A 57,818-nucleotide genomic window follows, 5' to 3' on the forward strand; every position below is an offset into this window, starting at 1 on the left:
GCATCATGGTGGGAGGTAACTGGGTAGACCCCGGGGAGAAACATGTTACCTAGCATCATGGTGGGAGGTAACTGGGTACACCCTGGGAGAAACATGTTACCTAGCATCATGGTGGGAGGTAACTGGGTACACCCCGGGAGAAACATGTTACCTAGCATCATGGTGGGATGTAACTGGGTACACCCCCGGAGAAACATGTTACCTAGCATCATGGTGGGAGGTAACTGGGTAGACCCTGGGAGAAACATGTTACCTAGCATGATGATGGGAGGTAACTGGGTAGACCCAGGGAGAAGGATGTCACATAGCATGATGGTGGGAGGTAACTGGGTAGACCCTGGGAGAAACATGTCACATAGCATGATGGTGGGAGGTAACTGGGTAGACCCCGGGAGAAACATGTCACATAGCATGATGGTGGGATGTAACTGGGTAGACCCAGGGAGAAGGATGTCACATAGCATGATGGTGGGAGGTAACTGGGTATACCCTGGGAGAAACATGTCACATAGCATGATGGTGGGAGGTAACTGGGTAAACCCCGGGAAAAACATGTCACATAGCATGATGGTGGGAGGTAACTGGGTAGACCCAGGGAGAAGGATGTCATATAGCATCATGGTGGGAGGTAACTGGGTAGACCCTGGGAGAAACATGTCACATAGCATGATGGTGGGATGTAACTGGGTAGACCCTGGGAGAAACATGTCACATAGCATGATGGTGGGAGGTAACTGGGTAGAGCCCAGAAGAAGCATGTCACATAGCATGATGGTGGGAGGTAATGGGGTAGGCCCCGTGATAAACATGTCACATAGCATGATGGTGGGAGGTAATGGGGTAGGCCCCGGGAGAAACATGTTACATAGCATGATGGTGGGAGGTAATGGGTTAGGCCCCGGGAGAAGCATGTCACATGGCATGATGGTGGGAGGTAATGGGGTAGGCCCCGGGAGAAGCATGTCACATGGCATGATGGTGGGATGTAACTGGGCAGACCCCAGGAGAAACATGTCACATAGCATCATGGTGGGAGGTAACTGGGTAGACCCCGGAAGAAACATGTCACATAGCATGATGGTGGGAGGTAACTAGGTAGACCCCAGGAGAAACATGTCACATAGCATGATGGTGGGATGTAACTGGGTAGAGCCCGGGAGAAGCATGTCACATAGCATGATGGTGGGAGGTAATGGGGTAGGCCCCGTGAGAAACATGTCACATAGCATGATGGTGGGATGTAACTGGGTAGGCCCTGGGAGAAACATGTCACATAGCATGATGGTGGGAGGTAACTGGGTAGAGCCCAGAAGAAGCATGTCACATGGCATGATGGTGGGAGGTAATGGGGTAGGCCCGTGAGAAACATGTCACATAGCATGATGGTGGGAGGTAACTAGGTAGACCCTGGGAGAAACATGTCACATAGCATGATGGTGGGATGTAACTGGGTAGACCCTGGGAGAAACATGTCACATAGCATGATGGTGGGATGTAACTGGGTAGACCCAGGGAGAAGGATGTCACATAGCATGATGGTGGGAGGTAACTGGGTATACCCCCGGAGAAACATGTTACATAGCATGATGGTGGGAGGTACATGGGTAGACCCCGGGAGAAGCATGTTACATAGAATGATGGTGGGAGGTAACTGGGCAGACCCCGGGAGAAACTCACAACCATCTGCCTGGTAGTTGCTGTAGTTATTGAACAGCTCTGTAAGTAGTATTCTATGCACGTGCACCACTGACTACCTTCACACAACAAAAATAGCACATTATGTTAATGTTAGGTAAAACTTATGTATGTCACATTTATCTCCCTTTTTTTCTGTTATCTAATAGATGTTCCTGATTAAGAGGCAATCAGAACTCTCCGCGCATCAAGCCAAAAAATATTCACGGAGACGTCTGCTGTGATTAGCAGAGATCAAGAGATCACCAACTTTCATATCAAAATCACTCAAGCATGAAATCACGCAAATGACACACGGACATAACGAACAGTAAGTAATGCCTACACCGCACCTGTAATTATCCACTGGACAGGTAAACTTTATACTTATCTCTATGCACAGGTGAAGGTTATTTCACGTGGGACTGCAGCTTGACAATTACACGACACCCAGGCATATACAGATATTCTGATAAGTCAATGATTTTCCCTTCTATCAATATCAGTTACGCATTAACCAAAGGAAGCACAAGACTTTCTTGTCCCTGGATACATGGGTGCCTCCTAAAGGAACTTTCCTTGAGGGCGCCAAAATCATTTCACATGTGCACTGCGAGCTAAACACCAGCAGGGGAATGGCCTGCTTCAGTGCACAGATGGAACTTTTTATACCCTAGCTGTTTCTGTGTAGGAAAATGCAAGTATGCAGAACTGTCGTCCTGGACAGGACCAAAGACATTTATTTATTTGATTGGTGTTTTATGCTGTACTCAAGAGTATTTCACTTACACAATGGCGGCCAGCATTATGGTGGCAGGAAACTGGGCAGAGCCCTGGGAAAACCCACGATCACCCACAGGTTGCTGGCAGACTTTCCCAGGTACGGCCAGAGAGAAAGTCATGAGCTGGACTTTAACTCATCGCAAGCACATTGGTGGGGTGCGCCTGGGTCATTAGACATGCTGGTGTGCTCACCCCTGGCCACAGAGAAGTGAGAAACCCAAACAAGCTAGGGGCAGGAGGCTCCCAGTCTGGTCCAGGGTAAATTCCCTCTTGGGGGTCTCTTACCCTAATTCGTCAAACTTTTTGCATATAAAAGGGCAACTTTCAGTGCAATTTATGCACATTTTAATTTTTTGGGGAGACAAAACTACATTGATTGAATTGGCCAATTTCAGGGCTTCACCAAAAGTATATTTCTTTTTAGTTTACACAAAATAATGCCTTCAGAATATAAACAAACATGCCAAAAAGGTTGGGAAATTTGCTGTGTTCTCTATTAATGTGCACAGACAATTTAACTGTCTATATACCAGCTGGCTGAGGTCTGTAGCTCTATGTATAACACACTTACGCACCTCTTACCTATGCTAATGCCACTTTATATCCATTGTCTTTTGAGAGTGAATTAACATCACTGTCTTCATAAGATAATCTCTTCAGCTGTGTGCCTTATAGAGGCTTTGAAGCCACACCTGGCTAGGTAGGTTAATTGGATTAATTTACAGATTAATGACTTACCTTAAAAACAATTACCTGAACTCAACATTGTACTTAAGTATGAAGTGGACTCAGTAAGTTTACCTGTTGTTCTTGTAAAAACAAATTCACTGAATTTGAAGATAGAGGCTACAGCTGCATGGCTTACATTAATCATGTTACAATTAATCCAAAAAAAGTCAACATGGCGCCTAACAACAGCCTCAGCCCATCATTGCATTTCACCACTGAAGGTTGTAAGTTCAAAACCAGCTCCGACTGATTCTTTAAAACCACATTTTGCATGAGTCGCTGCTGCATGTCCCTAGCCTTTCTAGTTGAATAAATAAATAAATAAATCAAATATATATACCCAGGTAATCTATTCTATCAATATTATCCTAATTCCTCAACCTTTTTGCATATGAAAGAGGAACTTTCTTTGCAATTCATGCACATTTTTTAGCTGACTTTGGAGACAAAACTACATTGGTTCACCATTGGATTGGCCAATTTCAGGGCTCCACAAAAAGTGTAATTTTATCAGTCTGTACAAAATCATGCCTTAAATATATGCTTGAATAAACACCTTGCACACATGTGAAAAGGTTGAAGAATTTCACTACCAATGGATATTGCATAATACGTATTCCCTTAGCTGACCTGTCAATCAATACTGTAATACAGTTCATCTGTATTAAGGTAGCATATACGCTTGACGTATCAGTCTGCACAAGATGTTCACGGTCAATACCCTCTGCACCATACGTAATTGTCATGCTAACTTCACATTCCCATTTTGCCAGCAAACTTTCATCTAAACATTATATACCTTTACAAAAGTTAATTACCTGATCTAGATAGCTGATTTGCATCAAGAATTATCCAAATTATATGGGTTGAGTAATTGGCTTTCATGATTAAAGCTAATTTAATTAGAATAAGGGAGTGAGCACATGTGATATGACAATGGGTACCGGAAATGGGCATAAATTTCACCAACAAAAGTGCATTTTTAGAGGCAATTAAATGATACAAAATATTCTTTTCGGTGCTGAAACTTTTCAGTAAAATATCATGCCACGTTCCAAGCAAAGCTCAAATCACCTTTCCAAAATCAATAGAACTCTCATCAGAAACAGGAAAAATGGGCAAGTTAGTCACGAATGTCATTTATGGTATATCTACTATACCATTCGTTTCTGACATGTATAAGCTGAAGAGTACTGATAAACATGTACATTATATAAATAATATATCATATCTGAGCTACTTAATCCAAATCAGCGAAAATTTATTTGAATACACAAATACTCATCTTTTTATTTCATTGATGTTTACCATCAGCCACAAGTTGCATTTTTTTTTTGTTTCAGTATAGCCATTAAAATCATTATTAGCTATTGAACTATTAGCTCTGAATAAATGCAACTTGAAGGCTATAACTAATAAGACACGTCACGCAATCAAAACTTCTTACATAATACATGTCTAAGATATATTAGAACTATAAATAACGGGAATACTCACTGATTTAAAATTGAACACTTGGTGATACACAATCTGACAATTCCCTTGGTTGTTTGATCAGACAGTTCGCATCAGACAGTTTTATAGTCTTCATACAGTGCCATGTAAAGTCAGTGTTGGAAAGAGGGATATAGCCACAATTAAACTCCTTTCTGTGAACACTCACAGAATATTCAAGAGGTAGAAAGGACAGTAGTCGGCCATTACATTCACATCCAGCATGACGGACGGGTGAGGGGGGAGAAAGAAGAGTTGATGGCTCAGCGAAACACCTTACGGCACGCCGTGAGACCTTGTACACGTAGACGAACTCCGCTGTTTTAACCTTGTTACATATCAGTGAAGTGACTCACAAAGTAATTGTCGCATGCACGCTAAAAACCCGTTCTCTCAATCCAACATTTTTTTTTTCTTCTTTCCTTGCCTCTTCTGCTTGTTAAGCCCCTATATAAACGCCACGTGAGCTAAGACTTGAAACTGTCAAACATCCACTTCGCCTTCGTGGCCTTAAAAAACAGTATGTAGCTGCCTCGGGGCGTCCAGTTATCCACGGGCCCAAATCTGTAGTTGGCTAATTCACTCAGCCTCTCCTCATAGTGTGGCCTATGCATACATACAGTTGTCCGTCAATACATGAATTATTTGTGAAGTAATCCACAGCCCGAACGTTGTTGTTACTTTCACAGCCCGCCGTTTTGATCGATATAACCATGTATCGGCCCCACGCGCTACATTGATCCATTCACACCACATGCTGCTGTCACATCGCGCGCTGGCAACTTTCGTGCCAAACTTCGCCGTGCTGCTCGGTGCGCGGATGAAAAATTAATGCTAATTTGCCGAACTTTATAAAAAGCAACCGGGTACGTGTGAGATTTTAAGCTTTGATGTTTGTTATAAAATATCAGGCATGGGTTTTTAATTAACATTGACAGCAAAAATGTTAGTCAACTTAGACACACAGGCGCAAAACGTATATAGGCAGCGTAAAATAAATAAACAAACTTTTGTTGAGACTGTTGATAAACCAGTGTAGTGTAGCTATATGCTGCAACAACTCCGTGGGCTTTTACATCATAATAAATGTGATAAGTGTCAATCGCTCGGCATTCATAAGCATATTTTCCCTTCCGGATAAAAGTGCACAGGTAATATATGTTCATATTTAATTACGTTCTCACAAACAGGTCTATAATAAAACATGACTACTGAACTAAGCATCTAGTTTGACCGTCTATTTGGCATGGGGCCTGTATTTATTGAACCCATTCTCAAAATCTTCCAGAACTATATTTTTGCACAATTTGTTCATTTGCATGTGTACCTGTTCATGCATGGGACACACAAAATGCAGGTTCAATTCCTGCCGCTTCGTCGGAAAAACTGTGGATTCACCCCTCTTTGTCAGTGTGGAATCATCAAACAAAAATTAATGTGTTAATTGTAACAGATAGCCTGTTGTCTGAGTGATGCTAGAGTGTATTCTTTTATTATAACATAATACTGTGTTATACTTAACATGCATATCTGTGTATACGTTACACGTGCAAGGGAAAGTTTTAAGAAGCTTGCCAAAGGTCGATGGTTTACTCCACCCATAAAAATGACCGCCATCTTGTCAGTAAAAACGTCTTTAGTGTGGCGCTAAACAACGATCAAATAAATAAATAAATAATCCGCAACTGCGGGTGATTCACGCATGAACAGAGGCCAAATCCCATTTGAGTGTGATTACCGACTATATTTTCAATCATGCTACCAATTTTCTTCTACAGCCACGTGCATGACATTTCACTGTGTGATTTGTGCATAGATAAGCGCAAAACTTAATTTGTGTTATAGCCATTGTGGAAGCAACAAAACAGACTTGATTATCAGTCCTTCAACTAGTAATGAATATCATTATAAACTCTTTTTGATTCGATCGTGGCGTAAGTTTACACCGGGTGAGTATTGTGGGTGGAGGGAACCTGAAAATCACCGACCTTTGACGACCAAGGATTCGTCAAAGCTGTATTTTTAAAGTGATTGTTCTGTGTACATACAATTGCAAACATGCAATTACTTTGTTACAAAAAATTGCCCTTATTTCATACAATGTTGCGCCTTTCACGCCTGTACTTTATATTGGTATAACAACTTTTTGACGCAGTACGTGATAATACTTGGTAACTTGGTATTTTAATATGAAAGAGAAATCTCTTTTTTTGTGCCAAGAGGAAATACATTCATACATTCTAAAGTTGTCAAAATGCTAAGTAGACCTACAAATGCAACCATGCAATACAATAATTGTAAATTAATTGCGCGTATCAATATGAGAATCATCAATATATTACCTGGCATAAAATGTCACCAAGAAACTTTAGCATATCAGCTCACAGCCCTTGTCGTTATATTTCTACTTAAATGTCAAAAAGCTTTTAGGCCCCTCGTTAGAAAGAACGCGTTAGTGGTCGACTTTGCTTTCTCCCTGCCGTTTACTTGAAAATGGCGGCTAGAGTTGTCTCCCTTACCATGCTCGTGTAATGCCGTATTACAAGTACATGATGCCTGTGTTACTGGAGTGTGTTTTGAGTTCAACAATATGTTTTGCTGCTGCAAGCAGTAAACGTTGCCGGGGAAATAGCGTGTTTACTCCCGACTTTCTTATTTTAACACGTGTTATTTTTTGTTCACATTTCCTCTTTTCAAAGAAACAGTGAAAGTTTACATTTGCTTGGCAAGTTTGTAATTTACTATACACGTATGCAGAAAACAAAAACTAGGATGCAATGAGATGGGATGAGAAAAGGCAACTTTAACTCGTCTAGTCTTAAAGTCTCTCCAAGTTTAGGCTCCTCGTTACATGTGAGGGAGCACGGAGTTTCCCTGCATGGTAGATACGCGTTGACCCCTCTCTCAGAAATATTAATCTGTTAATTGTAACAAAAAGTTTGTCAGAGTGATACTAAAATGTATTCTGCATTTTTAACGTAATACTATGTCGCATACTCAAGAAAATGTCTTGTTAGTATAATGCGACTTTGGTACTGAATTAATAGAAAATGTGGGTGCTGTCTTTTATCAGAATAATTTGCTGTAATATCAGAATTTATACATTTTAACATCACACAGACAAGAACTTCCTGTTAAATTTAACAGATTGTTTTTGAGAGGCAATCCTTATACGAAACTACACTAAGGTTATTAAACATGAATATTTGAACAAAAACTATATACATTTATAAACCATCCGTATATACGTTATCTTGCGGCTACTCTATATATCATACGTTGGGTCAAAAGAAATCGGTTATCTGCAAAGCCAGAACTGCCGGCCCGAGCAGGCTGCCCCTGGGCCGCCTATTGCATGGAGATATATACATTCCGTTAATTCACCCAAGTTATATGACGTTCCCTTGGAAAAAAAAACAAACCCAGTTCATTGTGCATGTATAATAATTTTAGCGACCAGAAATCACGTAAAGGCTAAAACAAGTCTCCGGTTTTCTGAATTGCGTGAAATTTCGGGCCTAGGTGGTCTCTGGACCCTCGGGCTGGGAGAGTTACTCAGCGGCATGCTTCATCACCACCAATCTGCCACGTTATATCTCCCTGGTCATCTTAGTACCGTACGTAGCCTGACTGAATATGGTGCCGTCATGCAGCGCTGTATTCTACCCCCATGATATGCAGGTATACTTTTTCTGTGTATGTGAACGTGACCGGCAGTGGTAGGTCTACTTGCCAACGTTGCAGTGTGACAAAGCATCAGGTGTATTAAATTAATTGGCCTCAAGACTAAACATGTTTGTTCCCCTTATTTCTGACACGAGCCAATAACCAAAATGAATTTGCAGAAAAATCATGTTTATCAAACAATCAAACGTATCTACACGTCTTGATTGAAAGGTACACCCTATGATTTACATTAACCACATAGAAAATCGTAACCCAATGTCATGCAAATATCATGTGTTGTAACTGGCACTGTTTATTTCGTCATAAGCGAAAACCTCAAGGTTAAAGTGTTTTATTAAATTGTTATTATTTTAATCTTGAAGATTTGAGAGCGGTGCATGCATTAGAAATGTACGCGTCACACACCTAAATCCAGAGCGAGGCTAATTCTTCAACACGACTTCCGGCCTATCAAACCACCGGGAACATGACTTGACAGGCCCAGCGCGGGTTGTGGATTTGTTTGCAAACACTGTACAGAGCGCGTGAGTATTGCGTTGAATTATCTTTATCGTCCTTCGAATTCTGCCTTTCCTGTGGACATATATTTTCAATAATTGTTTTGCACTTAAAGCTATCAAGTTAGCTCTCTCACAGACCGGTGTTCACTTCTCGCTGAAACAGTTACCAAGCAACTGGACGCCAAAAATTCAGGTCACTAGAGTAAATATCCTATAACTTGTGTCAGTGTGGGCTATAAGTACGTTGAAATAATTCTGTCTTGTGTTTCGGTAGTACGTAAAAAAGGGAACACAGAGCGAAGAATTCACTGAGGTTCACATGTTATATTTGTTCTCCTCAGATGTTCATCGTGAGAAGCAGGTCCTTCAATGCAATCCTAGATTGCACTTAGGTTTGGCAAAAATTTGGTTCAGCCAACGACAGCCTCTAACCAGCGCCAGATCGCGCCCCATTTAAAAACTTGATGCAGATACCAGCCCTGTCAAATATGTTGAGGCTGTCAGTACAGTCGTTCGCTTTGAGTATAACCTAGGAATCTTGGACCCATGTGGCCTAGAAAATACCAGACCATCGCTGTATTTGATCGATAATTTTTGATTCAAACACTGTCATACACTGCAACCACATCAGTTTTTTTAAAGGAATGCCCTCAGACATTGGTTTGGGTCCCTCTATGGCTGCACATAATTTTACCAAACCTAACGCTACAGCCATCTCGGACCAGTTCTTCAATGAATCAACGTCGGTCTACGACGTACCTGATAGCAATTAACGTCATCTTAACACCCAGTAAATCTTATGTGTAGCCTGTTTAGGTACAGGTACATAGTGTGTACAGGTACATAGTGTGTTCAGTCCATTCAAAGATGTCATTAATGACCCAGTTTTGAATCCAATCTAATAAATGATGCTCCATAGAAACAGTCATTAGATTTGCTTGTTCATCTCTGTGTCTGATATATTTTTCTATAGTCTACATGTGTGGGGATACCTTCTGACTGGGATATCATCTGACATTTGAGTTATTGTCACATCTATGTACATTTGCTTTGAGTAAAATCATTGAACAAGAGAAACAAAATTGCGTTTTACAGAAACAAAATTTGAGTTATATTATAGAAGAGCATCAAAGTCCTGAATAGCATGTTATGTGGTCTCTAATGTTGCCAGAGAGTATGGTGTTATTACATTTTATTTATTTATTTATTTATTTGATTGGTGTTTTACACTGTACTCAAGAATATTTCACTTATACGACAGCGACCAACATTATGGTGGGAGGAAACCGGGCAGAGCCCATGGGAAACCCAAGACCATCCGCAGGTTACTGACGGACGTTCCCACGTACGGCCGGAGAGGAAGCCAGCATGAGCTGGCCTTGAACTCGCAGCGACTGCATTGGTGAGAGACTCCTGGGTCATTACGCTGCGCTAGTGCGTTAACCAAGTGAGCCACGGAGGCCCCCCTATTACATTTTAGGCTTATTATCTGATTGTATGTGATCACTGATATGTTACCAGAGTGATATGATATTAATGACTGCATCGAAGATCCAAGATCCAAGATCGTCCCAATGCCTGGCATGGGCGATCTTGGCTTAACGGTTATACAATCTTTAGCAAGGTTTGAAACGCCAAACAAACAAGAGAACTAGCGATTAAATAGAAGGTAGAGCTTCATCTAAGAAAAAAGATTTAATTTGTGGAAAATATGAACTCTCCCTGCAATTTTCACTGTTGGAAGTCATATTTAACCTGGGAAAACAGGAAAATCAGAAAAACATCAGGATCGCACAAAATAAAAAGGTGGATTTTCAATTTTATTTTTATTCCATTTCTCACCCATAAGACACAAAATAAAACTGATGTTGGCTAACAAATAAACCAAATTTATATTTCTGGTGAAAATTTTGGTGAAAGAAATGGATGAGTTAAGTTTGTTGTGCACATCGTCAGTTCATCGGAGTAGTTTATACACATTAATGTACCAGGCTATTGCGGTGATTTTAGTCAAATTAAGTCTGATGGACTGGTGAGGTCAAATGTCTGTTATAACCAGTGGGTAGATAAGCTAACACAAACACATCAGTTGTATTCAATATCCGGTTCATGACAAGGTAAACAGTGATAAGAATCTTGGTTAAGAATTTATATCTTAATGGTCTGACTAGCTGATCTTCTCAAGGAAGATAGGATTACATAGAGTATGTATATGTATATGATTGAATGTATACATCAAAAGCTGCACATTTTATTAAGACGTCATCAGTTATGTGTGTGCATGTATTGGACCGAATACGGTTAAAAGTAACATGCAGACCATTATTTATTTTGAAATGTTATGAGTAATTCTCTTAAAAGTTGATGAACGCTAACGAAGTGACCTTAAATTCCTAGGTATTAACCTGTAATTATTTCAGGTGTTTACAGGTACAAAAATACAGTTAATTACCCTATTGATATCCTAAAATTAAAGGGGAGACTTTAGTTACAGGTAACCCTGAGAAGGTTGACTGTGTTTGTAAGTACACTATGCTCATTGAAGACGCCTTGGCATTGAGCCATATGTACCTGTGCTCGTTAATACCTGGATTAAGGGTTCAGGTGTTTATAGCTTACCTGGATATGCTATAGTGTTTGTATAAGAGTCTAATACCACCCACCTTAACTAAGGTGTGCCTGTTGTTCACATGGGCTATACTATTGACCTGCAGAGAAATAATGAAATTGATCAAGTTTGTTAACTCTAGGTTTGGTCAATAAAAAATATTTTAATAATTTAACAACACTCTCCTAGCTGTACATGTAGCTCCAGGGTATATGGCATTTGGTCACTTTGTCAGCTTCAGATAGCATTATGAAATAACGCAAGATGTGGTAAGGATGAAGCTAATGAGCAATGCCCTATTGGGCACAATGTTTATAGGATCTGCTTTACCATGTCTTTTCACAATATTTTCTGGATGCTCAAACAATTTTTATTTTTGTGTTGATGTATATCTCAGTTCAAAGTAAGCCAAGTGGCTCGCATCAGTAAAATGGAAAGCGCCGCCATGTTATTTTTTAACACTGATGATAATGGTAATATTGTTGACCCAGGATGAATTCACATGGTTTTGTTTTTTTTCTAGAATGTTTCACTTTCATAAAATGCAAATCCAGTGATGATCCAATCACTTTCATGTTGTATTTATCTTACGTTTTACAATGTTCATCATCTCCTAAAGGAATTAGTTTCATTCAAATGAAGAGTTCTTTCAAATGATTGTTAATGATTCCTGTGGTCTTTCAAGCTTACTCTTACACAGTCTCGTTTTCCAATACATATTACTTCCTCAGTTCCTCAACCTTTTCACATATAAAAGAGTAACTTTCAGTGACATTAATACAGTTTTATTTTGATTTTGGAGACAAAGCTACATTGGTTGGATTGGCCAGTTTCAGGCTTTCCAATAAAAAATTTTTTTTTAACAGCAGCCCAAATAGAATAATGCTTTCACAATATGTTTAACAAACACACTGCAAACATGTGAAGAGGTTTAAGAACTACAGTAAACAGGAACGGACTTGGTTCAAGGTGGAGATGTGTGTTTATGCTACAATGTACCCTCTCAGACCTTCAACATGCTGTAACATGCACCAAAACTTTTAACTTCTGAGGGCATGCAGGTATAATGGACACCGTAACACCCACAAAAATCCCCACTTTCACATAAGTTATTCAGAAGAGTGGTTTAGTGTCTGCACCTAAAGTGGAATACCCAAGTTCATTCCATATTGGGTCATTCTCAAGACTATAAAAAATTTGCAATGTCTTGAAACTCAACAGGCTTATATGGCCCAGTTACACACTTGATAACAGCTGGGGTCAAAACATAGTGAAAATTGAAAAAAAAAGACAAAAACAGTCATAACAATTTTACAAATGTAAATTGAACAGACTTGTTTAAAAATAAACACATAAACTACCGTAATATAAGTGTTGTATAAGAATGTATAGGGCCTCCTATAACTCCATAAATTTCTTTTGGATCCTGTTAGTTTGCATTATGAACATCTATCAAGTATCATAGTACTAAGACAAATTTCCTGAACCATGAAATAGAAAGGACCAGCTTACAATATCTGCTTTTCACTGGTATGGTCAAAAATGGATTGTGGAATTGCCTAGTGTTTTGGATTACAAGACCTTCATTGGTTTTTCATATAAACAGTAAATATTTTTGTCCTAGTGTATTAAATGAAAGTTCCATAGCAATATATAAACATAAAACAAAAGACTTGTTCTTGTTTTCTTCTTTTTTGTTAACATGCATGAAAAAAAATTGCCCTAAGAATTTTTATTGGAATTTTTTGTTTTAAGCAATTTCTTAGAAAAAAGTTGAATGAATGAAATATAAACACTGTCAACCTAGTGTGTAGTATTACCTATTGGATATTGTTAGTATGCTGTTACCAAAGCCCTTGGGGAGAAAAACACTCAACCATTTGTAGCAGTATGGCTAACTGTGTTCTGTTGGCATTTCAACTGATTTTCTCATACCTATAAAAACTGATCAGTTTAAACAGGTCCTATCTACACAAACTTTCTCCTTGTCTGTAAGTTTTATATACAAATATGACAATGATACCACTTACTACCCAGCATGGGATGAGACAAAGAATACCTGTAGTACTTCTGCTCATATAATGTATTTGTATATGATACCGATGTAGGCATAAGTGCAGGTGTCCATGTTTAGGACTTCTACGCTCATGCAGTGTAGAGCTGAAACCCAAAACTGTAAATCTTCAAACTTTTCAACCACTAAAGCACTTGTTTCAGAGGAATTTAGGCATGGTTTAGTGTTATGATGAAAATGGCACCAAAAATGATTTATTTGTGTCAGTGACACCGCAAGCTTCAGACAACTGTGCAGATTATTTCTCTACTTTTCAAACATGTAGTTCTCTCAGAAGGTTTCAAAATATTGGTCGTAGTGGTGGTTGAAAATGTTGCAGAATTAGGGTATTAGAGTTATAATTTTACAGATTTGAACCTAATTTTGGATCAGATGAGTTGAAATTATAACAAATCCTATGCCAGTGCATATCTGTCAAAATCTGTGCTTTCTGGATGCACTTATTATATACATTTTCCACTTTTGGGCCTTAAGTCCTTTGTTGCTTTGTGGAGTCAAATCTGAGTACTGTTGCACATGTAACAGGTCAGCTTCAGGAGAAGGACAAGCTATATGTATGTTTGATCCTTGATGACTTGGGTGCTTGAAACTATTATAACAAAGCGAAGCGTGGAAATAACTTTTCACTTGGTGCAGAACATAATAGCCAATCTTCATATTAAAAAAGTTGCAGTGTACATGTAACTTGGGAGAGAGTATAAAAGTTAAATCAGTTAATCCTTAAGCCTTAATTAATTCAATTGTTACATTGTGCAGCCAAATCTAAGAGTACTAGAACCTCTTTCACAAAACCTGTAAACTCATATTTCTCTTTTTATAACTTTTTTTTTGTAAAAGGCAATGTCTGGGCTATTGTGCCTTAATAAAACAACATTATTTACGAGAAAAGTTGTAAAAAATTGACTTGAGAAGCTTTGTGAAAGAGGTCCCTGGTATATAGATAGATTGGGGAATGTTCACTTCCCTTCTGTTCATTTGGAGTGTACACGACCTCAGACATAGCTATAAACATCATCTGATTGCAGGAACCTGTTTATGTTGCATTACATATTATCATAATGTTTACGGTAAACATGTTCCCCCCACCCTTCCAGATCTCAAGTGGAAGTTTTGAATCAGTCCTGTGGAGAACATGTATAAGCCTAATACCCCCAAACATTCCTTTGTTAACACTGGCAAAGTGTTATTGCACCTTTCTACCTGTACAGGTATTTATTATAATGAGTGGGATTTAGCAGAACAGCTACATGCTTGTATTCTGGCCAGAGGGGTTGATGATTGCGATTCAAGCAGAACCCAAGTAATGCTAGCATGCAGTGTTCTTACAATAGATTTACCTGTATACAGGTGAATAATAATCTCGTCAGTTTACCTGTTGATATATAAGTGTTTGTGGAGCTACATGTACATGCAATCACGTGTGACCCAGGTGTGATTGAGTTATACCTTTCCTAACAGCTTTATAACGTTTTGTGTCTCATATCTGGAGAATTGGTGCCTTCGTTCATATCTGTTGCCTTTATTTGAGCACAGAAACTCTGTTCTGGAAATACATGTACACAGTACACTTTCTGGCAGTTGTCTGAATGTTGAATGGATTTGGATTTAAGTACCTCTACCTTGAATTTCGAATGGAAATACAAGTGGTTGGATTTTACTCTCCATTTTGACATTTGGATGTCGTGTTTTAACACTCACTTAGAAATACAGGAGACTCAGATTGTTTGATGTTTACAGTTAAGTGATTCACTTGCTGTTTTTACTAATACCTGATAATCACTTTCCATTTTGATGTTTGCATTAAGATTTGTCAGTTACAAGTTAATGTCTCACATGAAAATCAGTTATTTTTAAGACTGCTGCTTGTTTGATGTGTAGACATTGAATTTCTGTTAGGAAATGCAGTTACCTGGAATTGACTTACCATTTTGACTTTCGCATTTGTATGTCATGTTGCTGTCACTTGTACGTGTACTTATAATATTTAAAACAACCTGCGGATGGTCGTGGGTTTCCAGTGCTCCCACCATAATGCTGGCCGCCGTCATGTATTAGTGGAATATTGACTATAAACACCGATCAAATAAATTGTTTGATATTTAGACGTTAAATATCTTGTCTTGTTTCAAAATGCTGGTGCTTATATTTCACTTACCCTGGCTAAAATTTAAGATAAATTTTTCATTTGCATTTGATATACTAAAGTTTGATTCATATATACCAGAGTCATGGCACTAAATCTTTATATTTCTTTCAACAGTTATAATTGATATTTTGTACCAGAAAAAAAAAATTTCCATAACGTTGCAGGTGAATTCTCAGAAGGAGATGGTCGTCTGGGGTTAGTGGTGATTTACCTCCCTTGTTACTAGTGTTGAGGACTAAGCCTTCCAGATGGCACTGCTAGGCTACAGTGATGACTTTGATCTGGATGATGATGGGATCTTACAAGAGACAGGAGGATCATGTAAGTACTGTATGAAGGTATTATTGTACATGTGCATGTATGTGTGTAAATGTGAAAGTGAAACTCCTTTGAAGCGACCACATATTTTCTCTGCAAGCCTGAGGGCCAAACACGGAAATGCTTGTTAGTAAGTCGCCAAAGGTTTGTGGTTTTAGCCGTACTGAAGAATATATCACTCATTGCAATATGGTTGGAGGAAAGCGGGCAGAGCCGGAGGGAAACCCACGACCTTAGGAACCATGTGTCCTCTATTGGTTAAAGGTCACATGGTCAGACTTAGCCCAGCTTCCTCAGGTTTGGCTGAAACCTCATTCACATCAGGAGATTTGTTTGTCGGATACACCTGACAAAGGGAGCTACATGTACATGGTTTCTCTCATGCCGCAGTGTTGTAGTTTTTTCCATCGATAACCCTAACCACTGTATAACCTTGAGTATGGAGTACTTTCCTTATGAGACTGTTTCATTCGAAATCACTCTTAATTATATGTTTATTCTTTCGTCGTTAAGATGTAATTCTCTGTTGGAGTAAGAATTGGTTTGGAAGGAATTGTCAGTGTAGAGGATAACATTTTGAATTCAGAAAGTATTTGAATCTGACTCCAGGAGGGACTTTGCTTATCAATAAGAGGCTGGTTCTATGTATATTATGGTTGGTCACAGAGAGATTTCACTATTTTACGATATAAATTTTTAATCACTGTAAAAGGTAGATTATTGATAATCTACCAGTGCCGTTAGCAAAACCACATAGTTGCCCGATATAAATATCTGCAATTTGAAATCAAAGGTAACTGGGTGTGATCTGTGTCAGATCTTATATACATGTACATGTAAGTTCTACCTATGAATGTAGGTAGAATGGATAAGGCTGCAGTGGGCACATCACTGTACTACAAAGCTCATTAGCCTATTGCTGTAATCATCTTTATTATGTCCTCTCTCTAGAGGGATTTAATCCATATGGTTGATTACTACAAGGACAGAAGGGACTAGCCTGACTAAAGCAGCTATATGTGGTTGTCAATTTTTCACATTTTTATATCAGGCATGAATAATTGATAAACTGAACCTCATCTGACTACATGTATTTACAAGCCACAGACTATTTTGTATATGATCTGCCAGCAGCCTGCGGATGGTCATGGGTTTCTCCCAGGCTGTGGTTGGTTTCTCCCCACCATAATACTGGCCGGTATTGTATAAGTGAAATACTCTTGAGTACGGTGTAAAACACCAATGAAATAAATAAATAAATAAATATTTTGTAAACCTTTAGGCCATCCTTAAAAAATTCCCTCTTGAGCGTAGCCAACTCTGTTGGTAAAATATTGTAAAATACAGTAGGAAATTTTACTCTTTTTTTACTCTGTTTAATGAAAAAGATAGGAACAAAAGAGTTAACCTTTATGAGAACAAAGAAACTTCTGTCAGAGTTCCAAATAAAAACATTATATGTAGAGAAAGGCCATTTTTTTGAGGATTACGTCAAACGAGCATGTTTTTAACAATGGCCTTATGCATTTTGTTGAACTCTGCTACATGTATGTTGATGTTATCTCGAAAGAAGATTGCTTTGCACACAGATCATGTCAGCAGCTGTTGGGTGAGAAGTTAGATCTTAGCTTATTTATGATGGACAGTGGTTAGGTACAATTACTTATAGGTTATTGAATGAATATGGGCTAGTGTTGAACGAGTTCTATTTTTGTGTGGTGGCAAGCAAGCTCACAACCCCATTCATGCTTTATTTAGTAAAAAATAGAATGAGTCTACACCAATCTGTATTCAATCAATAACCTATTTATTATACACCAAATGTCAATCATTTCAACTAGGAAGCAAAATTTAGGTGCTAAAATGTAAATTTGATACAAAATGTAAGATAATAAAACTTGCAGTATTGCATTATACTTATGTGGCCACATAGGTGTCTCAGGAGCTCTAACATTTTAAAATGCTCACAGTTTTCTTCATTTAAAGAAGCGGACAAGTGGTACAATAAAATCTTATATTTATGGGCTGATTGTAGTAAAATTATTTGATTGATTTTTGTTATGGAAATAGTTGTTAGTTCAGAATATTTATTTATTTGACTGGTGTTTTACGCCGTACTCAAGAATATTTCACTTATACGACGGCGGCCAGCATTATGGTGGGTGGAAACAGAGCCTGGGGGAAACCCATGACCATCCACAGGTTGCTAGCAGACCTTCCCACTTACCGCCGGAGAGGAAGCCAGCATGAGCTGGACTTGAACTCACAGGCTCCTGGGTCATTACGCTGTATTGTATTTTGTATTGTACTTTATATTGTACTTCACGTTGTATTTCGTATTGTACTTTGTATTGTATTTCGTATTGTTTTTCATATTGTATTTCGTAATATTAACTTTGGGAGTATGTTGACATTTCCAGTTAAGTGCTGTTATGCGTTAATTTGATAGTTGTTACAAATATGGTTTAGTGTTTTTATTGACCATTAAGAATTATTTTGTTGTGTCCATATCAACAACACAGGACTACTGGCGGCCATTATTTGATTCATAAACAATGATTTTATGCATTAGTGCAAGTCACACGCTATATCGACTGTCCTGTTAACTGGTAGTTACCTCCATTGAATGACAGCTTCATTGTTCCATTCAAATTATTTTTGTCTGCAAAAAAAGTAACTTTTTAATTTTCTGATAGAAACAGTATCATTTGCAATGTAAACTTCACTGAAGAAATTATATCTAATTCACTAATTAATTTAAGGGGAAAAATATACATTTTTCACTCAGATGCTTTTGCTAATGGCATTCAACCCACTAATAAAGTTTGAACAAGTGAATCAATGATTATAGCCCAGTGCCATTTCAGCAGTATTAATACGGACACATCAGGATTAGAGCATGTTGAAGTTTAGCAGCTGATTAAGTTAAAGAGTTATGGAAATTCCATAAATGCTATACCCCAGTTAAAACTTCAAAGGCTATAATGTTGTCTCAAGTTTTATTGTTACTGTCTTAAATCACCACTGTCGGGGTGGGTTTGGGGAGGCGGGGTAGGAGGGTAGTGACAAACCAGCATCGGAGTGAAACCAATAGCCTTGGTTTGGGTCTGCTCAGGTCATCGGATCTGACCATACTTTGACCTTGTAACACAATCGTCGTAAGGTCATAAGCACTCATCTGCACACCCATTAGCTCTTCTTGCTTTAGCATATTCACGATGTACATGCACCTTGTGTAATTAACCAATCACTAAGTCTACATGTATTGAAAACAGTTTGATACCTTGCGTAGATTACTGATGTTTAGGGACTGAACAGCATGTGTACATTTATGATGGCTGTGTTAAGGGAAAAAAAATGGAATTTGTGTGTAGTCACAGTATCATTTTTTCACATTTTTAATGATTTCTCCGTTTTGTTTTGTATGAATATGTTTAGTATTATTTTTTCACATTTTTAATGATTTCTCCGTTTTGTTTTGTATGAAGATATGTAGTATTATTTTTTCACATTTTTAATGATTTCTTAGTTTTGTTTTGTATGATTATGTTTAGTGTTATTTTTCCACATTTTTAATGATTTCTCTGTTTTGTTTTGTATGATTATGTTTAGTATTATTTTTTCACATTTTTAATGATTTCTCCGTTTTGTTTTGTATGATTATGTTTAGTATTATTTTTTCACATTTTTAATGATTTCTCTGTTTTGTTTTGTATGAATATGTTTAGTATTATTTTTCCACATTTTTAATGATTTCTCCGTTTTGTTTTGTATGAATATGTTTAGTATTATCTTTTTACGTTTTTACTGATTTCTTAGTTTTGTTTTGTATGAATATGTTTAGTATCTATTTTTCACTTTTTTAATGTTTTCTCAGTTTTCTTAGTTTTGTTGAGTATGAATATGTTTAAAGATCCACATAACTTTTAACCTTGAACACAGCCTTTTGTCCAATTTACTCTGGCTAAACTCATCTAAGCTACTGAAACAAATACGCAAAATTAAAGAATCTACATGTAAATTGTAAATGATAGCTTTATTTCTCAACCCTTTCAGCCCATTTTTAATTATGATATCAACTACAGTCTATGTATGTAAAATGTTTCTAGGGTGAATTTGAAAATGTGTATAAGCTTGTAGACAGAATCGTTATATGCATCTTAAACTCTCTACTCATCAGTACCAAACTACAGGACAGTAATAGTTCTATATATAGATTAAGGTTTTATTTCATCAAAGAAAGAAAATATATAAATGTATTGTATTCCTGACTTCCAGATCCTCAGTTCAAACTGTGACAACAGTGTTTACAGTTGTGAAGCTTATAGACACATTCGTTGACCCGAATCAAAGTGGAATTTGGCACAGATTTGGCATTATGCTGCAATCTGTGTATTCCTTTATGAGACAATGGAAGGTTCAGTGTACAGCTTTAAAGACAAACTTCACATGGGTTTGAAGAAGAATCTCTCTGTGGGTCTGCATCGTGTTCTGGCCGGTTTTGTCCATTATTTAACCTTTCCTTTTGTCTGGGCTGTTAACAAAGTCTGATTTTGTCTGACCAAATTCAGAAAATGACTGGCTGTGCAGATTGACCCGAGATGACCAGGCCTGGTGAGGCTCTAGTGGGTGACATTTTTGACTTCCTCTGTTCAACTCTGACCCCATATAACAGTCCATTAGTAATAAAACAAAACGTTACCACGTCTTTAGCACTCAACAAATAGGTTATGTTTATCACGAAAAAAGAGCCCCTCCAAACTCCAAATATTTTAATACAATAATTTACAGAAGTCAGAAAGAAATTGGGTAAGGCATACAAAATTTGAGCCCCTCTATCATTACCCTCGTTTTATAAAACTGTAGGGTGGATGCTATAACATTTGCTGTTATAAATTTCATGCCAGTTTATCTGAAGTCCTACACAGTTCTGGTCAACATCATGAAGTTGCTTCAGGTACAGGTAAATTAATTAATACAGTTATGAATAATTATGGTAAAATTTTGCCCATGAATAATTTGCACAGTTTGTCTGATTCTGTGATTTCTGTTAGAAAGTTTGTTTGGGAGGTACAAGGTAGGATGCTGTGCAAAATTGTATATTTTAGCACCAAAGTGGTAATTATTTACCTCTGAATCCACTTTTTTTTAGCTGTTTACCATGTTATAAATAATATATTTCTCATTTTTAGAAATAAGATATAAGAAATCCAGCCACTGATGGGAATGTTTTACTTTGCTTTAAAATCATAAAATGCAATCATCATTAAAACTAAGACGAACATTTAGCATTTGGATATACATGTACACTGTATTTGTCATTATGGTTGAGCCAAAGACTGTAGGACACTTTCATTTTCTCCAGCCACAAGACTGACAACTGTCATTGTATTAGTGGACTACATGTAATTTTAAGCATCCTGTTGAAATCAAAAAAAAAAAAAAACCAATACTCTCAGCTTTTTAGGTATTTATTAAAAAGTTCATATATGAAGGAATACTTTCCTAAAATAATCTCTCCTATTTATGTGAAATATTACACTACCAGTTGTAACTTTTAGAAATCTGAAAACTGTGTCATGACAAGCGCAAAATTGGTTCCAACATTTTGTGTTTATGCATTCTTGTACAAAGGATCCTTGTTAAGTGAATGGCCCATGTTACAAGATAAGATGTCATAAAATGTTGTTCTAAACTGGTTTAAGACTTATCACCAGATCTAACTTTAAACTATATCTTCAGTTTTGTATAACCTAAAAAAAAATGTGTAACATTATATTAAATATGAACTAAATCTGCCGCTGTTATACTTTGACTTTAGAGAACTGCATTGGCTGCTGGGTTTCGCTAAAGTTTTAAATATAAAATATGACTTAATACTAGTATGAGTTAATAGACTTTCCAACAACGACAGGGGCCCAGCTGACAAAGCGACTTACATATACGTTGTGTAGAGCCTGCTTATCACAGCTGTAATCCTGATTAGAAAAAAAGTAGTATTTTGTTAACCCACAGTGGTACATGTATAAGCTGGACAAACTTTCCGCTACAATTATGGATTTATGTGTAACATTTATTTGGCCTCAAATACATATGGCTAAATTAGGACTTTGAGCTGTTTATATAACTTTAACACATCTAAACCTTATTATACGTGACATATTAGTTTCCTGAGCATGTGCCAAGTTTTATGTCGATAGGCCAAGTCTACCTGTATTATGTGAATTTCCAGGCAGACCTGTGAAGCTGCGATTATTTTGAGCAGTTTGTCTAACCCACTCATTACCCTGAATACATGGTCAGTGTGCCCAGTGCAGAAGAGTGGCCACAAGAGTTACAAGGGAAGTACAGTAATCACCCATAATTTTATGGAATTCTTCACATTTTGATCAGTCTGCTGTACCCATTTGATGTGAAGACCACATCAGACTTCATGTGCTTAACAGTAAATCACTTAAATAATTGTAATTTCACATTGTTTCTTTACAACTAATCAGCCTGCGGTGATAAACACAGGAAATTTGATGCCATTAACATTAAACCACCTATAAGATGCATGTATATCAATGGTACCAAGGTTTATGTCTGCACAGGTTCTGTGTGGTCTAGCTCACAGAGCTATGCCACAGTCTGTTACACAGTGTGTATAAAACATGTCTGTGTCCTGCATATATGGTCACTTTACCCAGTGTGTCCCGCACAAGCATGGCAAGCAGGGAAAATAGAGTACATCTGCACCCATGATTTTATGGAATTCTTCACATTCTAATCAGTCTACTATTCTAAATAAGTTGGTCAAAAAATCATGAGAAATTTGGTGATTAACAGTACATTAGGCCAGCATATAAGTTCACATGAATGTCAGTTTCATGAAATAGGCAATCCATTGCATGTGCCAAGTTGGTAAAAAAAAAATCACATAGCATTTTATATCACATATCTTATTATAACTTCCCGTTATTTTTCACCAACTGTAGTCACATTTTCAGCTTCCGTTAATTCATACAGCAGGTTGCTTAATTGGTGAAAAATTCCTGGCATTTATAGGGGTTTTTTTTTTTTTTGTTGTTTTTTTCAGTATGGCTTTCATATTTGCATCTTGTAGGTTTTTTACTTATATGCTATTTACTATGTTTTATCCAGGTGATTACAGAATTGGCCTAAGGCTATTTTTATACGGGGTGACTCAATTATGAGCATCTGTCCATCTGTCCATGGTCAAATTATTAATTTATAAGGTGATTGAGTCATCAGTCTGTGCAGTGCCAGAAGTCAGTACATCCCTGATAGCTCTCTGATTTAATAATTATTTAATTAAACTCAACCATGTGCTGTACACGTTCAATGCAGATCCCTTATTGTGATAAACATGCCTCATTTTGATAATTAGGCTATCTGTGACAGATGGATGCAAGCTGCACATACCTTCTGTCATCTAACACCTCATTTGCTGGAATTGAGTTGCAAGGATTATCATGATGTTTGATTGGTGGACAGATGCCATTGTCTTGCCAGGTTTAATTGGCTGGAAGACTGTGTTGTAACATGAGACATGATTGGCTGGGTGACAGCTTTTGGCAGCCAGTGAGTAATTGATTACATGTTATTGCCAGCTGGTGAGGGGCACCTCAAATTAACTGTAGTCCAATGATTTACAACAAGCCTGTGTACTATGTTGATCCAGTATGAATAGAGGATATACATGTATAAGTCTAGGGCAGAGTGGCCAAGTTGTCTTAAAGCATTCTGTATTCTTGTGGTAGTGTATTGTTTTGATGTGGGTACTTTATAACAGATCATGATTAGTATACCTTCTGTTAAAGATGTTCATGGAAACCCTATTCCTCATAATTTTGTGAGAGATGTTTCGTCAGCATTTTGCCAGGTTAGTGGTAAAACTTTATTAGAGGCCTGACAGTTAATCTTCTTTTTTCCTTTAATCGAGAATATGTCTAATGTTGGAATTGCTTTTTTCTACACTGATCAAATATCACCTAAAGTTTGGCATGTCAAAATGCACATTAAGAAGCACATAAGGGCTTTAAAAATGATATATTTGATGCCAACATTAAAGTTTCTCTGATAAGAAATTGATCATACTTAACAAAAAAAACTGTTAAGTGGCCGTTAATTCTTATCTTCAGGTGAAATATGGTAGTTTTAAAGCATAGTTTTTTGCCATTTGGTCTGATATTAGTGAAATAAATTTTATCAAAAAAGACATAAATGTCTTTGCATATGTTTGGGATTTTGGCATGTGGTCATATCAACACAAGCTGTTAATTCTGATAAAATCCACTTCAAATATTGTCAGGATAGCAACATTTAAGTATCATTTATAAAGTTTATGATTGCCATAGTGAACACCTTTATATACATCCACTCTGTACAGCAATGACTATAGGATGCCTATATAGTATTTACGTGTATGTGGGCTGTGTGCGTGTAGGAAGGAAGTTATTACAGGGAGTTTGCCTGTTGTCTGCAGTCAGTATTAAAGATAATAGCAGCGAATTTCATTTGTACATGTGCACGTAGTTATACCACAGGATGCTGGTGGGGCGGAAATAAAGGCATAGATATGACAAAGTTTGTTTGACATTGTTAAATGAACACCATGCTCAGGAATTTTTTATGTTTGGGATGACAGTTAATTTTGTCGGTGGACAAAATGAGAGCATATAACAAAGTATACATATACCCTAACTGACCATATGTTTTGTCCATGATTTCCTAATTCGGAGAGTTCATTTGGTTTTAGAAAGGTTCTCTGCAGTTTGCTTGGATCATGGGATGATATTCTTGTGGAAAATTGTAAGTTCAAAACCGAAAATAATATTTTGTGACATTTATTGGTAGGCAAAATTTAAGGTTTTTAGGGTAATATACATTTCCAAGGTTGTACAGTTGTTTAGATTTTTTGTGAATGTTTATCATCGTTATTTACGTGGTGTTTGTTTTAGGAGAAAAAAAACATCAAGTTTATATAGGCCTGTATAAAGTTGCCTTTTCCTTGTAAGAAATTTAACTCATTGAGTGTAAATATTGTGTTTTCTTTTTGGGGACCCAATGCATAAAAGTCAGCAATCTGAGGCAATAATGTAACTTGCGTGATATGACATGCTGTGTGAAGATTCTTGATGAACAGTGTATTGGCAAAACAACAGCTCTGTAAGATTTTATGTGTAGTGACTCATTGTTGCTGTCATTGTTACTTTGCTGATATCACTACTTCATTATTACGTTGCTCTCTACTTCATTATTACGTTGCTCACTACTTCATTATTAGAGTATTCATTTGCTCAGTGTTACATTATTCACTTGTTCATTGATAGTAGCTGTTTGCACTGGCTAAGTGTTACTTTGTTCACTGCATGGTTCTGTGATATTTTATTCAGTGACTCAGTGTTACTGTATTTAGTGGCTCAGTGTTACTTTATTCAGTGGCTCAGTGTTACTGTACAAAAATAGTGACTCAGTGTTACTTTATTCGGTGACTCAGTGTTACTGTATATGAATAGTGGCTCAGTGTTACTTTATTCAGTGGCTCAGTGTTACTGTATTTAGTGGCTCAGTGTTACTTTATTCAGTGGCTCATTGTTACTGTATAAAAATAGTGGTTCAGTGTTACTTTATTCGGTGACTCAGTGTTACAGTGTTGCTTTGTTTGGTGGCTCAGTGTTGCTTTGTTTGGTGGCTCAGAGTTGCTTTGTTTAGTGGCTTAGTGTTGCTTTGTTTGATGACTCAGTGTTGCTTTGTTTGGTGGCTCATTTTTTCTTTGTTTAGCAGCTCAGTGTTTACTTTGTTTAGCAGCTCAGTGTTTGCTTTATTTGGTGGCTCAGTGTTGCTTTGTTTGGTGGCTCAGTGTTGCTTTGTTTAGTGGCTCAGTGTTGCTTTGTTTAGTGGCTCAGTGTTTACTTTGTTTGGCAGCTCAGTGTTTGCTTTATTTGGTGGCTCAGTGTTGCTTTATTTGGTGGCTCAGTGTTCCTTTGTTTAGTGGCTCAGTGTTGCTTTGTTTAGTGGCTCAGTGTTCCTTTATTTGGTGGCACTTTGTTTAGTGGCTCAGTGTTGCTTTGTTTGGTGGCTCAGTGTTGCTTTGTTTAGTGGCTCAGTGTTGCTTTATTTGGTGGCACTTTGTTTAGTGGCTCAGTGTTGCTTTATTTAGTGGCTCAGTTATAAGTCATTCCATTCTATGCGTGTTGATACTGTTAAGTCAGCATACATATATATTTAAAGAGTTGCATTCGCATGATCTTAATTTGTTATCTTGCGAGTTACCAGTGATCTCTGAATGCCTTGTACTATGTGTTTCTAATTGAGTTCATGCATCCAAGGCATGATTCTTGACCTGGGTCCACTTTGCAAGTTACATTTCTGTTAACAATGTGAGGTGTGTTACAACAAAAGTTACGAAAATATGATTTTCAAAGTTTTGTGAAAGTTGGCCCAGGATTTGTTCATAATATATATTAGGTAATAGCTAGATTAAGTCTTTCCTGCACCTTCATGATGGAAGAGAAATCACTTATAATATTTCTTTCAGTCATACTATAATCATGAAATTTGATTTGTATAATTAACAGCTGGCCTCTTTCTGGATGAAGATGGCATCATAAGAGATGACACTGAACTCTACAACCAAGTCACCCAGTGGACAGATTCAGGACTAGGGGGAGATAAGCGCTCCAGTACTTCAACGCTCAAACACTTTGATTTCCCGGCCAGCTTCGAGGAAGACCCTCATCCATTGGATGAGAGAAGTTTGAACATCAGCGAACTGGAAGCGTCAAGAGATTTCACCTTTGATGCTTCGTACGCCAGCGTCGACGATCAGGATTTCAACGGGCTCAGAAATTCTGATGGTTTTAATCAGACTTTGCGTTTTCAAGACACAGACGACCTTCAGACAACTGGCTCTGATCATGTGGATCTCTTTAACGAGGAATATTATCAGCAGCTGAAGGATCTGGGAGTTTTAGTAGATGGAGCAGAACTTTCGTTACAGCGGCAGTCGTTGGTGGAGTTCGAAAGCTTGGAGGCAGAGTTAAAAGCTGCAGGTCAGCCCGAAGTAGAAGTGGATCCCCTCGCTCAGTATTTTACACGGACAGAACCGAACGACTCGTACCTTACAGGGCAGAGTTTCCAACTAAATTCTGAGCACTTTTTGTCGCAGGAAGATTTGGATCCTGGAAAGAAGACTTTGTACGAAAGAGAGAAGAGTGGTGACGAAGATAATCTTGATACAAGTCGTCCAGCATCAAGAGCGCGGTCGGACAGAACAGATCGAACTGTTAGCAGTCGCAGTTTCCCAGAAGTATCGCCCGAGGAGGCGCTCGATCTGTACAATGCATCTCGTCAAGACAGGATCAAGTCTCCTAGCAAAGATGCGCAGGACATTCCATTGGTTGACAATGATGCAGAGAGTATAGAGTTTGACGACTCGCAGAAGGACGAGGTCAAAGGGCTTTTCAATGCGGCGGAAATTGCAAGGCCTTCAACTCCGTCAAAAATCCCACTCCTCTCTAACAGGACTGTGTGTATGTCACCACCAGTGGTGCGAAACAGGCAAAAAGAAAAACTGTCCAGTTATGCTTCAGATCACTGTGCTTCACCTGTAAACAAGGAGAGATCCTCGAAGAAGGGCAAAAAACAACAGCGAGAGCAAAGGGCAATAACTCCTACTTCTGTAAAAAGTGATAGACAACGTAGTAATCGTCGACCGGGATCTGATAGTCCTTCTGAACGCCGTCCTCGAAGGCGACATGATTCTAGTGGAAGTCAGCTCTCTGTGGCATCCGATATTGTATCACAGTCTCCAGTAAATTCACAGAAGCATCGTCCGAACTCCCAGAAATCTTTGGGAAAGGCTCGCTCACAGGAGAGCTTTTTCGATCAGTCAGGAAGTGAAAAGGGTGAAAAGCAGCCAAAACGGATATTACCCAAACCAAATATGACTGCTGACCAAAACTTCAAGCTTAAAAGCAAAAGCACCACAAACATTTCATCGAAACCAGGTCCTGTGAAACCAACTCACATGTCATTGGCTGAAATTACCAGCTTAACAATTGATGACTCGGAAGATGTCCAGAGTGAGGCTCAGAGCGTGACATCAGAGAGGTCAAAGGGCGAACTCAAGGCTAAGCTGAACCAGGAGTCGTCCCAGCGTAAACAAGCCACAGAACTTGTACACCAGTTACAGAAGGACTACGACAGCCTCTTGTCTAAATATGCGTTGGCCGAATTGACAATCGACCAGCTACGGCTGGGAGCAAAGATCACGCTTTACTCCGATTCTCCAACACCCAGTCAGGCATATTCTGGTACATTGGTTTCGGCTCAACAACCATTGGTTACTAATATGTTGGCTAGCAGCCGTGGCCTGATGACGTCCTCACCAGCTCCAGGAAAGTCAGGTCATTTCAGTCCACTCCCTGGACAAGGTCAGTAATTGTGATTTAAAATTTTTGATCCTTGAATTTCTCATATTTAAACAGACAGTTCTTAGTTTAGGTCAGCCGCTGTATAAAAATGGTTTAAAAATTAAAAAACAAGGACCTACTAATATGAATTAAATTGTTTAAATTGTTTGTTTAATTCTCTAACAAAAACCTCACATATAGTATACTAGTAAATCCTCAGTTGTGCAGGTGCATATTAAAATAAGAATAATGGTATGTATCATAAATACATTATATGAACCTTTTTGATTTGATTACTGGGAAGAGACGTAATTTTGATCCAGATTTCGAAAAAAAAAATTGATCCATGGCTAAAATGAAGGTAAATAATTTAAATTTACACCATGTAAACATATATGTGCTTATCGGTCATTTGTGGTACTGGCTTTGCAAACATATGCTCACCAAGTCAAATAATGGCCTCCGTCTGTAAACTGTGCTCTTCTAAAGCCGCAAATATTTACATAAACCATTTTCATTGTGTATTTATGTTTTTTAAGATGGTTTAGACATCAAGGATGTCAAGTTCCAGACCAGTGGAATCCAGACGTCTAATTTGAGATCTAGCCTTCCTGTTGATAAGCAAGAAGTAGGGTCTGCTAGCAAAGCGAACGATGGACCTCCCTCCTTGCTAGCCTCATCAGGAGTGGAGCAAATCACAGCCACATTGGCCATACAGACCAGATCATTGGATGAAAGGGTGAGGCCTTTGTTATCTCCCTTTCGAATGTGACAGGGACTTCATAGGAAAGTACCAGGGACGTTTTTCATGCCATACTACATGTGGGCTCCCCGAAAAACATCAAATACTGTATTTTATCTACAAAATTTAGCAGTTTTCAAGTGATACTTTTTACTTGATTTCGATTGATTCATCTACCTAAGATGTTTGTGTGAAGATTAATTCCTTTTTGAAACAGCTTAGGTGTCCTCAGAAGTGTCATTTTAAGGCCTTTGTGCACTTATGAAAGAGACTTTTTACATACCAAACCATAGGTGGGATACAGCATTTAACTTTCATGGCTTTTTTATTTAGAAATTAAGACGCCGTTGGTCATTGACCAAGTGAATCTCTCAAATGTATTTTCATCCCACACATTCATAAAATATGAGAGACATTGATTTGTGTCTGTCCGTTTGTCAGACAGTCCATCGGTCAGGCTTTTCTTTAGGTGTATTAACTCCTTCAAATATTTGCCTGATCTGTTTTACCCTTTTTGATTTTTAACTTCTTTGAGTTTTCTGATTTGTTTTGTTGCCAGGCTGAATCTTTCAAGGCATTGCTGGAGGAAAATCATCTCTCTGTCGAACAGCAGGAAAAAGTGTTTGAAAAGCTGCGCGCTGATCACGACAAATTGCGTAGGGACTACTTACAGGCCAAGGAAGATTACGATGTCTTGCGTAGAACCCAAGGTGCCGATGGAGATTTTGATGAAAGCAAGGAACTTGAAGGAGAACTCTTCCGTCTTGGCATGAAATTCGATGACATTCACGAAAAAGTTGAAAGCAATGTGAAACTAAAATCTTCGCAGCGTCTACCGTTCCAGAACAGCAGATCAAGGGCAGCGACTCCAGATAGCCTTGGCAACAGATCCATCGACCAATTAAAACCCCAGTTCAGTGATCCCAATGCTGGGTACAATCTAGTAAAGCCGATCCCCAATCGTGTTTTTGATGATAAGTTACAAAGACTCCATGAGGACTACAACAACTTGATGCAGCTTTATCGCAGAGTGAAACAGAGAGGTCAAAGTGCAAACAGAGAGCAGGAGATTGACAATCTTGTACAGGTATTTTGACAACCGAGCTTTATAGGCATAACTGTAAATTTTTTCAACTGCTACAGCACTTTGTTATGTGGAATGTATGAATGCAATTATTATGAAATGATACTAGAAAATGATTCTTTATCTATAAAAGATACAGGCAGCATAAAACTGTACAAATTATTTCTCTACATCCGATAGTTCTCAGAATATTTCGAAATATTGCTTGCAGAGATGGTTGAAAAGGTTGGAGAATTAGGGTAAATGTTCTTATATTTACAGTAAAATATTGATTCATTTAATTTTCTACCAAATATCATTAATATTGTGATTGAAGTTTAACCACTTTAATATTTTTAGTGAACTATTGTTGAACACCATACTCAAGAATTTTTGACTTATATGATAGGGATCAGTTTTATGGTTGAAGGAGTGCCCAGTGTAAATCACTGAACTGTGGTGAATTACCTGTGCTCATAATTACCTGTACTCATATTTACCTGTACTCCTAAACTTTCCCACATGTGACATATACATATAGATGTAGACACCATATTGGTAGACGACAAGTGGTGTTCGAGCAAAAGGCCATGCCCGAGCCATTGATCGCTTATTGCCATAAATTCCCCACAATCAGTCAGAGCAGGGAAATTACAAATTCTATGTCCAAGGCCTTGACCCCCTCCTTCTAGGCTCTCCCCATATTTTGAAGGGCTTGCTGCCTTTCCCTCTGGCCATATGTGGGAAGGTCATCAACCTGTGGATGGTCATGGGTTTCCCCCTGGGCTCTGCCTAGTTTCCTCCCACCATAATAAAATTGTAGAAGTGAAATATTCTTGAGTACAGCGTAAAATACCAATAAAATAAATAAATGAGCACTTTGAAGGGTATAAAGTGCATACACAATAAGTATATATCAGAACAATGTACACTCCTGTGATCCGAACTCATTTTGTGGAAATTTCGGCACAAAAGTTCATCAGAAAGAGTGTAGTCATCTCTTTTGAATTATGAGGCAAAAAATGGACATTGCAGAGTGTCAGAAATGTAAAAATGGTAAAAGATATTAATTTGATCTGGGCGCCAGTAAGTATGACTATAGTCATCTGAATGAATAATTAGTGTGTATGATGTTAAAAGCAAGTCACAAAAAAATAAATGAATAGATTCTGTTAATAGAAAGGCCTTAGATATCAACGACGGTCAAGAATTTTCTCCACCTCTCAGAGTAAATCACAAAAAAAAAAAAAAGAAAGAAATACTGGCAACTATAACTACTGCTAGCTGCCGGTTTACTGTCTACGTCACTGTCTCAAAAAGGGTATACTCGGCATTTGTGTATTTACATCGTGTGTCATTTCTCTGTGTATAGAAATTATGGGATATATGTGAAGAAGCTCCGGATGTCTTCAAGCTACCTGAAGAACTTCAGGACAGGTGAGTCATTAAATTGATTGAAACTAAGTTTCCAGGTATAGTTACTGTATTTATTTGGTATGTAAAATACACTTTCAGAAGCACATAAAGGCTTTCTGATAACAAATTGTTCAAATTTCAGAAAAAAAATCTCTAATGAGATGACTTCTGTGGGAAAATGATAGAACATTTCTTTGTCCATGGTTACCAGATGTTGTTTTTAAATGATAACATGGAGCATTTCTTTCCTGTGTGGGTAACTATTTATGCAGCTATTGTATTTAAAATATTCACAAATCTTGCACAATTTTATAATTGTGGTGTTTTTGTGTGACATTCTTATTTTATTCCGTATTTTGAATCATATGACTATAAACTTGAAATTATTCCTCTACAGGTTGGATGAAATGAACCAAAGCAAATCTGACCCCCAGTTGTCTCCCCTGATGTCCCCTTCTCCTGGCAGTCGGCAGCTGTCAGATTCATCCGAGTCTCTCAACCAATCATTTAAGGTGCGTGTCTGCTAGCTCCACTGGTTATCTAGACAGAAATATTGATGGTAATTTCTTACCAGAAAAATGGTTAATTTTTTACTAGAAAAAGTGTTATAAACACAGGTATCAATTTAAGACCTTTACGTACTTCTTAAAGTACATTTTTGCATACAAACCTTTAGGTGAAATTCAGCATATCTATATATATTGACATTGTCACTGTTGGTCAACCAGTTATATTTTCTATTCAGGGGAGAGAATCACCTGGATCACTGAGACTGTCTCAATTGGAGGCCACACCAAAGAGAGGTCAGTGAACATATTTTTGGCGTATCTATGTATGGTGTATCCCTATCTTTTATAGCAAATTGTGTTTATTGTGTTTGTGATAATATTTCTATGGAAAGTTTTATTTGTTTATTTGATTGGTGTTTTACACTGTACTCAAGAATATTTGACTTACAAGACGGCAGCCAGTATTATGGTGAGAGAAAACTAGGCAGAGCTCGGGGGAAACCCACGACCATCCACAAGTTGTTGGCAGACCTTCCCACATACTCACAGCAACCACATTGGTGAGAAGCTTCCAGGTATTTTACATCTGATTGTTGTGGAAAACTGAATATACCTACACCTGAGTGTTATTAAAATCCTGAATACACCAACATCTGAGCGTACTAAAAACCTGAACATACCAACACCTGAGTGTGCCAAAATCCTGAATATACCAACACCTCAAGTGTACCAAAAACCTGAATATACCAACACCTGGGTGTACTAAAAACCTGAACATATCTACACCCGAGTGTACCAAAAACCTGAACATATCTACACCTGAGTGTACCAAAAACCTGAATGTACCAACACCTGAGTGTACTAAAAACCTGAACATACCGACACTTGAGTGTGCCAAAAACCTGAATATACCGACACTTGAGTGTGCCAAAAACCTGAATATACCAACACCTTAGTGTACCAAAATCCTGAACATACCAAAACATGAGTGTACCAAAATCCTGAATATACCAACACCTCAAGTGTACCAAAAACCTGAATATACCAACGCCTGGGTGTACTAAAAACCTGAACATATCTACACCCGAGTGTACCAAAAATCTGAACATACCAACACCTGAGTGTACCAAAAACCTGAACATACCAACACCTGAGTGTACCAAAATCCTGAATATACTGATACCTGAGGGTACCAAAAACCTGGACATACAGACCAGCATTCTTGAATAGCCCTGTTTTCCATGTTTTATGGTTTGAAAAAAAAATTGATCTCACTTATATTCTGTCAAAACCGGGTGTTTCTTATGTGCCTCAGCCATTGCTGTTTCTCACAAGATTGTACATAGTTGCTGTTTTGTTCAGGAATTTCCAGTACTGACAGACGAAGGCTTGAGGATATACGAGTCGGGCGGTTTTCACCAAAAATCCAGGAGAGAGGAGCTAATTCTGCCAACATACGCCCTCTCAGTGGTAGAGCATCTCCGATGAACCCAAGGCAGGGACAGCGAGGAGGGAGAGGGGAGAACTTTTCTCCCTTGGATCGGAACTCTCCAATGTCCAACTCGAGAGATTTCAATGGAGATGGCTTGAAAAAGGTAGATTGTTTTCAATTTAATTCTTCGGCAGTCAACAGTAATTATAAAAGGTGCAGCTTTTGAAGATTTTGAGTGCCTTTGGTAGATCTTATTGGTGCACATACAAACCTGACTGCCATTACTTCAAGCACCCTGATGTCCATCACCCATAAAGCTGACTGCCTTTAATTCAAGCACCCTGGTGGTCTTCACCCATAAACCTGAGTGCCTTTATTTCAAGCACCCTGGTGGTCTTCACTCATAAACCTGACTGTTTTATTTCAAGCACCCTGGTGGTCTTCACCCATAAACCTGACTGCCTTTATTTCAAACTGCGAGCATCAGGGGTGGTCAGGGGATTATATGGACAGTTCAAGAATGCAATGAACAAGGTCACACTTCACTGAATAGTTATAGTCTATGCTCTTACCACCAACAGTTCACGCTTTCCTCAGTTGTAATCTTAATGATTTTAGTAGGTACACTTCACAACAGGTTGATTGTTTTATTATCGTTATTTTGTGATAAATGGGAATTTGAGAGAAAACTCAGTGGAGATTAAGTGTTACTACCCAGTACCTTTACGCATGTTGAGTGTCATGTCAAATATCTGTTTTTAAACTGCAAGGGCTGCTTGTATACAAAGCTGTAGCAGAATTTAACATGAATCAGTCCTTGCAAACTAGGCCCTCCAGCAGAAGAGATGATCTCAAATTGCGTTCAAAGTGACACCTACACACGGTCACAGAACGCAAAATTTCTACATGTCTACCCATCAATCACGTGAGTTTTGCTGGCGAAAGGCAAAACAATAATATTATCTGTTGCTGGCAACACGTGAATCATGTTTGGACAAAACTGTATCCAGGAAACCATGAAACATTTTGTTTATAAAGCCAATGACGGTGTTGTGCAAACTCTAATGTAATAACAACTCTAACAAATCCTGTCTCTCGATATGCCGGACTCTCGATATGCCGAAAATCTGTAAAAGTAAATTGTGGTAGTTTACGGAAACCTAGTTTGGAGCATGTTCTCTGTGTTTAATGGGAGTTTCCCAATATAAAAACGTGGGGAAACCTAGCTTGGAGTATGTTCTCTGTGTTTAATGGGAGTTTCCCCAATATAAAAACGTGGGGAAACCTAGCTTGGAGTATGTTCTCTGTGTTTTATGGGAGATTTCCAATATAAAAATGCGGGAAAAGGAACTCTTCTGCAGTAGGAGGACAATATCGACTGTAAAGAAACAAAATGTCCATGTAGACTGACATACTAAATTGGAATTACATGAACACGCGAAAAGTGATGACAGATATTTCTCAGTGAATTTAGTTTTCAGCTGAAACACATTTGTACACACATTCATTACATAATGAGGGCTCTCAGCAGACTACCATTCACCAGATAATGATGTGAGGTGACTTCCACGTAGGCCAAACCCGAATAATCGGTTCGTCTGCACTGTACATTGTGCATGTACATACCTTATTTGGTGTGGTCATGCTATTAGACAGTGTTTAAAGGTTTGTAATAGACATTGCCCTTCTTAATACTTTCTTCGATTTCATTCATGGGTATATTTAGACATGTACATGTAGGCCTACTTGTAGGGAGACTTTGATTTGATTTAATGAAAAGTTAACACTGAGTGCATGAGGACTTAGCACACAGAGCTACTACGTGCCATGCAGGGTAATGCTCTCTATTGTCATGTTGCTGATCGTGTGAAAGTAAACGACAGTAACTCACGTGTGAAACTTTAGGTCATTTACCGTAGGTGCAAAATCTGTATGGCACTAAACATCATCAAATAAATAAGTTAATTAATATTAATGCAGTGTCAAAAAAGAATGCAACAAAAAAAAAGTGGGATAAAAAACAAAAGAGAAAAAAAACAAAAAATTGACAATTTCCTGATGCTAAAACTTGACCATTTGTAGAATTACCAGGGCGGAAGTCAGACGAGCCTCCCGGACAGTGGTATATCCGAACAGTCACAGGGGAATGGAACACTAGGGTCAACCAGACAAAAACTACCTCCTCGCAAGCGAGAGTTTGACACAGACAGTGGTATCGTGGGATCTGTGGCCAGCGTTGGGACAGCCAGACCGCAGAATGTTCTTCTTAGACACCGAGGCAGTCTGGATGAGGATAGGTGGGTTGAATAAGGTTTTCCAGTGGTTCAAAGCTTACAGGAAGGCTTTTTTCAAGCCTATAACTTCCGATAGGGGAGTTGTGAGTTTGTACTCTTTTGTCACTGAAGGTAAAAACAGCCCTCCTGTATCATATGACTTGTGAAAAATGTTAGGCAACCTTTATTGATATAAATTTACCGATGTTAATTTGTCTCACCGTGTTCCAGAGGCTAAAATGACGCATCTTTCACAGACGTTCAGCTCGTAAATTTTCTCCATTGTTTGTATTCTCTAAGTAACTTTTTCAGAATTTTTTTCAGACTCCCATGTTACAGTAAACATGATTCTGCAGTAGTTGCCTAACATTTTTAACAGATCACATGATACAGTAGGTCTTCTTTACCTGAAGAGATGACAGAGTTTTAACTTGAAACGCCCCTATTAGAATGCCCTTTGATTTAATGGAAGTTAACACTGAGTGTATGAGAACTCTGAGAGCATTGCACGGTTATGTGTAAAACTGGCCTATTTTATTACCTGGCTTGCTAGTGTAAGACTTTGGAGATGGTCACCATTACATGAGCTGAAAATACCCAGCAGACTTAATCGGTGAGGTCATACGTGGGTATCAGTAGACGCGAGATGACATGACAAAATGTCCAGTACATGTGTGACATCAGTACCACAACAACAACATCAAAATGGCTGCTTTATAGCTGCTCGTGCTAGCAGCTCACTCTTTGAACAACTGTATTGGGAGATTCCAGGACGAGCTATACAGAAGGCCCGAATGACAGTAGAAAGCATTGCTTTCTTCTGTGATGTTGCAGTGCATGTGTACTTCATATATGTTTTATGAGCACATGTACACTGGTAACTGTGACGTAATGAAGGGAAGAATTAATGAGTTCAGAGCTGTGAAAGTTGCTCTTTCAGTTGCAAAATGGTTGAGGAAAATTAGGGTAGCATGACTAGTAGCTAACACAAAAACAGACAAAAGCACCAAGGTTGGCAGATGTAGAAGTTATTTGAAAAATATACTGACAAAACAGTGATAATTAAGTATAATAGTACTGGTATATTAATGTTCATTTGCTTGGTGTTCTACGCCGTACTCAAGAATATTTCACTTATACAACGTCAGCCAACATTATAATGGGAGGAAACAGAGCGCGAGGGAAACCCACAACCATCCGCAGGTTGATGTCAGACCAGTATATAAATGTGCAAGGCTGGAATTAATGATAGCCAGTCTTCCTTACAAAATGACTTTGACAGAGCTGTATGATTACGTTAGTGAAGTGTTTTTCTGACCCAAACGTGGTGGTGTCGTGGGAAGTGTACATGGGATAGTCTGCAGCAGCCTGTGTGGATGGTTGTGGATTTTCTCCCACCATATGGGAAGGTGTGTAGCAGCCTGTGGATGGTAATGGTTTTTCTCCCACCATAATGCTGGTTGCCCTTGTATAAGTGAAATATTCCTGAATCCGGCGTAAAACACCGCAATCATTCCTTCAAAAACAGTCCTTCTGTTCAACTATTGAGGACAGCTGCATGTACAAACATACCACACATTTATCTAATTCTGTAATTCCACTATAAAGCTTACAGCCAGCAGCTAGGTGTTTAGTGCATTTCACACTATTATGTTTCTTTTGATAAGTTTAGCATTTATCAAATGCCACATTCTGCTTGCTTCTGATTGATTCATCCACCTTCTAGGGCCACCTAAGAGCTTCTCTTCAAACATGAAATGTGATGATTTCCTTATCAGAAAAACTTAGGTGTTATTATCAAATTTATTAGTTCAAGGCTATTTAGTGCTTTTGAAAGTCCAGTTTTACATACCAAACTTTGGGTGAAATACGGGATTTCATCTTTGTATTTTTAAATTTACTTTAATAACATAGTGAAATACTAAAACTCAGCAAATGATTTTTTTCAATTCCAGACTACAGGAAGTGGAGGAGGGGGCTGTTGGTGGCCGCGACTCTCCAGGCATTGGTGCTTTTCCTGTCAGTGACCGTTCCAAACAGAACAGAACACAGGCAGATCAGACATCAGTGACAGGAGATCTCACCGAGAGTGATATTAGTGATTTTGACCTCCAAGGAAGAAGAGCTCCACAGGATAGAAGATCCCAAGATGAATCATGGGATCAGTCAAGTTTGGATGATGACAGATATGGTGAGAGTGGGAATGATAATTTATTGCTGGTTTGAACTTTTTTGTTGCAATTTTTACTGAAGGACAATGGTGAATGTGAGGAAACAGTTGCTTGTAAAATGCTTGCCTTTCTGTCCTGGGTAAACATGAAATGTATTTTCAGATCTGGCATTGGCCTGGGAATTTGGAGGTTGTGGGGTGATAATAAGCGGTTGATGGTGCTCATGTGGCCGCTGGAGTAGTGTAGCATTCATTGAAAATCACGTGTCTTTCAGCAATATGGATATCTGTACCTCACAAGCATTTGTCAGTAACTTGCCTGTCATTTACACCAGGCACTCCAGTTTCCTCTACCCGTAATACAGATTGCCAATGTATAAGTGAAAAATTTGTGTTAATCAGCAATCCAGTAATTAAATAAAATAAAGTAATTAAATTTAATATCACTTTACAATCCTAATACATTGTTCTGCTGGAATTAAACTGTATTATTACAGCTCTTATTAGTTTATAGGGGCCTCCTTGGCTCAGTTGGTTAGCGCGCTAGCTCAGCGTAATGACCCAGAGACCTCTCACCAATGCGGTCGCTGTGAGTTCAAGTCCAGCTCATGCTGGCTTCCTCTCCGGCCCTAAGTGGGAAGGTTTGCCAGCAACCTGTGGATGGTCGGGGGTTTCTCCCGGGCTCTGCCTACCATAATGCTGGCCACCGTCATATAAGTGAAATATTCTTGAGTACGGCGTAAAACATCAATCATTTAAATTTCATTTATTAGTTCATAAGCTAAAACATTGTTGTTGTTATCTTTTGTTTTGTCTCTTGTCAGATCCACATGGTACCCAAACCGGTCAGCAAGCAAGACAGCTGTCATCTGAGAAGAAAACTGTCAACAATCCATCTTCTCGCCAGCAATCCAAAACAGAGCTCCAAACACCAAAGAAAAAAACCAAACCCCAAGTTTATTACAGCGAGGATTCAGAGTCTGAAGAAGAAGAAGAATTTAAACTGTTACCTCAAGGTTCAAGGTCATTGGCTGGGCAGCAATCTAGGTCAGGGTCGGTGTCCAGTGATAGGCCAAGGTCACAGCAAGGTTATTACGTGAAACAGAGGAGAGAGTCAGGCTCCGAATCAAGTGAACGGCCAAGGTCACAGCAAGGTCGTTATCCTAAGCAGAGGACTGAGTCAGGATCAGTATCGAGTGACAGGTCAAGGTTACATGAGAAACCTAGGCCCGTTTCAGCCAATGAAATGTCAAGGACTGCTGAGAGACTAGGGTCTGGCTCTCGGCGTGGATCACGTGACTCACATTCTGACTCTTTGGAAAGGTCACAGGGTAGGGCTAACCATTTCCAGAGGTCACGGCCTCGTTCTGGCTCAGGTGATAAAGTGACAGGTAGAAAGTATGCTACAGACAAACGTTTAAGGGATGGATCCACTGGCAGCCAGCAAGAACACAATTCTACATTTTCAGTGGATGACGAATCAGAAGGAAGCATTCAGTCTGCAAGAGGTCACCAGAGGTCAAGGTCAAAGGAAAGTAGCACAAACTCATTTAAAACTGACAGTGTCAAAGGTCATGGATCAGAAAGCAGTCCCAAGGTTTATAGTAACAGGTGTGTATTGTGTCTTGGCTTTTTTTTTATAAATTGCTGTGCATTACTTTTTCTTTAGTATACATGAGTTCCATATGATATTTGTTCATACATTGTCAAATACCTTGTAAAACTTTGACATACAGTACTTTGCTTTGCAAATACAGAGCAGGGATGCTGTCTTAGCGTAGTTTTCAAGCACATTTAATACCATTGTTCTACATGTCTTCTCAGTTGTCATCGGCAATTCTAGTGTCGTGAAGTTATTCAAACTGAAGCTTTACACTTAAAGTGGAATTATTCAAACCAAATATAACTCCTAGAACACTTTAGAATGAATAATTATGGCTTTGATGCCCGTTCAACAATATTGCAGCCAGTATTGTGTCTCCAGGGCATTGATTACACTGTCTGATAATCAATATGGCCACTCAGTCCACTCTGACAACGCAAACTTACATTTACATTTCTACTGAGCTAGATAGGAATGTACTCCCAAGGACAAATTTGCTAAAGCCACAGCCTGACACTAGCACGAGTAAACCAACCACAGGAATGCCTTTCTTCTCACACAGTTGTAAAATGTTGACTTTGTACTGTTACATTGACTTCTGTGTTTGTGTCAGCGCGAAAACTTACTGTAGTGTGGCTTTCTCAACAAAACCCTGAACAAATTGGCACACTGCCAAATACCTGTCATTCAACTCACCTGTGGTCATTACTAGACTGTGGTTTGAATTTATAGATGAAGGACTTGAGCTCTGAGTGCTGTTGTTAACTGGCTTAGCTGTGAGAGGCGGCAAAAATAAACTGCGCGTTCAGACAAGACGTGTGTGTCACCCAGCAGAGTTAAGTCTCTGATTTGAAGTTTAGCACATGCTAATCAAGGGGTGCTCTGGGTGAATAAGCTTTCTGTTTAATGCATAGAACGGTGGTTTGATCATGTAAAGCTGCTGTGAAAAGGCTTCAAAAGCCTTGAAGCTCAAAAATCATCATCAAACTATAGGTAGAGAGACTTCTGCAAAGATGAAATGATTATTGTATAGAATTAATAGAATAAGGATTTAAAAGTGAAGTTTTTCCTGTCACAATGCGTGAGAAGGGCATTGCCATGGCCAGGTAAGGTATGAAGGTGTCACACATTTATTTGAATGGTGTTTAATACTATACTCAAGAATTCCCACTTCCTGACGTTGAGACATCCATTAGTGACTGAAAAAGTGAATTAGACCTGCCAACAGTGAAAAGGTGAAAGAATCCTTTTCATGGTGCGATTGTCAATTTGGTGGGTGATCACAACTTTGTGTAGACAAAACTGCTTTGCAATGATCCAGCAGAGCTGTTCATATTGACAGAGGAATGCATTGAAGAAAAATCTAAATCCCAAGACCCAAATTGGCCACTCATTTTGATCTATTTGCTGTAATTCAGAGACTGTCAGTTTACAAGTTTGTTACTTTGTGTTGCTGTATGGCCTGTTTGATATGCATGGATTCATCCTCATTTATGAATCTTGTTACATTTGTTATGCATCGCAAGGTATTACATGTTAGGTGACGTCTGAGGTATTACGTCATTTAAGGTGCTGTGAACATCTGCATGTTACATGCTTACATGTTAAGTGACAGTTGTTCACATATTTAGTTACATGAATGAATATGAGGTGTACATGTACCCTCTACAATAAGAGTGCTATCAATTCTTTCAAAACTAAATTGATAGTTTATTTGTAAAAGTTACCAGTGTTTATAATTTACATATATTTTTGAGAGATTGCTGGTATTTATAACAGTTTGAAATATTTGTACTTTCTAATATTGATTTGAGAATAAGTTAATGCTACAGCATATGCATTGTTTTTCTCTGTGATCACATGTGCTTAGCAAGTTACTGTTTACATAAGACCTTGTTGACAGATATAAAAGGGGCTTTTTGCAGTTAGAGTTTGTTTTCTGAATCATTTTACATTTTTTTCTTTTTCTAGCTCGAGACTAAAGGCTTTACAGAAAGAAATTGAACGACTGAAAGACGATGTGAAAAAAGTTAATGACGGCGACAAGCCTGAAGCTTCCAATGTATCCCAGAAACCTCAGCTCCGGTACAACCCGGATAACCCGTTTGGGTTTATGGAGGGTCAGGAAACGACATATCCACGCCGACGAGCCAACTCTTTCTCAGGAAGTCCTGCAAGACAGTATGATGATTGGCTAATGTTTCAGCCATCGCTACCACAACAATGCTTTGATCAACAACAACATCAGCAGCAATCTGTTTCCAGGAGAAATGGAGACGATTTAGATGGCGTACAACAAAACAGCAGAAGATCACGTAACGCCACCAAACAATATCGGCGGCCGTTTTCAGCAAACCTAGCAGAATCTAGCGAGAGAAACTTTGTGCAGTCACATGACGGTGATGATGATGATGAGGATTATGTGCAAAATCATCCTCTCGGAATTTACCGTCGCTATGGAAACAGAACACGGCGCTACAGTGAGGATCCTTCTGATCGCCAGAGATGGGCCAGTAGGGCATACCGCTCCGCACGAAATGGAGGTAGGGCTTATCCTCTGAGCTCTGAGGAATCAAGCCAACCATATTCAGACGCTGTCGCCATGGACACCACTGCTCCGCCCCAATATCTCATTCCATCTGGTTACGTGTATTATTCCAGCGGAGTTGAACCAGAGAATGTTCAGTACGTGGCTCAGCCTATGCTATCATCAAGTCCAATAAGAGGACGGTCTCCTTCCAGAGTCGGACCTATGGTGGTGGAACAGGGATTCTCAAATACTGGGATGGATCCACAGGTGCCTATGTACACTATGCAGCCTGCGGTATGCCCCCATTGTGGGAGAACATCCTATCATACCCATGGTGCATTTGTGTTTCCTGCACAACAGGATGAGGAAATGGTTACATCTGGGTGAGTGGATGGTAGCAAAATATTTAAATAGTAAAATTCTGTATCTTCACAACCTCTTCGCACGGTAACAATATTATTCACCGAAAGAGAGCAGGTCGTGACCAAGTGGTTAAGGTACTTACCTTTCATTCGCAGGGTGAAATGTTTTCTCTGAGCCTTGGTAGAAATTCTCTCATGTTGTCTTACATGAGGCTCATGACAAGTCACACATAAATATTATTGATGGTTCACTCAGGGTGCTAAACATTCCCTCTGTGTGTAATTGTACCATATGTGAAATCATAAAAAAAAACATTCACCCTAAAAAAGTTGAACACATCTGTCGTTAAACACATTACATAACATACATATAGGAAAATGTAAGACAATGTGTAAATACCCTAATTCCTCAACCTTTTTGTATGTGAAAGAGCAACTTTTAGTGCAATTTATGCGCATTTTTAATTTGATTTTGTAGACAACCAACGACATTGGTTGAGTTGACTAATTTCAGGGCTTCAAAAGAATATAAACTTTGTCAGTCTACACAGAATATTGTCTTCAGAATATGCTTTAAAAAAACACATTGCAAACGTGCGAAAAGTTGAAGAATTACAGTAATGTCTATTAAAAGGGACTAATACTTTATAAACAAAAACACGTCATCAGGGGATTTACAAAAATCATGGCATACAATGTACATGTAAACAGTGTTGTTGTTGTTATTTAGACTTTCTAGATCTACATGTATTTACACATATCTACATGTATTATTGCTTTTTATTCTCACTTTCACCAGCTTCCACTGACATTTTCTCATGGTGAAGACATTATGCATGGATTTTAAAAACAACATGGATGAGCTAATGTAATTGCAGTCCCCTAATGATGCCAGAAATTTAGTTCTCCTGACAATGTCAAAATAAAGTGTGAAAATATTGAATCAAAATGAGCCTTTTGTTTTTTCAAAGTAACACTGCTGGTGTATTGCGTTGAACTAACTAGTGGAACACAAGGTTTCTAATCTAATTGCTTTTCATCCTCATGTCATTTTTCCACCAACATCAAATCTTTATAATATGAGTGTGGATTATATGTTGCACTATAGACTATAGGTAAGGCTATACATGGGAAAACTGGTTATCAACTTACCAGGTGCTGGTGGTTTTTACTGTGCAGTCCGGTTTCCTCTGCCCTTATAGCTGACTCTTATTGTATAAACGAAAAAACCTTGAGTATATCTTGTCGATCATTCAGTGGACTTCAGCTAACAAAATCTTGACATTTACATGATAATTTTCTATTTCCAGTGCTGATGTCCTTCAGCTGAGGCGCGGTAGACGACGCTCCAAAAGTCACCAGCGCTCACGCTCTCTCTCCAGACAGCGTTACTACTCGCCAGACCGCAGTCCTCACAGACAGCGATACTTTGTCAGAGAATTCAGCAGGAACCAATCAGATACTGAATCTGAGGATGAAAGGCCGCGACCCAGATACAGAGCAAGGTATGATCAGTGCTATTAACTCATGAAATTAAATTTCCTGTTTTAGAATTCATACATGTGTAATTTACACATCTTTTTTTTTTAACTGTTTGAAATCATTTTGATGCTCAATAGAATCTCATTTTTTATGATCATGTAGATTGTCTGTTGATTGTTATATTTCCTTGAAGTGAAATACTGACAATTCCAAAAGAAAATTGTCACATAAACATTTGTGAAAATATGTTTGTGTGGGAAGGGAGAGTGGAGAGGGGGCTACATGTAGGAAACCGTCTGCTCTAAAGTGATGATTGGCGCGGGACTGATTGATTTTACATTTCAAAGCCCAGGCTAACAAGGCTGTAGATTTTCTGTGTGATTTCGCTCTGTCCTAACGTGAGGAAGTTTGTCAGGTACTGTATGGCAGCTAACTAAAAGTTAGGTGGGTTGATTTTGTGCTCTGTCGCTCAAGTCTTTTCCAACCTTGCCATTTTTGTATTAACAAGATATTTTTAAGTATAATATTAAACCTCAATTAAAAAAAATAAATAAATACAAAGTTCCTAACCAGAGACTGATTCTACAAAGACATTTCTGACTCAATCCAAAACTTAACACCCCTTCACAATGCTTAGCTTTTGATCCCAGAAATTGAAATTTAGGCATATTTGTTATAAGACACCCTTCGTTATTAAAGTGGTCAAACTTTTAATTACAGGTGCCCAAAATATTGACTTTCAGAACTGGCATGACAAGGCTTATGTTAACTTTAGGCAGTTTATTTTATTTCTTAAATTCTGCTTCAGTAGTCCACATTTTTCCTGAAATAAAACTATGTAACTTACAAATTTTGGTCCCGCTGACTATAGTTTTTATATGCCCCAGGTCTAGAAGTGTGTCAAGGTCACGGAGCTTGTCAAGGTCAAAAGGCCATCAATCTCGTCGGTACCGAAGGTCAAGGTCAGGCTCTGTTGTCCGGCCAGAAGATACTGACAGTGACTCGACACTTTCAGGGGTACGATTTTGTTAAACATTTCTACAATTAAGTAGTTCCATATCTCATTCCATTTATCTCGTAACTGATATAATCATTGAACATCATCTCATTTTCATTACCTCGTTATGACAGTGGCATTAATTAGCATACATACACTAATTAAAGCATCATACTTATAGTGGGTTCCCCCTGGGTTTCCTCCCTCCATAATGCTGGCTGCCAACGTATATTAAGACCATAAAACACCAAATCAAATAAATAAATATAATGGGGCTCATTCATGCCATCGATCCTCTCTACAAAGGGAAACAAAACCTTACAACTTATAATACAGCAGTGTCCTTTACTTACATGTACTTGAACAACACAACCATTCAGCACCAACACAACTGATCATGAATAATAATAGCTGGAATCGTTATCCAAGTACGTGCAGGTAGAGGGCGCTGCTGTTTTATGAGTTGTAAGGTTTGTCTCCCTTTGAGGAGGGCAGGGCAACCCTATTGAACATAAGTTGCTAATAAAACTTTAAAAAATCGGAAAAGCGTCATATTCTTCTTCCTTCCATTTTAATGAAACAAATCATATATTTCACATTTAGAAAATGTCATGTATTTCATCATCATTTGAATTTAAACATGTATATTTAAAACATAGCTACATGCAGTTTGCCAGATCTTGAATTATGAGCACGTATTATTTCCAAGAATGTTGTCATTTGGATTTGAAAAATAATAACATCATTCATACTGTTTGTTTTTTATGAGTTTCTTGGTTTATGCTTCTTTTCTCACACTAAATTGTGTAAATATAGGTTTCCTGTGGTGTCAGGGCAAGTGTTATTTTTTACCTAGTGGGTGTCACATTGTGACTGGGTGGGGTGTTGCATTATGACTGGGTGGGGTGTCACATTGTGGCAGGGTGAGGTGTCACATTGTGGCAGGGTGGGGTGTCACATTGTGGCAGGGTGGGGTATAAAATTGTGACGGGTGGGGTGTCACATTGTGACGATGGGGTGAGACAGGATAGGGTGTCAGATTGTTACTGGGTGGGGTGTCACATTGTGACGATGGGGTGAGACAGGATAGGGTGTTACATTGTTACTGGGTGGGGTGTCACATTACGACAGGATTGTGTTAGACCGACTGGGATGTCACACTATGACTGGGTGGGATGTATTATGACTGGCTGGTGTGTCACATTGTGACTGGGTGGGGTGTCAAATCTTTATTACCAGATAGAAAATCATTACATTGGCAGAACTGTTTGAATAAGAGCGCTGTGTATAATGTCAAAAATCTTTGAAAGCATGTATTTCTTTTATAGACCTTTTTTTTTTTGGTACTAAACATTTCTTGTATTAAATACATCCGTGTTCTCTTTGCAAAAAGGGTTCTGGGCCCCGTCTGGATGACTCTCTACACTTGGCCTCCAGGACTGCGCGTGATATAGATAACCTGACCCGCAAGATGATGTCAGCCGTGGAAGGGGAGATAATCAGACATTCACGCTCTCGTGAGAGACGCTACAGAAAACCAGTGTGGTGATGTTGAATGAGTGTTCGGCAGAGGTCCTTTAAGATTTTCCAGTCATATCCTGTGATACAGTTTTATCAGTTGGCTTGATTTAAGTCATCTCAGTCCATTGAGCTTATTAAGGCAAAACATTTTATTCGATTTACAGGCTAAATCATTATTAAAACACTGTTTTTTAGATTTTACTGGTGGACAGATATGTCCTTCAGCAGTCAAGCCTGCTACTTGTGGGGAACATTTATTGTGCAAGCATTTTAATAACAACTAAAAAATTTTTTTTATTTTTTATTTTTTTGAGAGAAACAACAATTTACAGCAAATTTAATATTACAACATTTATAAGGGAAGGGTGTTTTGAAAATGTAATCATGATTGTCAACCAAAAGTACTGAAATCTGGAAATATTTACTGCATAGGTTACCTGAACTGTGTAAGGTTTGGTAGTGAATTTATGATTGCAGCCGTGTTTCAGGGAATAAGCATAAAGGTGCTTTAGAAGGAAATAATCCCTTCTACTGAATGTTAGTCAGCGTTGGCAAATTATGCATATATATTGGTGTGTTTTGTGAAAATGTATCATTTATACCCTAAATGACCTAAGATTTTCTCCTAGACTAAGTTTGCTCATTTTTCCAGATTCCGGGATTTCTCTTGGTTTTAGAAAGGTGCTTCGAGAGGTGTCTGGAAAGTAGGATGATATCCTGCTGGGAAAATGTAAATTTTACCACCAGAAGTAATATCTCATGACATTTATTTGCCTCCAAAAATGCTCTTTTGTGGTTGAATTTTTAGGTCATTTAGGGTATGTATGTTACACTGTAATAAGATGTGATGCAGGGCAAAGAACACAGAAGCATGAATTACATGTTAGATGAAAGACCATTAAATGTTGTCCTGGAAAATAGTTTGATTTCTTTTTTTAGAATATTTTTTTGAGTAAAATGCATTTAAAAGTTTGGATTCTACTGTGGACTTTCCTGACCATATTGGGACCAGTGATATCACTTAAGCTTTTTTGCCACTTTACGCACGTAGATTGCTAGATCTTATTGTGCAAAATGCATCCTTATTTGGAGCTATGAATGCATTCAAGAAATGAACCTTGAAACGAACTATTTCAAGCCAAAAATATTGCTACATTGATACCCTCTGCCTCCCAATGGAACAGCATAAAATCCTTTGTTTTGATTGCAATTTAGTCAGTAAAAAAATTTTTAAAAAGTAAATAAAACTGTTCTCCAGGACCGTGTTTAATGGTCTTTCATCAGCTGAATTTTTTATTTTAGTGTTTTCTTCACCTTTAAATCTTGTGGTACTGCACAGCAACGTCATGGTAGTACATGTACCTCACCCCAGGTAATCATACGGTGGCTTACGTGTAAGCTGTTGCACACTTGTGTGTGGTTCACAGTGGCACGGTACTGATCCACAGCCACAAGAAGGCTACTATGCGATTACTGCACAGTACCGTACAGTGCCACAATGTTCATGACTACATTGTACCGTGCCATCATTGATTGAGCAGAACCGCATAGTTCAGAACTGCACAGTTCAGTACAAAGCTTTGCTGTGCAAAATGCAAGGTGTCATGATTTCCCGCTGACTGTGCCCGGTTTCCTGCTTCATGTACTAGTGTCATGCAGGGGAAATATTCTTGAATACCATGTATTAAGACCATATGAAACAAGTAAATTATTACCAATTTGTTTTCACAGCAAAAGTGTTGATAAAGTGCATGAATTTTAATTATGTACAGTGGATATGTTTGTTAAAAGTTAGCTCTCAATAAGTACCGTATTTTTAATAGTTATTTTAAGTTCAGTGATTAAGTGTACATGTACCTTTTGTTTTAATTAATTAAGTTTGATAAATAGGCTGGGCTGGTTTTATTTTCAATTTCTTTTTTTGTGGCGACTGTTATAGTTTTTCCTATTCATACAACCTAATTTTGTGAATAATTAGAGTACACCATTTTAGGTAACTTTTATACTTTTATTGCATCTGTTTTTCATTGTTTTTTTTCTATCTTAAAGCTGTAATGTTTTTTCAGACTTGATATTAAATGATATTAGGTCTGAGGTAAATGTATGTTTCATGTAGAAATTAAAAAGTTAAATTAAAAAGAGACAAAATCAGTCATGAACATGTGGGAAAACTAGGTCTAAGCAGATTCAATTTCAGTGATGTTTAAATTGATTAAAATATAGTTTTCAGTATTTACCATTTGAAGAGTTTATTTTCTATGCTAATATAAGTCAAACCATGTCACATAATATGCTCTTAACTTTATTACACTTTATTTTCTACCCATATGTATTTTTGAATTATTTTTTTTGTAAACCATACAGCATTATTTATGGAAGGGTTATTTATGTGTGTGTGATACTTAAAGCCGTCATGAAATGTAAGTGTTAATATGGCAATTCATTTTTGAGACTGGTTTGACTATCTTGTATTTAAAATGAGAGTTTGTGCATTCTTACTGTCAACTTTCAACTCTGACCATTTTATTTTCCTGGTCTAAGCCTAGCAAGTCCACTTAAGCAGTTGGGCTGACTGCCGCCGAGAACTAGCAAAGCCTTACTTGTAAAGCCATTTTGACTTCTAAACACATGGACGGAAAAGTTTATTTGTAATCTCATGGTAATGTCTATGCTAGAACATACCATAAACTAAACAGAGCTACAAAAAACATTACATTCTTAAATGCTTTAAATATAAAGGGACCAAAGTATATTGGATCAGTATTTGTAATATTTTTCTTTGATATTTACCATTTAAATATTGAATGCGCCAGATCATCTCAAACTTTTTGAGCTAGAATTTTCCTGACTTGTATGTACGAAATCAAGAGAACATCAAATGTGAAATGTTTCCAGCAAGAATTGGAAAAAGTAAGTTAAACGCTGATTACAGATCTGAAGTACTCCTAATCATTTTACCATATTGTACCATTTATTGCTTTGACTGAGAAAATCAGTGGTGTTTTATTATTATTATTTTTTTCGTTAGAAACATGCGAATATGAATAATGGATGTAAGCTGCACATAATGACATGTACCTCTAGTTTGAACAGTATTTATTGTGCCAGAAAATACATATTGAGAGTACCTATCCAGTTTATTTGGGCTAGCTTTTAATTGACTTTACAACAGCTGTGATATTTTACTGTCTCATTGTTTCTGGGTTTTTTGGGGGGTTTTTTGTGCTCTTCTTAGCTTTTAATTTACTCAGTATTCATGGCAAATTTTCCCCGTCAGTATTAGCTTCAGTAGTATAGCATCTGAACAGGTATAAAAAAAGCAAAGCTATGCCACATTTATTATAGCATGTATTATAGCCAGATGTAAATGTAGAAACAGCATTTTTGCTTATATTTATTTTATTGGAGAGCTAGTCTAGGCCATGTTTAGAAGACACTTGTTTTTCGATCCCTAGAACACCCGAGGTGCTGGTTCAGTGCAAGCCTTGAGTAATTTGTAAAATTTCAAGCTCTGGGTCACCACTTGAGGATTTTGATGAAAGTAAGCTGTTGAAGGTCGACGCTCATGTAGTTATGTAGCGCATCTATAAACGTTCATGGAAGAACCACAGATATTCCCACCAGTATGGTGCGAATATCCCTGCACCACATTTTGGTAAAGTTGTCACTGTGTAATTTGCAGTTTGTATTATGTGGTTTTCTCCACAATTAAACTTACCGCCTTAGTGTAAGTGAAGATTGGTGATGATTAGTGTATAGTTTAAATGCTGTCAAGGTCAAGTCAAGGTCAGATCTTAACTTTACACTTCATGCATATGCCTAACAAGACACGAGTTTCAACACTATTATCTTCCAACTCATACATTTATGAATTTGATTTGTCAGCTAGCTGAGGCTACCTCAACTGAAGCAAATGAAAGCATGTGCTACTTACATCTTTAAAGATAATTGTTCTGCTAAACTTCATGTATGTGTTACTCGAATGTTATAGGATTTACATGTATAGGGGCAAATTGTAGATCAAGATTTGAAGTTTGTTACCTTCATCCAGCTACATCTTGGCTGCTTTTGGTCATGAGTGGGCTGTTTTTTATTTACCATATATTGACTTACATGTATATAAGCATTGTTGCTATATTTCTTCGACCTGTTGAGCTCTCAAAAAGTTGTAATATTTTCCTATTGATGTCTTTTTATGGTATGCAAAAGCTACCATACTGCTAAAAATTCTTCACTTTTCAACTCTGGCGATCTTTTGTACAGAAAATTTCTTTGTTAATCCTATAATAAATCAAATACCCTGATTTTTGAGTTTGCATGACCTTTCATTGATTTATTTATTTGATTGAAAGAATATTTCACTCATAGGATGGCAGCCAGTCTCTTGGTGGGAGGTTAAACACACAGCCATCTGCAGGTTGTTGCCAGGGGAAGCCAACATGAGCTGGACTCACAGCAACAGCATTGCGTTACCTTTGTGATTTTGTTCCTCCCTTTCCGAATGCATCTTATTTTATGCCCAGAAGTCAATGAAGCAATACTACGAAAGAAAATCCGAAATAAATGAGGACACATCAATGCTATAGGTTTTGCCAGATTTTAAGATGGGGGAAATAGTTACTTCATGTTTTCAAGACTAGCTTCGTTTGGATTTATAGCTTCTTTCAATTGTAAATCAGTTTGTTAAATTTGTGAAAAAAAACTTGCAGGCCTTTATCAGCCATGACAAACAGTTCAAACACGTTAGTCTGTCCATTAGTCAGTCCGCCTTTTGCCAAAGGGTGAGCGGTTTACCCAAGGCATCACTGTATCCTCCGCCCATTAAAAAACTAGCTCCATCATTTAAGTGAAAAATTCATGAGTTTTGCATTATTAATAAATAATACCATAATGGTGTATTATAAATAGTTTACAAAAGACACATTGCTTTATACAAGTAGTACTAGGTTGTCTCCCTTCAAAGACAGAGGGAGCATTCTGCTCAGGGTCACTGCACTCTGCCAGGGCAGGTCACTGATGTCACTCAGCAGCCACGGCTGACAGAAGCTATAGCAGAGATCACATGGTGTTCTGATCAGTCTAAAGCCAGGGCTTACCAGGTGCCTGCAGTCATCTCCAAATAAGACTGGTACACTAGAATAATAGTTCAAAGGAGCAAATAAATAAATAAATACAGTAAATGTATAGAAAGTCATGTTTTCTCTGTGTGCAGACACAACAGCTCATGAGTAGGCACAAATACAAGGTCATTTGTACTCCAAATAATGACACCCTAATTCCTTAACCTTTGCGCATACGAAAGGGCAACTTTCAGTGCGAGTTATGCAAATTTTAATTTCATTTTTAGACAAGACTACATTAGTTGGATTGGCCAGTTTCAGGTCTTCACGAAAGGTACAATTTTATCAGTCAACTCAGAATAATGCCTTCAGAATATGTTTGAATAAACATCTTGCAAACATGGGAAAAGGTTGAAGAATTACAGTACCAGCAATACCTTTGCGTGGGGCTAAATAGTAAAACACCAATCAAAAAAAAAAAAAAAAAAAAAAAAAAAAAAAAAAAAAAAAATCTAAAGCTGTGCTTCTGCAGACATATGCGCGTTTGCATGTGTGTTACTTGATGATTTCATTACAGTGTTTCCACTGGCAACTGCGATTTCTACTACACCAACAGTCCACCTCGGCAATAAGCCCTTGTCTAATGCATTAAAAATGGGAGATGTTCAAGCTCTGTCTGCAGGATCGCGCGCATTACAGAATCGCGCCAAGTCCGTGGAAACGCTCCAGCATGTTTATGTCATTCCCATTCTTGGAAAAATGAATGAAGCAGAAATCACAAAAGCAATCACAAGTCTGGAAACAACAGGCCATTTGAGTTTTATGAAACAAAGGATAAATCAGTCAACAACAGGAACAGAAAAACACAGAAAAATGACATACAAGAATGATAATGTAGTATAATAAGGATTAACAAAAGAAGATTAACAAAGGTTCAGGCACTGCATGACAAAAACATCAAAATAAAATAGTTCCCCTTGCTTACATGTATGAACTGAAAATTGGGTTTCTTTACATTTGACTATGAAAACATTAATATTTGCTAGGCACATGATCTAAACCCAGAAAAGTGAAATTTTAGAGACAAATAAATGTTATAAAATATTACTTTTTGTGCATAAACATATTTCTTCAGTAGGAAATCAACTTACTTACTTACTCAACAAACCTCGAAACACCCTTCTAAGTTCAAAACACATCTGAAGTCATTAATGGTATGTAGACATTCAGTTTCTCACATAAACAATGAAGTACAGACACTGGTATACCACAAAAAGTACATACCAAAATGCCTGTGCAAGAAAACAAGTTTACATCAAACATTCAGACAAAATAAAAAAAAAATTAAAATACTGTAGAAGTTGTTCTGTGATCAACACACTGATCTGAAGTACTCACAAGCCTGGTGGATAAAAATAAATAACTGAACATACACTGTAGTAGAACAAAAAACAAGTCATATATACTACCCATTAAATGTGCATCTGGGCCTTCTTTATTCAACACATCTTGATCCCGTATTGATTTTTTTTTTTTTTTTTTTTTTGATTGGTGTTTTACGCCGTACTCAAGAATATTTCACTTATACGACGGCGGCCAGCATTATGGTGGGTGGAAACCGGGCAGAGCCCGGGGGAAACCCACGACCATCCGCAGGTTGCTGGCAGACCTTCCCACTTACGGCCGGAGAGGAAGCCAGCATGAGCTGGACTTGAACTCACAGCGACCGCATTGGTGAGAGGCTCCTGGGTCATTACGCTGCGCTAGCGCGCTAACCGACTGAGCCACGGAGGCCCCGATCCCGTATTGAAATCTGCACATAATTAAACACGGGTTAAAAACTGTTCCTGTCTGGATTTTCTAATCCCATTACAAGCTGACCACAGTTGGATAGTTCACAGTTTTACAGTTTTTTGCTTGTTTGCTCTTTTTTTTTAGAAAAGGGCAGATGTGAATCTATGTTCTCAATTTGCCTTAAAAAGTAATGAGTCAATTAACATCAATGATCCTATTAACATCAATTAACAATCACATAAACAATGTGTCTACAATAAACAACAATGTGTCCATAATAAAGAGCAATGAGTCTATAATAAACAACAAAGTGTCTATACTAAACAACAATGTGTCTATAACCACAATGTGTCTATAATAAACAACAATGTGCCTATAATAAACAATGTGTCTATAATAAACAGCAATGTGTCTATAATAAACAGCAATGTGTTTATAATACACAACACTGTGTCTATAATAAACGTGTCTATAATAAGCAGCAATGTGTTTACAATAAACAGCAATGTGTTTACAATAAACAACAATGTGTCTATAATAAACACAATGTGTTAATAACAGGCAAAGGACACATTTATTTATTCATTTCATAGGAGTTTTACACACTCAAGTACTCAAGAATATTTCACTTATACAACAGCATTATGCCGGGAGGAAACCGGGCAGAGCCCATGACCATCCGTAGATTGCTGCCAGACCTTCCCACTTACCAAAGGATACTTTTAAACAACCAAGGGAGACTTTCACAAAACTTCATAAGTCATATTTCTGGAAAAGACGTATGGCCAATAATTCAACGGCATTTATGGGAAAAGTTATGAAAAAGTTGTTTATGAAAGAGGCCCAAGGTGTCTGTAAGAGATAAAGGACTTATGATAAACAGCAAGAAGGTCTGTAATAAACAGCAGTGTGTCTATAATAAACAGCAACAAGGTCTGTAATAAACAGCAGTGTGTCTACAATAAACAGCAACAAGGTCTGTAATAAACAGCAGTGTCTATAATAAACAGCGACAAGGTCTGTAATAAACAGCAGTGTGTCTACAATAAACAACAACAGGGTCTATAATAAACAGCAATGTGTCTATAATAAACAGCAACATGTCTGTAATAAACAGCACTGTCTATAATAAACAGCAGTGTCTATAATAAACAAATGCGTGTCTATAATAAACAGCAGGGTGTCTATAGTAAACAGCAAGGTGCCTATCATAAACAAGGTGTCTATCATAAACAACAAAATGTCTTAGAATGCAAAACAGGGTCTCTACAATAAACATGATAAACAGCAAGTTTATGCACTTTTTTCATTTGATTTTGGAGATAAAACTACATTGGTTGGATTGGCCAATTTCAGGACTTCACAAAAAGTATAATTTTATCAGTCGGGAAATGCTTGAATAAACATCTTGCTAACATGTAAAACGGTTGAAGAATTAGAGTTACAAGAAGAATTCTATTTACATGCCTATCAAGTAATAGCAAGGATGCGTTTTCGTGAAAAACAAATATAATATTAGATAATATTCATTTCATATATGTCCTGTTCAAAAGATTTTTGCAACAGTATATTCAGTTAAAACTGGGATTATTAAAGATAGATCTAACTTAATCCCAGGTTAAAAGAAGTTAGAATTGTGAGATACTCACTGATTTACAAAAAACCTTCAAGTGATCAAACCTAAAATTAGTGGATATCTGCCCACAGATGCACAATATCATTTCTTCCAAAACAAATAATCTAAAGTAATTCTGTAACAATAATCCACCTTTTCTGTCACCTGTGTTGTGTCTCTATTTAATGGAGTGATTCCCAGTTCACTGTACTACCTCACCAGTTCCTGTACCACTTTGCAAAATTCTATGCAAAACTTGGAGCATCTGGGCAGCCAAATTTGGAGCATCTAAAGAACTAAAATTGGTGCATCTGGACAGCCAAAATTGGAGCATCTGGACAGCCAAAATTGGTGCATCTGGACAGCCAAAATTGGAGCATATGGGCAGCCAAAATTGGAGCACCTGGACAGCCAAAATTGGAGCATCTGGACAGCCAAAATTGGAGCATCTGGACAGCCAAAATTGGAAACTATGGACAGCCAAAATTGGAGCATCTGGACAGCCAAAATTGGAGCACCTGGACAGCCAAAATTGGCACATATGGACAGCCAAAATTGGAGCATCTGGACAGCCAAAATTGAAGCATCTGGACAGCCAAAATTGGAACATATGGACAGCCAAAATTGGAGCATCTGGACAGCCAAAATTGGAGCGTATGGACAGCCAAAATTGGAGCATCTGGACAGCCAAAATTGGAGCATCTGGACAGCCAAAACTGGAGCACCTGGACAGCCAAAATTGGAGCATCTGGACAGCCAAAATTGGAGCATCCGGACAGCCAAAATTGGAGCGTATGGACAGCCAAAATTGGAACATATGGACAGCCAAAATTGGAGCATCTGGACAGCCAAAATTGGAGCATCTGGACAGCCAAAATTGGAACATATGGACAGCCAAAATTGGAGCATCTGAAGAACTAAAATTGGAGCATCTGGACAGCCAAAATTGGAGCATATGGACAGCCAAAATTGGAGCATCTTGACAGCCAAAATTGGAGCACCTGGACAGCCAAAATTGGAGCATCTGGACAGCCAAAATTGGAACATATGGACAGCCAAAATTGGAGCATCTGGACAGCCAAAATTGGAGCATCTGGACAGCCAAAATTGGAGCATCTGGACAGCCAAAATTTGACCATCTGGACAGCCAAAATTGGAGCATCTGGACAGCCAAAATTGGAGCATCTGGACAGCCAAAATTGGAACATATGGACAGCCAAAATTGGAGCATCTGAAGAACTAAAATGGGTGCATCTGGACAGCCAAAATTGGAGCATCTGGACAGCCAAAATTGGAGCATCTGGACAGCCAAAATTGGAACATATGGACAGCCAAAATTGGAACATATGGACAGCCAATATTGGTGCATCTGGACAGCCAAAATTGGAGCATCTGCACAGCCAAAATTGGAGCATCTGGACAGCCAAAATTGGAGCATCTGAAGAACGAAAATTGGTGCATCTGGACAGCCAAAATTGGAGCATCTGGACAGCCAAAATTGGAGCATCTGGACAGCCAAAATTGGAGCATCTGGACAGCCAAAATTGGAACATATGGACAGCCAAAATTGGAACATATGGACAGCCAAAATTGGAACATATGGACAGCCAAAATTGGTGCATCTGGACAGCCAAAATTGGAGCATCTGCACAGCCAAAATTGGAGCATCTGGACAGCCAAAATTGGAGCACCTGGACAGCCAAAATTGGTGCATCTGGACAGCCAAAATTGGAACATATGGACAGCCAAAATTGGAGCATCTGGACAGCCAAAATTGGAGCATCTGGACAGCCAAAATTGGAGCATCTGGACAGCCAAAATTGGAACATATGGACAGCCAAAATTGGAGCATCTGAAGAACTAAAATTGGAGCATCTGGACAGCCAAAATTGGAGCATATGGACAGCCAAAATTGGAGCATCTTGACAGCCAAAATTGGAGCACCTGGACAGCCAAAATTGGAGCATCTGGACAGCCAAAATTGGAACATATGGACAGCCAAAATTGGAACATATGGGCAGCCAAAATTGGAGCATCTGGACAGCCAAAATTGGAGCATCTGGACAGCCAAAATTGGAACATATGGACAGCCAAAATTGGAGCATCTGAAGGACTAAAATTGGTGCATCTGGACAGCCAAAATTGGAGCATCTGGACAGCCAAAATTGGAGCATCTGGACAGCCAAAATTGGAACATATGGACAGCCAAAATTGGAGCATCTGGACAGCCAAAATTTGACCATCTGGACAGCCAAAATTGGAGCATCTGGACAGCCAAAATTGGAGCATCTGGACAGCCAAAATTGGAACATATGGACAGCCAAAATTGGAGCATCTGGACAGCCAAAATTGGAGCATCTGGACAGCCAAAATTGGAACATATGGACAGCCAAAATTGGTGCATCTGGACAGCCAAAATTGGAGCATCTGGACAGCCAAAATTGGAGCATCTGGACAGCCAAAATTGGAGCATCTGGACAGCCAAAATTGGAGCGTATGGACAGCCAAAATTGGAGCATCTGGACAGCCAAAATTGGAGCATCTGGACAGCCAAAATTGGAGCATATGGACAGCCAAAATTGGAGCATCTGGACAGCCAAAATTGGAGCACCTGGACAGCCAAAATTGGAGCATCTGGACAGCCAAAATTGGACCATCTGGACCGCCAAAATTAGACCATCTGGACAGCCAAAATTGGACCATCTGGACAGCCAAAATTGGGTATGCTAAATTGGTCCTGGGTTACTAATAAATTCATTGATCATATCATTTCCACATAATTTCTGACCACTGATGGAAAATATGCATAAAATAAAG

The 57,818-nt window shown here is 38.3% G+C and overlaps 2 protein-coding genes across 4 annotated transcripts in view; one reads left to right on the forward strand and one right to left on the reverse strand.

Moving 5' to 3' along the window:
• Window positions 1-923, reverse strand: part of LOC135480828 (uncharacterized) — a 930-nt gene extending 7 nt beyond the window's left edge. Inside the window, exon 1 of the mRNA XM_064760756.1 lies at window positions 1-923. This exon is cut by the window's left edge and continues 7 nt beyond it. Within this exon, the coding sequence (XP_064616826.1) occupies window positions 1-923 (923 nt within the window).
• A 7,894-nt stretch (window positions 924-8,817) lies between these two features.
• LOC135480335 (serine/arginine repetitive matrix protein 2-like) lies at window positions 8,818-50,830 on the forward strand. 3 transcript variants are annotated; one of them, XM_064760158.1, is made up of 16 exons: window positions 8,818-8,891; window positions 15,860-16,016; window positions 26,597-28,453; window positions 28,972-29,171; window positions 29,734-30,261; window positions 31,610-31,674; window positions 32,051-32,165; window positions 32,399-32,456; window positions 33,525-33,757; window positions 35,677-35,891; window positions 37,823-38,058; window positions 38,862-39,648; window positions 41,612-42,553; window positions 43,843-44,037; window positions 44,902-45,031; window positions 46,405-50,830. In XM_064760158.1, exons 2-16 carry the CDS (start codon window positions 15,944-15,946, stop codon window positions 46,558-46,560), a joined length of 5,790 nt encoding a protein of 1,929 aa, XP_064616228.1. In that variant the 5' UTR covers window positions 8,818-8,891; window positions 15,860-15,943; the 3' UTR covers window positions 46,561-50,830. The 3 variants fall into 3 exon arrangements, with proteins under 3 accessions (XP_064616228.1, XP_064616229.1, XP_064616230.1); XM_064760159.1 differs by lacking the exon at window positions 8,818-8,891 and adding an exon at window positions 14,821-14,978; XM_064760160.1 differs by lacking the exons at window positions 8,818-8,891; window positions 15,860-16,016 and adding an exon at window positions 25,014-25,184.
• The last annotated feature ends 6,988 nt before the right edge of the window (window positions 50,831-57,818 follow it).

Source organism: Liolophura sinensis, chromosome 13 (assembly GCF_032854445.1).
Source record: "Liolophura sinensis isolate JHLJ2023 chromosome 13, CUHK_Ljap_v2, whole genome shotgun sequence".
Taxonomy (NCBI): domain Eukaryota; kingdom Metazoa; phylum Mollusca; class Polyplacophora; order Chitonida; family Chitonidae; genus Liolophura; species Liolophura sinensis.

What these genes read in the sequence shown, in the direction of transcription:
- LOC135480335 (XM_064760158.1), top strand. Translation starts at nt 15,944, where the DNA reads ATGGCACTGCTAGGCTACAGTGATGACTTTGATCTGGATGATGATGGG. An exon ending in ATGGAGATGGCTTGAAAAAG is followed by an intron (nt 33,758 to 35,676) that starts GTAGATTGTTTT and finishes GACCATTTGTAG; the next exon opens with AATTACCAGGGCGGAAGTCA. An exon ending in TTTGGATGATGACAGATATG is followed by an intron (nt 38,059 to 38,861) that starts GTGAGAGTGGGA and finishes GTCTCTTGTCAG; the next exon opens with ATCCACATGGTACCCAAACC.